This window comes from Oncorhynchus clarkii, chromosome 9 (genome assembly GCF_045791955.1).
Source record: "Oncorhynchus clarkii lewisi isolate Uvic-CL-2024 chromosome 9, UVic_Ocla_1.0, whole genome shotgun sequence".
In the NCBI taxonomy this organism is placed as follows: domain Eukaryota; kingdom Metazoa; phylum Chordata; class Actinopteri; order Salmoniformes; family Salmonidae; genus Oncorhynchus; species Oncorhynchus clarkii.
Genome location: NC_092155.1, coordinates 2,114,930 through 2,175,877, shown reverse-complemented (window position 1 = coordinate 2,175,877; position 60,948 = coordinate 2,114,930). Strand labels below are relative to the sequence as shown.

The 60,948-nt window shown below is 39.8% G+C and overlaps 2 protein-coding genes across 2 annotated transcripts in view; one reads left to right on the top strand and one right to left on the bottom strand.

Moving 5' to 3' along the window:
* Nucleotides 1–926: 926 nt before the first annotated feature.
* LOC139415764 (low affinity immunoglobulin gamma Fc region receptor II-like) lies at nucleotides 927–24,652 on the bottom strand. Its single transcript, XM_071163846.1, has 7 exons — nucleotides 24,610–24,652; nucleotides 22,830–22,874; nucleotides 12,028–12,303; nucleotides 11,371–11,613; nucleotides 2,442–2,582; nucleotides 2,177–2,218; nucleotides 927–1,571 (listed from the first exon to the last, which is right to left on the bottom strand). The coding sequence occupies exons 1-7, from the start codon at nucleotides 24,638–24,640 to the stop codon at nucleotides 1,543–1,545; spliced, it is 807 nt and encodes a 268-aa protein (XP_071019947.1). The 5' UTR covers nucleotides 24,641–24,652; the 3' UTR covers nucleotides 927–1,542.
* A 24,656-nt stretch (nucleotides 24,653–49,308) lies between these two features.
* The window catches only part of LOC139415757 (low affinity immunoglobulin gamma Fc region receptor III-A-like), a 27,662-nt gene continuing 16,022 nt past the window's right edge, over nucleotides 49,309–60,948 (top strand). The window contains exons 1-2 of the mRNA XM_071163836.1: nucleotides 49,309–49,368; nucleotides 58,198–58,242. Of these exons, the coding sequence (XP_071019937.1) occupies nucleotides 49,329–49,368; nucleotides 58,198–58,242 (85 nt within the window). The 5' untranslated portion in view covers nucleotides 49,309–49,328. The remainder of the gene's footprint in view (nucleotides 49,369–58,197; nucleotides 58,243–60,948) is intronic.

Here is a 60,948-nt window from a genome sequence, read left to right as displayed (position 1 = left end):
GCCCTATGGGACTCCCAATCACGGCAGGCTGTGATACCCTGGTTTGATTCCAGGCTGTGTCTGTAGTGACGCCTCAAGCACTGCCTAAGACCGCTGCGCCTCTCGGGACATATTGGAACATCATATTGGAACAATAGTGACTAATAGGGAGCCCTGATACGGACATTAACTTTGTCAAATGTCCTAAAAACAGATATGTGCACAAATAGGAATGGTGAAATAAATGTGACAACAAGTAGGCTGTAGAGCATATTTAAATTAGTAACAACTTACGATGTGAAATTTTCCCATGAACGTTGATCATTAAAATGTGACTTTCACTGTCAGTTGTAGTCTAGCTGGTGTGAGCAGTATGGCAGAAAATACACTAATTTTTATCAGAGATGTTGTCATGTTGTGTTGCTACCATGCTGTGTTGTAATGTGATGCTGCCTTGCTATGTTGTTGTCTTAGGTCTCTCTTTATGTAGTGTTGTGTTGTGTTGTCTCTCTTGGCGTGATGTGTTTCTTGTCCTATATTTTTATTTAATTTATTTGTATTTTTAATCCGCAGGAGGCCTTTTGGTTGGCCGTAATGGTAAATAAGAATTTGTTCTAAAAACTTTATTTGTCACATGCACCAAATAAAACAAGTGTAGACTTTACAGTGATATGGTCACATGACCAGCCCTTTAACCAATCTACAGCTTATCGTAAGGCCCTGGAGGCTGTAGGGGGAACCTGGAATGGAGCATTCAGAAGAAACTCAAGGCCCTGGGGGCTGTAGGGGGAACCTGGAATGGAGTATTTAGAAGATACTCAAGGCCCTGTGGGCTGTAGGGGGAACCTGGAATGGAGGATTTAGAAGATACTAAAGGGAAGTGAATGAAATTAAAAATGAATTGGTTGTGATGTCATTCAGAACAGATTAAAAAACAGGCTACATGATTGAGGAAAATCATTTATTTATTTCTATATGCTACAAAGACAAAAGCAATATCTTTCCTCGATGATTAATTGAAAAATAATGATTTTGCACAAAACAACCACAATAAATCAAAAGGCCTATGTTAGTTTCATGTTTAAATTAAATAAAATTATGCTGCACTATTCTAGAGACCAAAATGGGAAAATAAAGTAAATAATTGTAATAATTGAATTCTCCTCTCCTGTATGTTTTCCAACTCTGTAACATGTAACGGTATAACATTATACTGAACCTGTAACAATAATGCCTGAACCACAACACCTCTCAGTTGATCTGTATAGACATGAAAAGTGAAGGCATTTACAATGTATCAACCATAATGCTATACAGTATATGACCAGTATATGACTGATGTTAAAGGACAGCTGCTGAAGGAATAATACAACACACATGATATTAAAACACATTCCAATCAGAATAATACATGTATCAGTTAATAGATCACATTTGATCAAATGCCACTATTGTTCCAGCAGGTGGAGCTACAATGTAACAACATACAGCATTGTGACTCACAGTTCTATATTAGAATTCCATGAGTTCCATTCTGATGGTTGTTATGGTGATCAGGTGATCTCAGCCTCTCTTTTCTTCAACACAATCACCTGTTCAACACAGAAGTAGTTCATCAGTGTGGCCATGTAGTCAATACTGTGCTACTTAGAATCCGATCAAATTACTTCCAATGGGGCTCCTGCTTATGTCCAGTTCTCCCTTATCAATACCAGGGTTATTTACTAATTATCAATATGAGGGTTGTTTACTAATTATCAATAACAGGGCAATTTACAAATTATCAATACCTGGGCTATTTACTATGTACCAAATACCAGGGCTATTTCCCCCTTATGTCCAGCTCTCCAATATCAATTCCAGCGCTATTTACTCCTTATCAATACCAGGGCTATTTACTCATTTTCAATACCCAGGCTATATACTCTTTATCAATACCAGGGCTATTTACTCCTAAATTCATGAATTCATATCAGTTCCATTACATATTATGGTAGAGAATCCTTCCTATTTTCTACTTCTACTAAGAGGTAACATAATATAGTACACACTGTGTTCAGAATACCATATTGTGGTAGTTGACTCTAAACCATCCTACTTTCTACTTCTACTAAGAGGTAACATAATATAGTACACACTGTGTTCAGAATACCATATTGTGCCCCTGCAGCTGTTGTGTTGTAAGGTAGAAACTCACCTAATTGGTCTTGGTGGGTATTCCTGGGTATCCTGGTTTCCCCTAAACAGACAATTATCAACACTTTACAACATGGTTCAATCAGAGATACAGTTATCAACACTTTACAACATGGTTCAATCAGAGATACAGTTATCAACACTTTACAACATGACTCTCTCAGTATTGTCAGTCCTTTCTGATTTTGAGTCATTGTGAATTACAGCAGGTATTCAGCAGGTATTCTGTTGGAATGAGTCGATCCTGAATAAACTCAGGTTCTCACCCGGAGTCCTGCTCCTGCAGCCTTTCACCATCAGTATGATGGTCACCAGCAGGTAGGGAGACCCCACCAGTAGACTACACAGCAGCCTGGGTAGAGACATGGACAACACTGGGACTGCTGGAGATGGAATGGGAGTTGGAACTGCAGTTGGAGAAAGAAAACAATTTAAAACAACACTGGAGATGGTGCTGGGCAGAGAGATGGACAACACTGGGACTGCTGGAGATGGAATGGGAGCTGGAACTGCAGTTGGAGATTTAATTATGTTGGGCATGGAAATAAAATAACAAAATGAAAATATACACACACACACACTCACACTCACACACATACAGTTGAAGTCGGAAGTTTACATACACCTTAGCCAAATACATTTAAATTCAGTTTTTCACAATTCCTGCCATTTAGTAAAAATTCCCTGTCTTCGGTCAGTTAGGATCACACTTTATTTTAAGAATATGAAATGTCAGAATAATAGTAGAGAGAATGATTTATTTCAACTTTTATTTCTTTCATCACATTCCCAGTGGGACAGAAGTTTACATACACTCAATTAGTATTTGATAGCATTGCCTTTACAATTTTTTTTTACTTGGGTGAAACGTTTTGGGTAGCCTTCCACAAGCTTGCCACAATAATCAATCAATCAATCAAACACATGTATTTATATAGCCCTTCTTACATCAGCTGATGTCACAAAGTGCTGTACAGAAACCCAGCCTAAAACCCCAAACAGCAAGAAATGCAAATGTAAAAGCACGTGATCATCAAGCCACCAAGTGACCCAGCCCCGAAGCTAGCCCTGAACCAGGCGCATCTCCCGGCTAGCAATACCTCTTTCAAAATCTGGCCCTGCCCCTTCGTCGACACGGCGCCCCGCCGTACCACCACCATGTAATTCCATCCGCTGTGCCTTCAACCGGCCTTTGCCAGACGACGGAGCAGACGCTTCTACCTACCCCGGATTACTAACTTTAAATGCTGTGTCTCCCGCGTGCAACTGTAGCAACGCCTACCCCGCGGCTTCCCTGCTCCATCTATTGCTGTTCACTGGACCCAATGATCACTTGGCTACATAGCTGATGCCTGCTGGACTGTTCATTTGTCACAGTGCTCCACTTTGTTTATTATGTTTATCTGTCGGCCTCGAACTCAGGCCCTGTGTGTAGTTAACCGACCCCCTGCCCATTCTTCGCCATTTTACCTGTTGTTGTCTTAGCTGATTAGCTGTTGTTGAGAGCATCAGCTCTCCCAATCAACACCTGTGATTGCTTTATGCCTTGTATACTGTTGTTTAGGATAGTTATCATTGTATTAGTTTACAGTGGAGCCCCTAGTCCCACTCTACATGCATCAGATTCCTCCTTTGTACCACCTCCCACACATGCGGTGACCTCACCCAGTATAACCAGCACATCCAGAGATGCAACCTCTCTTATCATCACTCAGGGCCTGGGCTTACCTCAACTGTACCCGCACCCCACCATACCCCTGTCTGCACATTATGCACTGAATCTATTCTACCATGCCCAGAAATCTGCTCCTTTTATTCTTTGTCCCCAACGCACTCAACGACCAGTCTTGATAGTCTTTAGCCGTACCCTCATCCTACTCCTCCTCTGTTCCTCGGGTAAAGTGGAGGTTAAGCCAGGTCCTGCGTGTCCCCAGGCACTCTCATTTGTTGTCTTCTGTAATTGAAAAAGCCTTGGTTTCATCCATGTCAACATCAGAAGCCTCCTCCCTAAGTTTGCTTTACTCACTGCTTTAGCACACTCCGCCAACCCTGATGTCCTTGCCGTGTCTGAATCCTGGCTTAGGAAGGCCACCAAAAATTCTGAAATTTCCATACCCAACTACAACATTTCAACATAATCGGAAATGTCAATAACCATTTCTCTATGGCTGCCCATGCTTTCCTCCTGGCTACCCCAACTCCAGCCAACAGCTCTGCCCCCCCCCCCCCCACCCCCCGCAGCTACTTGCCAAAGCCTCCCCAGCTTTTCCTTCACCCAAATCCAGATAGCAGATGTTCTGAAAGAGCTGCAAAACCTGTACCTGTACAAATCAGCTGGGCTAGACAGTCTGGACCCTCTCTTTCTAAAACTATCCACCGCAATTGTTGCAGCCCCTATTACCAGCCTGTTCAACCTCTCTTTCATATCGCCCAAGTTCCCTAAATTTTGAAAAGCTGCCGTGGTCCTCCCCCTTTTCAAAGGGGGTGACTGTGGGAGCTAATGTAATATAAATAGGTCCAGTTGCTATGCTAAAGTAGCAAGGACATAAGTACATTGGCCAGAGGAAGAGAAGGTGACACCCAGTACATTTGCAATTTCTGAATAGGGTAACATGTCAAAGATTACATTAAGATAACCGAACATGAGAACATTAGCCAATGCCAAAAGTACATTTATGAAAGCTCGTCATATAATCTATGACATAAATGGGTCCCGCCTCCATATGACATAAAGGGGTCCCGCCACCATTATAATCTATGACATAAATGGGTCCCGCCTCCATTATAATCTATGACATAAAGGGGTCCCGCCACCATTATAATCTATGACATAAAGGGGTGCCGCCACCATTATAATCTATGACATAAAGGGGTCCCGCCACCATTATAATCTATGACATAAAGGGGTCCCGCCACCATTATAATCTATGACATAAAGGGGTCCCGCCACCATTATAATCTATGACATAAATGGGTCCCGCCTCCATTATAATCTATGACATAAAGAGGTCCCGCCACCATTATAATCTATGACATAAATGGGTCCCGCCTCCATTATAATCTATGACATAAAGAGGTCCCGCCACCATTATAATCTATGACATAAAGGGGTCCCGCCACCATTATAATCTATGACATAAAGGGGTCCCGCCACCATTATAATCTATGACATAAAGAGATCCCGCCACCATTATAATCTATGACATAAAGGGGTCCCGCCTCCATTATAATCTATGACATAAAGAGGTCCCGCCACCATTATAATCTATGACATAAAGGGGTCCCGCCACCATTATAATCTATGACATAAAGGGGTCCCGCCACCATTATAATCTATGACATAACGGGGTCCCGCCACCATTATAATCTATGACATAAAGGGGTCCCGCCACCATTATAATCTATGACATAAAGGGGTCCCGCCACCATTATAATCTATGACATGAAGGGGTCCCGCCACCATTATAATCTATGACATAAAGGGGTCCCACCACCATTATAATCTATGACATAAATGGGTCCCGCCTCCATTATAATCTATGACATAAAGAGGTCCCGCCTCCATTATAATCTATGACATAAAGGGGTCCCGCCACCATTATAATCTGACATAAAGGGGTCCCGCCACCATTATAATCTGACATAAAGGGGTCCCGCCACCATTAACAAACCGAGCTATTTCGCCTATAAAAATTATATTTTGGGAAAAAATGAACTTTGGCTATCTACCTGGGAGTCTCGTGAGTGAAAACATCCGAAGTTCATCAAAGGTAAACGATTTAATTTGATTGCTTTTCTGATTTCCGTGACAAGGTTGCCTGCTGCTAGCAAGGCATAATGCTATGCTAGGATATCGATAAACTTACACAAATGCTTGTCTAGCGTTGGCTGTAAAGCATATTTTGAAAATCTGAGATGACAGGGTGATTAACAAAAGGCTAATCTGTGTTCCAATATATTTCACTTGTGATGAATAGGAATATTTTTTGGGAAGATTTATGTCCGTTGCGTTATGCTAATTCATGTCAGGCGATCATTACGCTCCCAGATCCGGGTTTGAGAGTCACAAGAATGAATTAACCTCCAAACAAGCTTCAATGCCATACAACACTCCTTCCGTGGCCTCCAACTGCTCTTAAACGCTAGTAAAATCAAATGCATGCTTTTCAACCGTTCACTGCCGGCACCCGCCTGCCTGACTAGCATCACTACCCTGGACGGTTCTGACCTAGAATATGTGGACAACTACAAATACCTAGTTGTCTGGCTAGACTGTAAACTCTCCTTCCAGACTCATATTAAACATCTCCAATCCAAAATCAAATCTAGAATTGTCTTTCTATTTCGCAACAAAGCCTCCTTCACTCACGTCGCAAAACTATCCTGAGTAAAACTGACTATCCTACCTATCCTACCGAGCTACAAAATAGCTTCCAATACGCTACTCAGCAAACTGGATGCAGTCTATCACAGGGCCATCCGTTTTATTACCAAAGCACCTTATACCACCCACCACTGCGACCTGTATGCTCTAGTCTGCTGGCCCTCGCTACATATTTGTCGGCAGACCCACTGGCTCCAGGCCATCTATAAATCTATGCTAGGTAAAGCTCCGCCTTATCTCACCTCACTGGTCACGATAACAACATCCACCCGTAGCACGCGCTCCAGCAGGTATCTCTCACTGGTTATCCCCAAAGCCAACACCTCCTTTGGCCGCCTTTCCTTCCAGTTCTCTGCTGCCAGTGACTGGAACGAATTGCAAAAATCACTGAAGCTGGAGACCTATATTTCCCTCACTAATTTTAAACATCAGCTGTCTGAGCAGCTAATCGATCGCTGCAGCTGTACATAGTCCATCTGTAAATAGCCCACCCAATCTACCTACCTCATCCCCATATTGTTTTTATTTACTTTTATGCTCTTTTGCACACCAGTATCTCTACTTGCATATCATCATCTACTCATTTATCACTCCAGTGTTAATCTGCTATATTGTAATTACTTCGCTATTATGGCCTATTTATTGCCTTACCTCCTCACGCCATTTACACACACTGTATATAGACGTTCTTTTTTCTATCGTGTTATTGACTGTACGCTTGTTTATTCCATATGTAACTCTGTGTTGTTGTTTGTGTCACACTGCTTTGCTTTATCTTGGCCAGGTCGCAGTTGTAAATGAGAACTTGTTCTCAACTAGCCTACCTGGTTAAATAAAGGTGAATTAAAATAAAATAAAATAAATCTCTACCGCTCCTGCTGTCTCTAGAGAGATGAAAACAGCAGGTCTGGGACATGTAGCATGTCCGATGAACAGTTCAGGGTTCCTTAGGCACAGGCAGAACAGTTGAAACAGGAGCAGCAGCACAGCCAGGCGGACTAGGGCGCAACAAGGAGTCATCAGGCCAGGTAGTCCTGAGGCATGGTCCTAGGGCTCAGGTCCTCCGAGAGAGAGAAAGAAATAAAAAAAGAGAAAGTGAGAAAGAAAGAAAGAGAGAAAGAGAGAAAAAGAGAGAGAATTAGAGTATACTTAAATTCAAACTGGACACCGGATAAGAAAGGAGAAATACTCCAGATAAATTGGGTGAATCTAGGCCACTTCCTCCTGACAGAGCTCGTGTAACAGAAGCAAGTTTGTAGGCCTCCTTGCTCGCACACGCTTTTTCAGTTCTGCCCATAAATGTTCTATAGGATTGAGGTCAGGGCTTTGTGATGGCCACTCCAATACCTAGACTTTGTTGTCCTTAAGTCATTTTGCCACAACTTTGGAAGTATGCTTGGGGTCATTGTCCATTTGGAAGACCCATTTGCGACCAAGCTTTAACTTCCTGACTGATATGTTGAGATGATGCTTCAATATATCCATTTTGTGAAGTGCACCAGGCCCTACTGCAGCAAAGCACCCCTACGACATGAACCTGCCACCCCTTGTGCGTCCCTTCTGATATTGTTCTTCAGCTTGCAAGCCTCCCCCTTTCCCTCCAAGCATAACGATGGTCATTATTTATGTTTCATCAAACCAGGGGACATTTCTCCAAAAGGTACGATTTTTGTCCACATGTGCAGTTGCAAACTGTAGTCTGGCTTTTTTATGGTTTTTTTTTGATCAATGGCTTCTTCCTTGCTGAGCGGCCTTTCAGGTTATGTTGATATAGGACTCGTTTTACTGTGGATATAGATACTTTTATACCTGTTTCCTCCAGCATCTTCACAAGGTCCTTTGCTGTTGTTTTGGGATTGATTTTCATTTTTCGCACCAAAGTACATTCATCTCTAGGAGACAGAACGCGTCTCCTTCCTGAGTTGTATGACGGCTGCGTGATCCCATTGTGTTTAAACTTGCACACTATTGTTTGTACAGATGAACCTGGTACCTTCAGGCGTTTGGAAATTGCTCCCAAGGATGAACTGGACTTTTGGAGTTCTACAACTTCTTTCTGAGGTCTTAAATAATTAATTTTTGAGCCACTGAGTTTGAAGGTAGGCCTTGAAATACATTTTCACGGCTGTCGAAAGAGGAAGACCAAGGTGCAGTACATATGACCATTGAGGAAGTTTAAAACTAATGATTGAAGGGAGTACACTGGAATTATCATTATTATTAGGGTGGGAAAAAGGGCTGCCTAAGTATGGTTCCCAATCAGAGACAACGATAGTCAGCTGTCCCTGATTGAGAACCATACCCGGCCAAAACAAAGAAATAGAAAACATAGAAAATGGAACATAGAATGCCCACCCAAATCACACCCTGACCAAACCAAAATGGAGACATATAAAGCTCTCTAAGGTCAGGGCGTGACATACATCCACCTCCAATTGACTCAAATGATCGCAATTCGCCTATCAGAAAGCACAGTCTTAGTGTATGTAAACTTAGTGTATGTAAACTTCTTACCCACTGGAATTGTGATATAGTGAATTATAAGTGAAACAATATTTCCGTAAACAGTTGTTGGAAAAATTACTGGTGTCATGCACAAAGTAGATGTCCTAACCGACTTGCCAAAACTGTAGTTTGTTAAGAACATATTTGTTGAGTGGTTGAAAAACGAGTTTCAATGACTCCAACCTAAGTCTATGTAAACTTCCGACTATGTTCTGTACATGAACACAGATTTAGTATTCTGTTTGTGAATGTAAATGTTCAGTATATTTCCATGGTTAGTTCTTCTGTTCCTAATGTAAATGTTCAGTATATTTCCATGGTTAGTTACAGCAAATACAGTGTTAGACATGTTACTACCAAGCCAGTACATATTTAAGCAATAGGTGTTTTACAGTATACAGTGCCTTGCGAAAGTATTCGGCCCCATTGAACTTTGTGACCTTTTGCCACATTTCAGGCTTCAAACATAAAGATATAAAACTGTATTTTTTTGTGAAGAATCAACAACAAGTGGGACACAATCATGAAGTGGAACGACATTTATTGGATATTTCAAACTTTTTTAACAAATCAAAAACTGAAAAATTGGGCGTGCAAAATTATTCAGCCCCCTTAAGTTAATACTTTGTAGCGCCACCTTTTCCTGCGATTACAGCTGTAAGTCGCTTGGGGTATGTCTCTATCAGTTTTTCACATCGAGAGACTGACATTTTTTCCCATTCCTCCTTGCAAAACAGCTCGAGCTCAGTGAGGTTGGATGGAGAGCATTTGTGAACAGCAGTTTTCAGTTCTTTCCACAGATTCTCGATTGGATTCAGGTCTGGACTTTGACTTGGCCATTCTAACACCTGGATATGTTTATTTTTGAACCATTCCAGGCTGCATCTCTGATCAGTCTTCTCCTTGTATGAGCTGAAAGTTTAGAGGGACGGCAGGTCTTGGTAGATTTGCAGTGGTCTGATACTCCTTCCATTTCAATATTATCGCTTGCACAGTGCTCCTTGGGATGTTTAAAGCTTGGGAAATCTTTTTGTATCCAAATCCAGCTTTAAACTTCTTCACAACAGTATCTCGGACCTGCCTGGTGTGTTCCTTGTTCTTCATGATGCTCTCTGCGCTTTTAACGGACCTCTGAGACTATCACAGTGCAGGTGCATTTATACGGAGACTTGATTACACACAGGTGGATTGTATTTATCATCATTAGTCATTTAGGTCAACATTGGATCATTCAGAGATCCTCACTGAACTTCTGGAGAGAGTTTGCTGCACTGAAAGTGAAGGGGCTGAATAATTCTGCACGCCCAATTTTTCAGTTTATGATTTATTAAAAAAGTTTGAAATATCCAATAAATGTCGTTCCACTTCATGATTGTGTCCCACTTGTTGTTGATTCTTCACAAAAAAAAAACAGTTTTATATCTTTATGTTTGAAGCCTGAAATGTGGCAAAAGGTCGCAAAGTTCAAGGGGGCCAAATACTTTCGCAAGGCACTGTATGGCCAATATACCAACATACTGATCTTATGCATCGCCACAAACCACTGAGGTGCTTTATTATAAACTGGTTACCAACCAGTAAAAATACATGCTTTACCGTGTACCGTGTGATACAACGGCTTCCAAGCCAATCAGCATTGAGGGCTGGAACCACCCAGTTTATAGGTTTTAGCAACACTTAACAGTGTAAAGAAGAACCACCCTGTTTATAATGCAGGTTTCAGCACCTCTTAACAGTGTAAAGAAGAACCACCCAGTTTATAATGCAGGTTTCAGCACCTCTTAACAGTGTAAAGAAGAACCACCCAGTTTATAATGCAGGTTTCAGCACCTCTTAACAGTGTAAAGAAGAACCACCCAGTTTATAATGCAGGTTTCAGCATCTCTTAACAGTGTAAAGAAGAACCACCCAGTTTATAATGCAGGTTTCAGCACCTCTTGACAGTGTAAAGAAGAACCACCCAGTTTATAATGCAGGTTTCAGCACCTCTTAACAGTGTAAAGAAGAACCACCCAGTTTATAATGCAGGTTTCAGCACCTCTTAACAGTGTAAAGAAGAACCACCCAGTTTATAATTCAGGTTTCAGCACCTCTTAACAGTGTAAAGAAGAACCACCCAGTTTATAATGCAGGTTTCAGCACCTCTTAACAGTGTAAAGAAGAACCACCCAGTTTATAATGCAGGTTTCAGCACCTCTTAACAGTGTAAAGAAGAACCACCCAGTTTATAATGCAGGTTTCAGCACCTCTTAACAGTGTAAAGAAGAACCAGAAGATCTGAATGTCAAGGTTTCTCATATTCTAACCTGTCACTGTCATCCAGCTCTCTGGTGATTCTCCTTCAGAGTTGTTACACTTGTAGAGTCCTTCATCTGACTCGGATACTGCAGGGATGGTCATCTCTCCTGTAGTCTCAGTCCTGATGAGGGATCCATTTTTGTAGAAATCAGCTGTGAGGTTAGAGAGAGTTCCCTGATATCTGCAGCTCAAAGTCACAGAATCTCTCTCAGTCACAGGAAGGGCAGGGCTCTCCAGGATCACAGCTCCATCTGTATATAATATATAAACAGGTCTCTCCAGGATCACAGCTCCAGCTGTATATAATATATAAACAGGTCTCTCCAGGATCACAGCTCCAGCTGTATATAATATATAAACATCATATATAAACAGGTCTCTCCAGGATCACAGCTCCAGCTGTATATAATATATAAACATCATATATAACCAGGTCTCTCAGGGATCACAGCTCCAGCTTTATATAATATATAAACAGGTCTCTCCAGGATCACAGCTCCAGCTATATATAATATATAAAATTAATATATAAACAGGCATCTCCAGGATCACAGCTCCAGCTGTATATAATATATAAACATCATATATAAACATAACATCAGCTATCTGAAACCAGATGAACCACTAAACACAATAATGTTAGTAGATGGTGTTTGTGGACATACCATGTACTGTGATGTTGACAGCATTGCTGTGTTCTCCAGACCCAGACTCACACCAGTACACTCCACTGTCTGATGGTATTAGCAATACGATGCATGAAGACCCTTGTTGTTTTCCCCAGTCAATATTACACTCTGAAACATTCCCTCTCTCTGCGTTCCTCATCACTCTCCATCCAGCAGAGTTCCCCTGATCCTCACAGCTCAGAGAGAAAGACTCATATTTAAAGAACTGAGATCTGTCAGGACTGACACTCAGATAGGCAGGAAGAGAGATATCTGAGAAAGAGAGCAAGAGAGAGGGATAGAGAGCGAGGAGGAGATCGAGAGGAGGGAGAGAGAGAGAGATAAGGTCATGAGAAGATGAGATTCGGACTCTTTCGGCATAAAAATAAATGTTTTGTCACACCCGACATACCATGGCTTCCAGCCAATCAGCATTCAGGGCTGGAACCACCCAATTTATAATGCAGGTTTCAGCACCACTTAACCTCTTAGAACTATTCCTCCGGGCTCCGGGAGAATTGTCATAAGCAACCGCTGTATAGCAGAGCGCAAGGGTCAAAACATATTACTAGAAAATATTCCTATTCATGAAATCACAAGTGAAATATAGCGAAACACAGCTTAGCCTTTTGTTAATCACCCTGTCGTCTCAGATTTTGAAATTATGCTTTACGGCGAAAGCAATACAAGCCTTTGTGTACGTTTATCGATAGCCTAGCATCGCATTCTTTCCACTTAGCATCAGGAAGCTTGGTCACGAAAATCAGAAAAGCAATTAAATTAATCGTTTACCTTTGATGATCTTCAGATGTTTTCACTCACGAGACTCCCAGTTAGACAGCAAATGTTCCTTTTGTTCCATAAATATATTTTTTATATCCAAATACCTCTGTTAGTTTGATGCGTTATGCCCAGGAATCCACCGGAAATAGCGGTCACGACAACGCAGAAAAAAATTACAAATTATATCCATAATATCGACAGAAACATGGCAAACGTTTTTTATAATCAATCCTCAAGGTGTTTTTCAAATATCTTTTTGATAATATATCAACCGGGACAGTTGGCTTTTCAGTAGGACCGGGAGGAAAAATGGCTACCTCTCTCTTTTGCGCAAGAATCATTCTGAGAGCCATCAGCTGACCACTTACGCAATGTGGTTGTTTACGCTCATTCTTCAACATAAAGGCCTGAAACTACGTCTAAAGGCTGTAGACACCTTAGGGAAGCCGTAGAAAAAGGAGTCTGGTTGATATCCCTTTCAATGGTCAATAGGGATGCATAGTAACACATGGGTTTCAAAATAAGAGTCACTTCCTGATTGGATTTTTCTCAGGCTTTCGCCTGCAATATCAGTTCTGTTATATTCACAGACAATATTTTTACAGTTTTGGAAACTTTATAGTGTTTTCTATCCCAAGCTGTCAATTTTATGCATATTCTAGCATCTGGTCCTGAGAAATAGGCTGTTTATTTTGGGAATGTTATTTTTCATAAAATAAAAATAGTGCCCCCTAGCTTCAAGAGGTTAAAAGTGTTTTCCTTTCCTACTTAAATAAGCCCCTTTCAAAAAATATAGAACTAGGAACAGATATAGCCCTTCGTTCACCCCAGACTTGAATGCCCTTGACCAGCACAAAAACATCCTGTGGCGTTCTGCATTAGCATCGAATAGGCCCCGCAATATGTAACCTTTCAGGGAACTCAGGAACCAATATACTCAGTCAGATAGGAAAGCTAAGGTTAGCTTTTTCAAACAGAACTTTTAAAGCCTATAACTCTGTTGTGGCAGAATCAGAATTCTTTAGGTAACATTGATTGATGTTTTTATCAATTTTCATAAGTATGCTTATGTGGGAAAGAGCCCCAGAGAGGGGAGAGGTCAGGCTTGTCTTCTTATGGGAATGTGTCTGTAACTATTACATGTCTCCTCTGAGGTTGCCCTTAACTTGATCTAGTATATGACCTAAGAGGCTCACTGTCTCGGTGAGCTTGTCCAGGAGGAGGTGTATTTGAGATGGGAGTATCTAGAATTGACAATTGATATATGCCATTGTATGAGGTAATGTTTTGGTCCTAAGTGATACCAAGAACGAGATAAGAACTTCGTTTAGGAGACCAAACTGAAAGATAATTTATAGCTAATGCTGTCTGGCTATGGGATACTCCTCTCTCAAGTAAAGTCTTCCTTTGTACTGTTCCTAAGATCTGTTATTCGTCATGTGAGTTGAGATGGTTGTGTCTTGGCTATAAATGATACTAAGAACTATTTTTAAGCACTCTCAGAGAATTCATTTATAGACACTGAATTGATCTGCGAGTCACAAGGCTATGGTGAAGCTCATACAATTAAAGATGGACTTTATGATAACTCTGACTTGTGTGTGGTTTGCTCTCTCATGATTTGGTAATACAGGAAATTTCCTCAACAACTCATATTAATACATTGAATGTCTCCTTTACTACTATAGACTATAACTCCTATTAATACATTGATTGTCTCCTTTACTACTATAGACTATAACTCCTATTAATACATTGAATGTCTCCTTTACTACGATAGACTATAACTCAAATTAATACATTTGTCATGCCGTTGCCCTCTTTGGGTATAGCAAGGCCCAGCCCCCTCTCCCTGCCTCCCCCTTGCCTCCTTCAACTAGGCTGCTGTGGTCAGAGAGAGGTTGTAAATTCCTGAGAAGACCCTGCCACATGGCCACATAGTATGAGAGGCAGAGTAAATGTTCAATTACACTAAGGAATTTCTTCCACCTCACAGAACTTGAGGTACGAACAAATTTCATGTTCCGGAGAAAGTATAAAAGATCGGTGAAAAATCCAGCTACGAACTGATCCGTTTGTTACAACTTGTGGAAGATCATGGGAGACGGTGTGGCCACATTACCATAACGCTGTTTATATAATAGCCTCAGATATGAGGTTTACATCTACTTGTTGTATAATATGAATGAGTGAGTATGATACTGTTTGTAAAATTGTGTAATATGATTTTGGGCTGTTTAATGAATGAAAATATCAATTCCCTTTTGATTTGTACTAAATCAGAGGACCGCCCCTGAGCCCAGTTAGGGTCAGGTGTCCTGGGACCGACCCTTTTCTGCAATTCCGAATAAAACCCAACTTTGAGAAATTATCACCAGACCATGTTTCTCTCAATCATGGGAGGACAAAGATTGTAGACCATTGTTGAATCTTTTAACCATTCCACGTGGTTAAAATCTTAGACTATCGATACCGACAGAATAAGAACAAGTCTTTGATGGTAATTATTAACGACAACCGCCGAAACATCCATTCTATAACAAATGAATGTCACTCTGAACTATCTCCTCTAACCAAGACAGAGAGAGAGAGAGAGGACAAAACTCTCCAACAGAAACAAACTTATCAACAGCAAATGAGACGACACACTGAGAGTAAATATATATATTGAATGCAATTGTTCCCGAATGAGTGAGCGTTCATGTGCAAAGGATTAGCATTTCAAATGTTATAGTTATTAACTCTGTAGTGACTTCTTAGTCGACCCCCACTTCCCCTTTTGTCTAACAAGCCGCCATGCCGGTTTAGCCCACTAGGGCACATCCCCCTATCATTTATTGTAACCATATTTACCTTGTTTGTGTGTTTATGCATTTCTGTGAAATACTTAGTTAGTAATAAATAAATTATTTAAGACAATTGCTCTATGGATGACTCAAAATGAAGACTGGGTTCATGCAGATAACCAAACAATTTACGATGTTTGGAATGAGACTAACGTGAGGTAAAGTAAATAATTCATTAATTTGAAGACTAATTGATCAGATATAAAATATCTGAAAGGTTATATTGGGAAATTATAACTTTGTAATCTGAATACTTTCCTTGGTGCCCCCTATTTCCTAGTTAATTACAGTTACACGATTAATTACTTTGATCACGTTATACTAATTACAGAGAATCTTTGATAAAACTATGTCTTCAATTTAATGACATGACACATTGAACGTCTCCTGTACTACTATAGACTATAACTCATATTAATACATTGAATGTCTCCTGTACTACTATAGACTATAACTCATATTAATACATAGAATGTCTCCTTTACTACTATAGTCTATAACTCATATTAATACACTGAATGTCTCCTCAACTACTATAGACTATAGATCATATTAATACATTGAATGTCTCCTTTACTACTATAGTCTATAACTCATATTAATACACTGAATGTCTCCTCAACTACTATAGACTATAGATCATATTAATACATTGAATGTCTCCTTTACTACTGTAGTCTATAACTCATATTAATACACTGAATGTCTCCTCAACTACTATAGACTATAGATCATATTAATACATTGAATGTCTCCTTTACTACTGTAGTCTATAACTCATATTAATACACTGAATGTCTCCTCAACTACTATAGACTATAGATCATATTAATACATTGAATGTCTCCTTTACTACTGTAGTCTATAACTCATATTAATACACTGAATGTCTCCTTAACTACTATAGACTATAGATCATATTAATACACTGAATGTCTCCTTTACTACTGTAGTCTATAACTCATATTAATACACTGAATGTCTCCTTTACTACTATAGACTATAGATCATATTAATACTTTGATTTACTCTTTTACTATTATAGTATATGGATCATATTTATACATTGAAAAACGACTTGTCTACTATAACTCATAATAACACATTGAATGCCTCCTTTAGTACTATAACTCCTACTAATACATAGAATGTCTCCTTTACTACTATAGTCTATAACTCATATAAATACATAGAATGTCTCCTTAACTACTATAGTCTATATCTCACATTAATACATAGAATGTCTCCTTAACTACTATAGTCTATATCTCACATTAATACATAGAATGTCTCCTTTACTACTATAGTCTACAACTCATATTAATACATTGAATGTCTCCTTAACTACTATAGTCTATATCTCACATTAATACATAGAATGTCTCCTTAACTACTATAGTCTATATCTCACATTAATACATAGAATGTCTCCTTTACTACTATAGACTATATCTCATATTAATACATAGAATGTCTCCTTAACTACTATAGACTATAACTCATATTAATACACTGAATGTCTCCTTAACTACTATAGTCTATATCTCAAATGAATACACCGAATGTCTCCTTAACTACTATAGTCTATATCTCAAATTAATACATTGAATGTCTCCTTAACTACTATAGCTCATATAAATACGTTGAATGTATCCGTTACTAGTATAGTCTATTACTCATATTAATACATTGAATGTTGACTTTACTACAACAGTGTGTATGACAAGGACAAAACAAATGGAAAATGAAAAGCGGATCGACGATGGCTAGAAGGCCAGTGACGTCGACCGCCGCCCGAACAAGGAGAGGGACCGAATTCGGTGGAAGTCGTGACAATTTGCTATTGTAAAAGTTAGCAACACCTCCGCAGTGGCAGGATGCGCCCTGGATATGGTCACTAGTGTAACCAGGAGGTGAGGCCTCATTTAACACAGTCAATTCATCAGGCTTAAGCCATGTTTCAGTCAGGCCAATCACATCAAGATTATGATCAGTGATTAGTTCATTGACTGTAACTGCCTTGGAAGTGAGGGATCTAACATTAAGTAGCCCTATTTTGAGATGTGAGATGTCACAATCTCTTTCAATAATGACAGGAATGGAGGAGGTCTTTATTCCAGTGAGATTGCTAAGGCGAACACCGCCATGTTTAATTTTGCCCAACCTAGATCGAGGCACAGACACGGTCTCAATGGGGATAGCTGAGCTGACTACACTGACTGTGCTAGTGGCAGACAGCCTGCTACCTGGACTGCACCCTATATCTTTGTAGAGCTAGAGGAGTTAAAGCCCTGTCTATGTTCATAGATAAGATGAAACAATGACTGATCAATGACCCAAGACCAGCTCAGTTAATCCCTACCAGTGTGACAATGTCATAATGCTGCATCAAATGTACATTATCCTAGGAGCGTTGGCAGACACATTGTAAGTAACGTAAATGATGTCCCCTTAATATCCCTGAATGTTGATCCTACAGCTTACAGTTGGCTCCTCTCCACTGTAACTATTCCCCGGGTCGTTGCTATAAAATGAGAATGTATTCACAGTCAACTTACCTGGTAAAATAACTGTAAAATAAAAAATAAAAAATAAAATGGTATGCATTAATCATGAGCCAATGAACCAGAGATACACTGAGCCCCAGTAGGAAGACCACTTTTTTGCAGCTCCAATATAAACAACATGAGTAAGTCTAATTCTGATAAGCTTCCCAGTAAAGCAGTAAAAACAATTAAGCAACCCAGAAAATAATGGATTGACTTAGATAATACATTTGATGATATAGTGGTAGCAATACATCGTTATAACATCTACAGAAAAGACAGAAATGCCAACGGGGACGGTTTTGTTGTTCATATTCAGAACCACATTCCTGTAAAGTTTAGAGAAGATCTAATGTTAAATACTGTTGAAGTAATATGGCTACAGGTTCATCTTTCTCACCTAAAGCCCATTCTGGTGGGAAGCTGCTATAGACCATCAAGCGTTAACAGTCAGTATCGATAACATGTGGGAAATGCTTGAAATGTTTTTCACATCAACAGAGAAGTATTGTCACGACTCCCACCGAAGGTGGCTCCCCAGCCTGTTCGGGCGGCGCTCGGCGGTTGTCGTCGCCGGTCACCCATTTTTCCTTTTCTGTTTGTTTGGTCTTATTGGTTATTTTGTTTATTGATTCATGTCTATTTAAGCCTGTTAGGCCCGCCTATTTTTGTGCGGGATTGTTTTCTGTTAGTCAGAGTGTACGTGTTTGTGTTCCTGTCCGTTTGTGTCCTGTGTTGGGTCGGACAATTTTTTTGTATATTTATCGGCAATTGTTTTGGGGCGTTTGGGATTCCAAATTAAGTCGGCTTCCCCAGTATCCTCTGCTCGCTGCAATTGACTCTGCACCCACCACTCTAGGCAAGTTCATTTTCTGGGTGATTTAAATATTGACTGGCTCTCATCAAGCTGCCCACTCAAGAAAAAACTTCAAACTTTAACCAGCGCCTGCAACCTGGTACATCCAACCTTCCAGGGAAAACTGCACGGGAATTAAATCATCAACATCTATTGCTGCAGAAATGTGCTTTATTAAAGCAGTATCCAGATCCACAGGATGTATTCATCACAATATAGTGGTCATATATAGGAAAAGCAAAGTTCCAAAGGCTGGGCCTAATATAGTGTATAAGAGGTCATACAAGAGGTTATGTAATGATTCATATGTTGACGATGTAAAGAATATTTGCTGGTCTGTGGTGTGCAATGAGGATCAACCAGACGCTGCACTTGGCGCATTTATGAAATTGCTTATTCCAGCTACTAATAAGCTTGCACCCATTAAGAAAATGACTGTAAAAACTGTTAAATGCCCTTGGATTGATGAGGAATTGAAAAATGATATGGTTGAGAGGGATGAGACAAAAGGTATGACAAATAAATCTGGCAGCCCAACTGATTGGCAAACATACTGCAAATTAAGAAATCATGTGACTAATATAAACAAAAATAAATTATAAAAGAATTATACTAAAAAGCTTTGGAGCACCTTAAATACATTTTTGGGAAAAAGGCAAACTCAGCTCTATCATTCATTGAATCATTCATCACAAAACCAACTGATATTGCCAACTACTTCACTTTTTTCAGCTACATTTATCAACTCTTTAATCATGGTTCAATCAGAGATACAGTTATCAACACTTTAAACATGGTTCAATCAGAGATACAGTTATCAACACTCTACAACATGGTTCAATCAGAGATACAGTTATCAACACTTTAATCATGGTTCAATCAGAGAGACAGTTATCAACACTTTACAACATGGTTCAATCAGAGATACAGTTATCAACACTTTAAACATGGTTCAATCAGAGATACAGTTATCAACACTTTAATCATGGTTCAATCAGAGATACAGTTATCAACACTTTACAACGTGGTTAAATCAGAGATACAGTTATCAACACTTTACAACATGGTTCAATCAGAGATACAGTTATCAACACTTTAAACATGGTTCAATCAGAGATACAGTTATCAACACTTTAAACATGGTTCAATCAGAGATACATTTATCAACTCTTTAATCATGGTTCAATCAGAGATACAGTTATCAACACTTTAAACATGGTTCAATCAGAGATAGAGTTATCAACACTCTACAACATGGTTTAATCAGAGATAGAGTTATCAACACTTTAAACATGGTTCAATCAGAGATACAGTTATCAACACTTTAAACATGGTTCAATCAGACCTACAGTTATCAACATGGTTCAATCAGAGATACAGTTATCAACACTCTACAACATGGTTTAATCAGAGATAGAGTTATCAACACTTTAAACATGGTTCAATCAGAGATACAGTTATCAACACTTTAAACATGGTTCAATCAGAGATACAGTTATCAACACTTCACAACATGGTTCAATCAGACCTACAGTTATCAACACTTTACAACATGGTTCAATCAGAGATACAGTTATCAACATGGTTCAATCAGAGCTACAGTTATCAACACTAAACATGGTTCAATCAGAGCTACAGTTATCAACACATTACAACATGGTTCAATCAGAAATACAGTTATCAACACTTTATAACATGGTTCAATCAGAGATACAGTTATCAACACATTACAACATGGTTCAATCAGAGATACAGTTATCAACACTTTACAACATGGTTCAATCAGAGCTACAGTTATCAACACATTACAACATGGTTCAATCAGAGATACAGTTATCAACACTTTACAACATGGTTCAATCAGAGCTACAGTTATCAACACTTAACAACATGGTTCAATCAGAGATACAGTAATCAACACTTTAAACATTGTTCAATCAGAGATACAGTTATCAACACTTTAAACATGGTTCAATCAGAGATACAGTTATCAACACTTAACAACATGGTTCAATCAGAGATACAGTAATCAACACTTTAAACATTGTTCAATCAGAGATACAGTTATCAACACTTTAAACATGGTTCAATCAGAGATACAGTTATCAACACTTTACAACATGGTTCAATCAGAGATACAGTTATCAACATGGTTCAATCAGAGCTACAGTTATCAACACTCTACAACATGGTTCAATCAGAGCTTCTTAGGGCTAGTGGGACAACTTCCGGTGAAACTGGAGCAATTGAAGTAAATAATCGTAAAATTGATGGATTTTAAACATTTAGGTACATATACGTGTCTTGTATCAGTTGAAAGATTCTTCTTCATCTATCTCTGATTTACAGTAGCTATTACAGCAAAAGCATGCCATGCGATTGTTTGAGGACGGCGCCCCACGTCAAAATGTTTTTCCATTAACACAGGTTTCATAAATTCACAAATAGCGATTAAATATTCACTTACTTTTTGAAAATCTTCCTCTGACTTGTCATCTAACGGGTCCCAGCTATAACATGTAGTGTCGTTTTGTTAGATAAAATCCTTCTTTATATCCCAAAAAGTCTGTTTAGTTGGCGCAATCGATTTGAGTAATCCACTGATCAACATGCAGAGAAATGAATCCGAAAACCCCTAAACTTTGTTTCAACAAGTCAAAATACATTTCTATACACTCCTCAGATACCCTAAAATGTAATCAAACTATCTTATGGAAAGAAGTATGTTCAATAGGAAACCGATTTTAGCAGGTGCGTTCTGTCTTCATAGTACGAATTTCCAAGACTGAGTCCCTGTGCTAAAACTTAGATTTCTTCTTAGTTTTTGAAGTTACAAGCCTAAAACCTTGAACATAGACTTCTGACACCCTGTGGAAGCCATAGGAATTGCATCCAGGGAGCTAATCTTTAAAATTAGGATGGTCTCTCAAATAATTTTTATTCTGGTTGGTTTTTCTTTGGATTTTCTCCAACCATATCTATTGTGTTATAGTCGCATACATTATTTTAACATTTCTACAAACTTCAACTTCAAAGTGTTTTCTTTCAATGGTACCAATTATGTGCATACCCTGGCTTCAGGGCCTGAGTACCAGGCAGATTACTTTGGGCACGTCATGCAGGCGAAATTGAGAAAAAAGGGGCCTAGCCCTGAGAAATTTTAATTGGCAAGATAAGCAAACTTAGTTATAACATGCCAGCAACAAATGCTGGCACAACACATCCAATTATCTGACCAAATTATGAAAGAACAAGAATTGTGCTTTTGAATTCCGTAAAGTCAGTGTGAAATTATTGTTGTCTATCAACAATGACAAGCCACCGGGTTCTGACAACTTGGATGGGAAATGACTGAGGATGCTGTAATAGCGGATGAATTTGCCACTCCTATTTGCCATTTCTTTAATTTAAACCTACTAGAGAGCGTTTGACCTCAGGCCTGGAGAGAAGCTAAAGTCATTCCGCTACCTAAGAATAGTAAAGCCCCCTTTACTGGCTCAAATAGCTGACCAGTCAGCCTATTACCAAACCTTAGTAAACTTCTGGAAAAAAATAGTGGTCGACCAGATACAATGCTATTGTACAGTAAGAAAATTGACAACAGTCTTATAGGGAAGGGCACTCAACAAGCACAGTACTTACACAAATAACTGATGATTGGCTGAGAGAGAGAAATATAGAGAAATGTTACTATTATAGAACAGGTGATGAGTATAGATAAATGTTACTATTGTAGATCAGGTGATGAATATAGATAAATGTACTCACCTCCACCTTGTCCGAGGCTACAGTATACCAGTGAACTCAACAGCACTGAAACACACAGAGAGAACTATCACTATGGTACATAATGTAAACACTGAAACACACAGAGAGAACTATCACTATGGTACATGATGTAAACACTGAAACACACAGAGAGAACTATCACTATGGTACATGATGTAAACACTGAAACACACAGAGAGAACTATCACTATGGTACATGATGGAAACACTGAAACACACAGAGAGAACTATCACTATGGCACATGATGTAAACACTGAAACACACAGAGAGAACTATCACTATGGCACATGATGTAAACACTGAAACACACAGAGAGAACTATCACTATGGTACATGATGTAAACACTAAAACACAGAGAGAACTATCACTATGGTACATGATGGAAACACTGAAACACACAGAGAGAATTATCACTATGGTACATGATGGAAACACTGAGCTGCACCACAGATATTAATTTACTTAATAGTCTATTAACACATTCTTGTGTGAATCTTATTAACATACTGCAAAAATTCCCATCAAAATCCGTCAATTTAAGAGATCTGTGTTTTTGCATCGTCTGTGTTGCAATCCACAGCATCAGACTATGTTGGACTTCCACATCTGTGTGGAATGGCACTCTACAACTCCCACAAGTCTCGTGGAAAGGGGACTCAGTTACAGACTAATATGACCCAACTATCCCAACTATGGAAAGGGGAGACTCTCAGCTACAAACTAATATGACCCCCTATGGAAAGAGGAGACTCTCAGATACAAACTAATATGACCCCACTATGGAAAGAGGAGACTCAGCTACAAACTAATATGACCCCACTATGGAAAGAGGAGACTCAGTTACAAACTAATATGACCCCACTATGGAAAGGGGAGACTCAGTTACAAACTAATATGACCCCAATATGGAAAGAGGAGACTCAGTTACAAACTAATATGACCCCACTATGGAAAGAGGAGACTCAGTTACAAACTAATATGACCCCACTATGGAAAGAGGAGACTCTCAGCTACAAACTAATATGACCCCACTATGGACCCCGACCTGGCTGAGACAAGACTATAAACTATATAGATATTAAACTATATAGATATTAAACTATATATAGATATTAAACTATATAGATATTAAACTATATAGATATTAAACTATATAGATATTAAACTATATAGATATTAAACTATACAGATATTAAACTATATAGATATTAAACTATATAGATATTAAACCATATAGATATTAAACCATATAGATATTAAACTATATAGATATTAAACCATATATATATTAAACTATATAGATATTAAACTATATAGATATTAAACTATACAGATATTAAACTATATATATATTAAACAATATAGATATTAAAATATACAGATATTAAACCATGGAGATATTAAACTATACAGATATTAAACTATATAGATATTAAACTATATAGATATTCAACTATATAGATTTTAAACTGAGATAATAGATAATAGATAATAATAGATAATCGTAAGATGTTCCATCTCACCTGCCGAAACACACACACAACACATACGCACACACACACACACACACACACAACACACACACAACACACACACACACACACACACACACACACACACACACACACACACACACACACACACACACACACACACACACACACACACACACACACACACACACACACACACACACACACACACACACACACACACACACACACACACACACACACACAGGGAGGGAGAGTACTTACAGAGCTGCCAGCAGAGCAGTGTGAGTTTCATCCTGTCTTGATGCTGAGTGAGACTGTGATCTCCAGTTACAGACTTATAGACCCTCCTCCTCCTTCATGTTCTGACCACACACAAAAGTCCCTGCTGACGACGCGGTGAAACAGAGGAAGAGACAGTCAATTATTTAGTCTATACTTCCTCTACCACTGTATATTTCTATAGATCTGAGAGTATTGACTAGGTGATGAAACAGAGAGAGTAGATTATCTTGTCTATACTTCCTCTACCACTGTATATTTCTATAGATCTGAGAGTATTGACTAGGTGATGAAACAGAGAGAGTAGATTATCTTGTCTATACTTCCTCTACCACTGTATATTTCTATAGATCTGAGAGTATTGACTAGGTGATGAAACAGAGAGAGTAGATTATCTTGTCTATACTTCCTCTACCACTGTATAGTTATTCATTGTCACTCCTCCCACCATCAATGGAACTAGGGTAATATCCATTAAAGCCAACCATTCCCATGTGCTCAACTGTGTTATTCTGAGAGGATTGACCTCTAACCCCTACTATCAGCCAATAATGTATATCGAAGAAGATTGACCTCTAACCCCTACTATGAGTTACTACTGAGAGGATTGAGGATTAATGCATCCTGATGTCTTTGCTTGCTGGTTCAGTAGGGGCCCCCAGAGACAACTGCAGGTCTTGACTGGTGGTCTAGCAGTCAGCAACCATCTTCTGGTAGACAGACCGCTCACTCTGAACAAGTGCTTGCTTTCTTTTTGATGGGAGGCACATTAGACCATTCTCCTTGTATGACTGGTGAGGAGAGTCAGGTGTGTTCTACAGGTCTTTCTGATGGGAGACATGAGACCATTCTCCTTGTATGACTGGTGAGGAGAGTCAGGTGTGTTCTACAGGTCTTTCTGATGGGAGACATTAGACCATTCTCCTTGTATGACTGGTGGAGGAGAGTCAGGTGTGTTCTACAGGTCTTTCTGATAGGAGGCATTAGACCATTCTCCTTGTATGACTGGTGAGGAGAGTCAGGTGTGTTCTACAGGTCTTTCTGATAGGAGGCATGAGACCATTCTCCTTGTATGACTGGTGAGGAGAGTCAGGTGTGTTCTACAGGTCTTTCTGATGGGAGACATTAGACCATTCTCCTTGTATGACTGGTGAGGAGAGTCAGGTGTGTTCTACAGGTCTTTCTGATGGGAGACATTAGACCATTCTCCTTGTATGACTGGTGAGGAGAGTCAGGTGTGTTCTACAGGTCTTTCTGATGGGAGACATTAGACCATTCTCCTTGTATGACTGGTGAGGAGAGTCAGGTGTGTTCTACAGGTCTTTCTGATGGGAGACATTAGACCATTCTCCTTGTATGACTGGTGGAGGAGAGCCAGGTGTGTTCTACAGGTCTTTCTGATAGGAGGCATTAGACCATTGTCATTATAAAGATATAATTTTCCTAATATAACTCTTCAGATATTTTTACTTCTTTCGGATCATTGAGACGCTAGCGTCCCACCTCGACAACATCCGGTGAAATTACAGAGCGCGAACTTCAAAATACAAAAGTAATAATTTTAAACATTCATTCTTCAAAGAAAAGGCATGAAATTACGTCAAAATGCTGTAGACGCCTAGAACAAAGGAATGTGGCAAATAGGGGAGCACCACGGTTTCAAAACATGAGTCACTTCCTGATCGGGGCGGCAGGGTAGCCTAGTGGTTAGAGTGTTGGCCTAGTAACCGAAAGGTTGCAAGTTCATATCCCCGAGCTGACAAGGTACAAATCTGTCATTTTGCCCCTGAACAGGCAGTTAACTCACTGTTCCTAGGACGTCATTGAAAATAAGAATTTGTTCTTAAGGTCAGATCCCGAGCAGTTGCAATACCAGGCAGTGATGCAAACGGTCAGGTTGCTCTCGATGGTGCAGCTGTAAAACTTTTTTGAGGATCTGGGGACCCATGCCAAATCTTTTCAGTTTCCTGAAGGGTGTTGTCGTGCCCTCTTCATGACTGTCTTGGTGTGTTTGGACCATGATAGTTTGTTGGTGAGGTAGACACCAAGGAACTTGAAGCTCTCGACCCGTTCCACTTCAGCCCCATCGATGTTAATGGGGGCCTGTACGGCCCTATTTTTCTCATAGTCTACGATCATCTCCTTTGTCTTGCTCACATTGAGGGAGAGGTTGCTGTCCTGGCACCACACTGCCAGGTCTCTGACCTCCTCCCTATAGGCTGTCTCATCGTTGTCGGTGATCAGGCTGTTGAGTTGTCAGCAAACGTAATAATAGTGTTGCAGTCGTGCTTGGCCACGCAGTAGTGGGTGAACAGAGAGTACAGTTGGGGACTAAGAACCCAACCCTTTGGGGCCCCAGTGTTGAGGATCAGCATGGCAGATGTGTTGTTGCCTACCCTTACCACCTGGGGTGGCCTGTCAGGAAGTCCAGGATCCAGTTGCAGAGGGAGGTATTTAGTCCCAGGGTCCTTAGCTTAGTGATGAGCTTTGTGGGAACTATGGTATTGAATGCTGAGCTGTAGTCAATGAACAGCATTCTCAGATAGGTGTTACTTTTTCTAGTTGGGACCTAAGGGTGGATAATTAGAAGAATCTCAAATATAAAATATATTTTGATTTGTTTCACACTTTTTTGGTTACTACATGATTCCATGTGTGTTGTTTCATTGTTTTGATGTCTTCACCTTTATTCTATATTGTAGAAAATAGTATATATGAAGATAAACCATTGAATGTGTCGGTGTGTCCAAACTTCTGACTGGTACTGTATATATTTTATATATATTTATTGTCTGTGTATATATATCTATCAACAGTGGCAAGAAAAAGTATGTGAACCCTTTGGAATTACCTGGATTTCTGCATATATTGGTCATTTGATCTGATCTGCATCTAAGTCACAACAGTAGATAAACACAGTGTGCTTAACTCTTGTGTTGTCTTAAGGGTAAAACATGACCTGCCACTGTGTTTAACAGCAGAGAAAACCCCCTTTGTTCATCATTTTGACCCTGCTGTTATAAAATCATTTACACACCACAAAAACCACAAATACACACACACACACACACACAATGACAAATTGAGATTATGTGTGCTACCGATTGAACTCAGCCAGCATCTACAGAAGAGATCTACCACCATAGTTGGCACAGTTAGAAAGAACAAGCCTGAGCTCCCCCCTGCACTCCTCACAACAAGGGGGAGAGAGGCCTTCTCATCAAAGTTTGCCTTCACCACCACCACCACTCTAGTTTCTTACCTCCCAAAGAGGAACAAGAATGTGGTCCTCCTGACCACACTGCACAAAACTGCTGAGATCAGTGATCGTGAGGACAAGAAATCAGCCATCATTCTGAATTATAACCACAACAAAGGAGGTGTGGACATCCTGGACAAGGTGATTGGAAATAACAGCTGCAGGAGGATGACTGCTGCTGGCCCCTGGTCATCTTCCATTACGTCATTGATGTGTCCTCATACCAACCCTACCTGGATGCCTGATAAGCGAAACAAGAGGAGGGTGTTCCTGGAGCAGCTGGGAAAGGCCCTTGTAACTCCACCCATTCAAAGAAGGGAGCCCCAACACAGCAGCCTCTGCAGCGCTTTTGAAAGCTTGAAAGCTGTTTTTTTATTTGATTAATTTTCCCTTTATTTAACCAGGTAGGCTAGTTGAGAACACCTTTATTTAACCAGGTGGCCAGTGGAGAACACCTTTATTTAACCAGGTGGCCAGTGGAGAACACCTTTATTTAACCAGGTGGCCAGTGGAGAACACCTTTATTTAACCAGGTGGCCAGTGGAGAACACCTTTATTTAACCAGGTGGCCAGTGGAGAACACCTTTATTTAACCAGGTGGCCAGTGGAGAACACCTTTATTTAACCAGGTGGCCAGTGGAGAACACCTTTATTTAACCAGGTGGCCAGTGGAGAACACCTTTATTTAACCAGGTGGCCAGTGGAGAACACCTTTATTTAACCAGGTGGCCAGTGGAGAACACCTTTATTTAACCAGGTGGCCAGTGGAGAACACCTTTATTTAACCAGGTAGGCTAGTTGAGAACACCTTTATTTAACCAGGTGGCCAGTGGAGAACACCTTTATTTAACCAGGTGGCCAGTGGAGAACACCTTTATTTAACCAGGTGGCCAGTGGAGAACACCTTTATTTAACCAGGTAGGCTAGTTGAGAACACCTTTATTTAACCAGGTGGCCAGTGGAGAACACCTTTATTTAACCAGGTGGCCAGTGGAGAACACCTTTATTTAACCAGGTGGCCAGTGGAGAACACCTTTATTTAACCAGGTAGGCTAGTTGAGAACACCTTTATTTAACCAGGTGGCCAGTTGAGAACACCTTTATTTAACCAGGTGGCTAGTTGAGAACACCTTTATTTAACCAGGTAGGCCAGTTGAGAACAAGATCTCATTTACAACTGAGACCTGGCCAAGCTAAAGCAAAGCAGTGCGACACAAACAACAACACAGAGTTACACATGGAATAAACAAACGTACAGTCAATAACACAATAGAAAATCTGTTTACAGTGTGTGAAAATTAAGTAAGGAGGTAAGGCAATAAATAGGCCATAGTGGTGAAGTAATTACAATTGAGCAATTAACACTGGAGTGATAGATTTGCAGATGAGGATGTGCAAGTTGAAATATTGTTATAAATACTGGTATGCAAAAGAACAGAAAAAATCCCCCCAACAAAATTAATATGGGGATGAGGTAGGTAGTTGGTTGGATGGGCTATTTACAGATGGGCTGCGTACAGCTGCAGCGATCGGTAAGCTGCTCTGACAGCCAATGCTTGAAGATAGTGAGGAAGATATAAGTCTCCAACTCCAACAGTGATTTTTGCAATTCGTTCCAGTCATTGGCAGCAGAGAACTGGAAGGAGGTGTTGGCTTTGGGGATGGCCAGTGAAATATACCTGCTGGAGCGGGTGCTATGAGTGGGTGTTGCTATGGTGACCAGTGAGCTGAGATAAGGGGGCTGTATCTTGTCCTGATCCACCTGAGGCTGCAGCTGGAGAAGGCAAGAGGATGAGATGCCAATTCTACCCCCAATTAAGGACTGTAAAACAAACACTATGTGCTGCACATGTGAGAAATACATTGCTTACTGTCCTACATGTGATAATTAGAGTTGATTGATTTATATTATTCACATTTTTGTTTTGTATCTATTATCTTATTTTATTATTATTTATTGTTGTTGTTTATACACCTTGTGGGTGGGGGCAATGGTTAAAAAATGGGAGAAGACTAGTATATTGTAGCTGAATTCCTCAGTGTACAGTATATAAGAATATATCACTATGTTGCCAAAAAAGTTCAAGACTGTTTTTGTTTCCCTTCAATAAAATGCATACAAAATTACTTTCTGCGTATAGCCTATACTAGTGCTAACTCTTGCTAAACATTTGTTTACACCTATGCAGTATGTTTAGCAATAATAATAATAAACCTCTACTTTAGTAATGGAAACAATCATGACAGGTGTATTTTTATTACGGAGATCACGTCATTTCCGGTCACAACTTGCAGATTTGTTTACGTGTTGCTGTGCGTTTTGTTGCCAACCTATTTTGCTACCTGACAACTTTACGGTTTTTACTTCTTAATTACCGTTTATATTTTTGTTTTTTCCCTCAACTTTTTCACTACGGACGCTTTATCTGGACACGATTCGTCAGGACCTCCAACAGCCGAAGCTAAGTAGTAACATTAACATGATGCCTTCTAATTGCAGTCGCTGTACTCGCCTTACGGCGAGGATAGCTGTGCTACAAGACCAGCTTCAGACGCAATCGTTAGGCAAGGGTGACTTCAGTGTAGGAAAGGATGAAACAGCGTCTGTGCCACCAGTAAGTACAGATAGTAGTATAAATCCCCTGGCACAGTCCCCGCAGCCGGACAACTTTCTCACGGTTTCTGGTAGGAAATGCTGTAGGAATGCTCAACCGGTGTCGCTCATTCAGCCGACAGAAAATTTCAACCGGTTTTCCCCATTAAGCAGCGAGTAGGAGTCAGAGGTCTGAGACGCAGAAGCTTCCCACCATTAGCTCTGACAAATTGAAAACTCTAGTCATTGGCGACTCCATTACCCGCAGTATTAGACTTAAAACGAATCATCCAGCGATCATACACTGTTTACCGGGGGGCAGGGCTACCGAAGTTAAGGCTAATCTGAAGATGGTGCTGGCTAAAGCTAAAACTGGCGAGTGTAGAGAGTATAGAGATATTGTTATCCACGTCGGCACCAACGATGTTAGGATGAAACAGTCAGAGATCACCAAGCGCAACATAGCTTCTGCGTGTAAATCAGCTAGAAAGATGTGTCGGCATCGAGTAATTGTCCCTGGCTCCCTCCCAGTTAGGGGGAGTGATGAGCTCTACAGCAGAGTCTCACAACTCAATCGCTGGTTGAAAACTGTTTTCTGCCCCTCCCAAAAGATAGAATTTGTAGATAATTGGCCCTCTTTCTGGGACTCACTGACAAACAGGACCAAGCCTGACCTGCTGAGGAGTGACGGACTCTTCTCATCTTATCTACCAACATAGACAGGGCTCTAATTCCTCTAGCTCCACAATGAAATAGGGTGCAGGACAGGCAGCAGGCTGTTAGCCAGCCTGCCAGCATAGTGGTCTGCCACTAGCACAGTCAGTGTAGTCAGCTCAGCTATCACCATTGAGACCGTGTCTGTGCCTCGACCTAGGTTGGGCAAAACTAAACATGGCGGTGTTCGCCTTAGCAATCTCACTAGGATAAAGACCTCCTCCATTCCTGTCATTATTGAAAGAGATCATGATACCTCACATCTCAAAATAGGGCTACTTAATGTTAGATCTTTTACTTCAAAGGCAATTATAGTCAATTAACTAATCACTGATCATAATCTTGATGTGATTGGCCTGACTGAAACATGGCTTAAGCCTGATGAATTTACTGTGTTAAATGAGGCCTCACCTCCTGGCTACACTAGTGACCATATCCCCCGTGCATCCCGCAAAAAATAAAATGACGTTTTTGTCTTTTGAGCTTCTAGTCATGAAATCTATGCAGCCTACTCAATCACTTTTTATAGCTACTGTTTACAGGCCTCCTGGGCCATATACAGCGTTCCTCATTGAGTTCCCTGAATTCCTATCAGACCTTGTAGTCATAGCAGATAATATTCTAATCTTTGGTGACTTTAATATTCACATGGAAAAGTCCACAGACCCACTCCAAAAGGCTTTCGGAGCCATCATCGACTCACATCGAACCCACATCGAGTGGGTTTTGTCCAACATGTCTCTGGACCCACTCACTGCCACAGTCATACTCTGGACCTAGTTTTGTCCCATGGAATAAATGTTGTGGATCTTAATGTTTTTCCTCATAATCCTGGACTATCGGACCACCATTTTATTACGTTTGCAATTGCAACAAATAATCTGCTCAGACCCCAACCAAGGAACATCAAAAGTTGTGCTATAAATTCACAGACAACACAAACATTCCTTGATGTCCTTCCAGATTCCCTCTGTCTACCCAAGGACGCCAGAGGACAAAAATCAGTTAACCACCTAACTGAGGAACTCAATTTAACCTTGCGCAATACCCTAGATGCAGTTGCACCCCTAAAAACTAAAAACATTTCTCATAAGAAACTAGCTCCCTGGTACACAGAAAATACCCGAGCTCTGAAGCAAGCTTCCAGAAAATTGGAACAGAAATGGCGCCACACCAAACTGGAAGTCTTCCGACTAGCTTGGAAAGACAGTACTGTGCAGTACCGAAGAGCCCTTACTGCTGCTCGATCATCCTATCTTTCCAACTTAATTGAGGAAAATAAGAACAATCCGAAATTCCTTTTTGATACTGTCGCAAAGCTAACTAAAAAGCAGCATTCCCCAAGAGAGGATGGCTTTCACATTAGCAGTGATACATTCATGAACTTCTTGGAGGAAAAGATTATGATTATTAGAAAGCAAATTACGGACTCCTCTTTAAATCTGCGTATTCCTTCAAAGCTCAGTTGTCCTGAGTTTGCACAACTCTGCCAGGACCTAGGATCAAGAGAGACGCTCAAGTGTTTTAGTACTATATCTCTTGACACAATGATGAAAATAATCATGGCCTCTAAACCTTCAAGCTGCATACTGGACCCTATTCCAACTAAACTACTGAAAGAGCTGCTTCCTGAGCTTGGCCCTCCTATGTTGAACATAATAAACGGCTCTCTATCCACCGGATGTGTACCAAACTCACTAAAAGTGGCAGTAATAAAGCCTCTCTTGAAAAAGCCAAACCTTGACCCAGAAAATATAAAAAAACTATCGGCCAATATCGAATCTTCCTCTCAAAAATTTTTGAAAATGCTGTTGCGCAGCAACTCACTGCCTTCCTGAAGACAAACAATGTATACGAAATGCTTCAGTCTGGTTTTAGACCCCATCATAGCACTGAGACTGCACTTGTGAAGGTGGTAAATGACATCAGACCGAGGCTTTGCATCTGTGCTCGTGCTCCTAGACCTTAGTGCTGCTTTTGATACCATCGATCACCACATTCTTTTGGAGAGATTGGAAACCCAAATTGGTCTACACGGACAAGTTCTGGCCTGGTTTAGATCTTATCTGTCGGAAAGATATCAGTTTGTCTCTGTGAATGGTTTGTCCTCTGACAAATCAACTGTAAATTTCGGTGTTCCTCAAGGTTCCGTTTTAGGACCACTATTGTTTTCACTATATATTTTACCTCTTGGGGATGTTATTCGAAAACATAATGTTAACTTTCACTGCTATGCGGATGACACACAGCTGTACATTTCAATGACAAATCAACTGTATATTTGATCATATTACTCAAGTGCTGATTTCAAGGTTTTACTGCTAACCTACAAAGCATTACATGGGCTTGCTCCTACCTATCTCTCTGATTTGGTCCTGCCGTACATACCTACACGTACGCTACGGTCACAAGATAAAGGCCTCCTAATTGTTCCTAGAATTTCTAAGCAAACAGCTGGAGGCAGAGCTTTCTCCTATAGAGCTCCATTTTTATGGAACGGTCTGCCTACCTATGTCAGAGACGCAAACTTGGTGTCAACCTTTAAGTCTTTACTGAAGACTCATCTCTTCAGTGGGTCATATGATTGAGTGTAGTCTGGTCCAGGAGTGGGAAGGTCAACGGACAGGCTCTGGAGCAACGAATCGCCCTTGCTGTCTCTGCCTGGCCGGTTCCCCTCTTTCCACTGGGATTCTCTGCCTCTAACCCTATTACAGGGGCTGAGTCACTGGCTTACTGGGGCTCTCTCATACCGTCCATGGGAGGGGTGCGTCACCTGAGTGGGTTGAGTCACTGATGTGATCATCTTGTCTGGGTTGCATGATGACTCCTTGCTGTCCCCAGTCCACCTGGCCGTGCTGCTGCTCCAGTTTAAACTGTTCTGCCTTATTATTATTGGACTATGCTGGTCATTTATGAACATTTGAACATCTTGGCCATGTTCTGTTATAATCTCCACCCGGCACAGCCAGAAGAGGACTGGCCACCCCACATAGCCTGGTTCCTCTCTAGGTTTCTTCCTAGGTTTTGGCCTTTCTAGGGAGTTTTTCCTAGCCACCGTGCTTCTACACCTGCATTGCTTGCTGTTTGGGGTTTTAGGCTGGGTTTCTGTACAGCACTTTGAGATATCAGCTGATGTACGAAGGGCTATATAAATAAATTTGATTTGATTAGATTTGTGTTGTAAATAAAACGAGTGGTTTCCAATGCTTAAATCCAGTTATTCTGCATTGTGAAGAGGGAAAACCCAGATATTCACAAAGTCTGTGATGAATGACAGGTTGTTTCTGAAAGGAATTTATAATATCTGTACATTATAGGAACAGCTGTAATTATAAAAGTACAATGATTGATGTTTTGCTTTAGCTTTGAGATGAAGAATCAATGGTAGACACCTTGCAAGTGCATGAAGAGATCAGCTGTATAAAAGTCTGTTTGTTGAAACTATACTTTCAGTTCCTGTTGATGCTCTGTTCCAGACTTACTTCTCCCTGCACATCATAGCAATAGAAGGAAGAAGGATTTGGAAACTAACTGCAAATAACAATAAGCTGAACTCCGCCTAGCAGAGACATCTTTGTAATAGCAACTATTAATGATGTTTTATGGTATTAAAGTTAAGGGAAATCCCCCTTGGTGGGTGAACCTCAGTAGGGGATAAAAAGGGAAAACCCCATCTTGGAAGCTGAGTGTATTACTTGCAAATTACTGTAAGTGTTTACTCCGGGTTGCAAACCAGCTTGCAATCCTTATTAAACAAACTAACCTCTGATCAAATAAGTTTCCTGTGGTCTCTTGTATGAACTGAGGGCAGAAAGCCCTTACATTTCTTCATGCAAAATAGATTTGGGGTTTAAAACTTTTAAGGATTAGCCCTTTCAAAAAAATGTTTTTGCCTAAAATGACCCAAATCTAACTGCCTAACAGGCCCTGAAGCAAGGATATTTATTTTATTTGACCTTTATTTAACCAGGTAGGCTAGTTGAGAACAAGTTCTCATTTACAACTGTGACCTGGCCAAGATAAAGCATAGCAGTGTGAACAGACAACGCAGAGTTACACATGGAGTAAACAATTAACAAGTCAATAACACAGTAGAAAAAAAATAGTCTATATACATTGTGTGCAAAAGGCATGAGGAGGTAGGCGAATAATTACAATTTAGCAGATTAACACTGGAGTGATAAAAGATCAGATGGTCATGTGCAGGTAGAGATATTGGTGTGTAAAAGAGCAGAAAAGTAAATAAATATAAACAGTATGGGGATGAAGTAGGTAAATTGGGTGGGCTATTTACCGATGGACTACGTACAGCTGCAGCGATCGGTTAGCTGCTCAGATAGCAGATGTTTAAAGTTGGCGAGGGAGATAAAAGTCTCCAACTTCAGCGATTTATGCATATTATTAGTACCATTTGAAAGGAAACACTTTGACATTCATGGAAATGTGAAAGGAATATAGTAGAATATAACACAACAGTAAAATATAATACAATACAATGAAAAAAACAAAAGTTATTTTGTATCTTTTTTGTACCATCATCTTTGAAATGCAAGAGAAAGACCATAATGTATTATTTCAGCCCAGGTGCAATATAGATTTTGGCCACTATATGGCATCAGTGTATGTGCAAAGTTATAGACTGATCCAATGAATCATTGTATTTCTGTTCAACATTTTGTATCAAGACTGCCAAATGCGCCTAATTTGTTTATTAATACATTTTACATTGTGGTGTTTGTCCCATTCTGTGAATTCTTGGTTGGTGAGGGATCCCCAGACCTCACCACCATAATGGGCAATAGGTTCTGTAACTGATTCAAGTATCTTTATGCAGATCCTAATTGGTATGTCAAATTTGATGTTCCTTTTGATGGCATAGAAGTCCCTTCTTGCCTTGTATCACAGATCGTTCACAGCTTTGTGGAAGTTACCTGTGGTGGTGATGTTTAGGCTGAGGTATGTATAGCTTTTTGTGTGCTCCAGGGCAACGGTGTCTAGATGGACTTTGTTCGAACTGAACCTTTTTTTGGAACACCATTATTTTGGTCTTACTGACATTTACTGTCAGGGCCCAGTTCTGAATAATCTGTGTAGAACATCTAGGTGCTGCTGTAGGCCCTGTGGAAAGAAACGTGTGTGTTTCTGGCCAATTTTAACCGCACACTTGTTGTTTGTGAACATGGATTATGTAATGTTGTATTTCTTCCCCCGACACCACATTCTATCAATTTGTTTAGCAGGCCCTCGTGCCAAATTGAGTCGATAGCTTTTTTGAAATCAACATTGAATTTGTTATGGTTTGTTTGTCAATTAGGGTGTGCTTGGTGAATACCAGGTTTGTCGTATTGTAATTTGGTAAAAAGGCCATTTGACATTTGCTCAGTACATTGTTTTTACGAGTCTGCTGCAAATGATAAAGCAGAGGACTTTCCCAAGTTTTCTGTTGACGCATATCCCATATAAGTTATAGGGGTACATTTGTGGATTGGGGTGGTCGGTCCTTGGTTCCAAATATTGGGGAAGATGCCAGAGTTAAGGATGATGTTAAAGAGTTTAAGTATAGCCAAATGGATTTTCTGGTCTCCAGTGGCCCAACACACCAGGCCTCCAGTGCGCCTCCCGAGTCCCGCTCCAGTGCAGGAGCCTTCCTCCAGGCACGTTGTCCAGTCCAGCACCAAGGCCAGGGTCTTCCTCTGTTCCGGTGCCAAGTCCAGGCACAGTGTTCAGTTCAGCTCCAAGGCCGGAGCCTTCCTCTGCTCCGATGCCCAGTCCTGGCACGGCGTCCAGTCCCTCTCCAAGGCCGAAGCGTTCCTCTGCGCCGGTGACCAGTCCAGTCACGGGGTCCAACCCAGCTCCAGGACCGGAGCCCTCTGCGCCGGTGCCCAGTCCAGGCACGGGGTCCAACCCAGCTCCATAATATCTATATTGTTTAATATCTATATTGTTTAACATCTATATTGTTTAATATCTATATTGTTTAACATCTATAATGTTTAATATATATATTGTTTAACATCTATATAATTTAATATCTATATAGTTTAATATCTATATAGTTTAATATCTATATAGTTTGATATCTATATGTTTTAATGTCTATATAGTTTAACATCTATATCGTTTAATATCTATATAGTTTAGTATCTATATAGTTTAAAATCTACATAGTTTAAAATCTATATAGTTTAATAACTATATGGTAAAATATCTATACAATTTAATATTTATATTGTTTCACCTCTCTGGGATATGTGGGATGGTAACGTCCCACCTCACCAACAGCCAGTGAATTTGCAGGGTGCCAAATTCAAAACAACAGAAATCTCATAATTAAAATTCCTCAAGCGTACAAGTATTTTACACCATTTTAAAGATACAATTCTCGTTAATCCAGCCACAGTATCTGATTTCAAAAAGGCTTTACAACAAAAGTACACCAAATGATTATGTTAGGTAAGCTCCAACTCACAGAAAAACACAGCCATTTTTCCAGCCAAAGAGGAGTCACAAAAAGCAGAAATCGAGATAAATTAATCACTAACCTTTGATGATCTTCATCAGATGACACTCATAGGACTTCATGTTACACAATACATGTATGTTTTGTTCGATAAAGGTCATATTTATATCAAAAATTCTCACTATATATTGGCGCTTTATGTTGAGTAGTTCCAAAACATTCAGTGATTTTGCAGAGAGCCACAGCCAAATATACAGAAACACTCATCATAAATGTTGATGAAAATACAAGTGTTATGCATGGAACTTTAGATAAACTTGGCCCTAATGTAACCGCTGTGTCAGATTTCAAAAAAGATTTACCGAAAAAGCACACCATGCAATAATCTGAGTACAGCGCTCAGAGACCAAAACAACCCAAACAGATATCCGCCATATTGTGTAGTCAACAGAAGTCAGAAATAGCATTATAAATATTCACTTACCTTTGATGATCTTCATCAGAATGCACTCCCAGGAATCCCAGTTCCACAATAAATGTTTGATTTCTTCGATAAAGTCCATCATTTATGTACAAATACCTACTTTTTGGTGGTGCGTTTCGCCCAATAACCCAAATTCATGAGGCGCGAGTAGAAGAAAGGTCAAAAAGTTCCGTTACAGTTTGTAGAAACATGTCAAACGAAGTATAGAATCAATCTTTAGGATGTTTTTATCATAAATCTTCAATAATGTTCCAACGGGAGAATTCCTTTGTCTGTAGAAATGCAATGGAAAGCAAGCTACCTGTCACTTGAACGTGCATGACCAGCTCATGCCACTCTGGGAGAGACCTTACTCAATCCCCTCTCATTCGCCCCCACTTCACAGTAGAAGACTCAAACATGGTTCTAAAGACTGTTGACAAGCCTTAGGAAGTGCATTATGACCCCATTGACATTGTATATTTGATAGGAAATTAGTTGAAAAACTACAAACCTCAGATTTCCCACATCCTGGTTGAACCTTTTCTCAGGTTTTTGCCTGCCATATGAGTTCTGTTATACTCACAGACATCATTCAAACAGTTTTAGAATCGTCAGAGTGTTTTCTATCCAAATCTACATGTACATCTTACATGCATATCCTAGCTTCTGGGCCTGGGTAACAGGCAATTTACTCTGGGCATGCTTTTCATCCAAACGTCCCAATGCTGCCCCCTATCCCAATGAAGTTTTAAGGATATACAGTGGCAAGAAAACGTGAGTGAACCCTTTGGTTTACCTGGATTTCTGCATAAAATGGTCTTCATCTATGTCACAACAACAGACAAACACAGTCTGCTTAAACTAATAACACACAAACAATTACATGTTCGTGGCTTTATTGAACACACAGTGTAAACATTCACAGTGCATGTTGGAAAAAATATGTGAACCCTTGGTTTTAATAACAGGTTGACCCTACTTTGGCAGCAATAACCTCAAACAAACATTGTTTACATTTTCAGATCAGACTGTTTCAATTTTGCAATGTTCTTGGGATGTCTGGTGTGAACGCTCTCTTGAGGTCATGCCACAGCATCTCAATCAGGTTGAGGTCAGGACTCTGACTGGGCCACTCCAGAGGGCGTATTTTATTCTGTTTATTCTGCTGATTTATTTCTGGGTTTTTGGTCGTTGTCCTGTTGCATCACCCAACTTCTGTTGAGCTTCAATTGGTGGACAGATATCCTTACATTCTCCTGCAAAATATCTTTATAAACTTGGTAATTCATTTTTCCATAGATGATAGCAAGCTGTCCAGGCCCTGAGGCAGCAAAGCTGCCCCAAACCATGATGCTCCCTCCACCGTACTTTACAGTTGGGATGAGGTTTAGATGTTGGTGTGTTGTGCCTTTTTTTCTCCACACGTAGTGTTGTGAGTTCATTCCAAACAACTCAACTGTAGCTTCATCTGTCCTCATAATATTTTGCCAGTGGCGCTGTGGAACATCCAGGTGCTCTATTGCGAACTTCAGATGTGCAGCAATGTTTTTTTTGGACCGCAATGGCTTCTTCTGTGGTGTCCTCTTATGAACACCATTCTTGTTTAGTGTTTAACCTTTCTGGAAACAGGGGCAGTATTTAGTAGCTTGGATGCATAAGGTTCCCTATTTAAACTGCCTGTTACTCAGGCCCAGAAGCTAGGATATGCATATGCATGGTAGTATTGGATAGAAAAACACTCTAAAGTTTCCAACACTGTTAAAATAATGTTTGTGAGTATAGCAGAACTGATATGGCAGGTGAAAACCTGAGGAAAATCCATCCAGGAATTGCTTTTATTTTCTCTCCATTGAAAGCCTATCCACCACACAAAGACCTATGACACAGTTCGTGATCGCTATGGCTTCCACTACATGTGGCCAGGCTTTAGGAATTGTTTCAGGCTTTTATTCTGAAAAATGAGGGAGTAACACCACTTCCAATGAGTGGACAGTGGAAATTTCCAGAGATATTTGTTGCGCGTGACCGGGAGCACGTCTTTCCTGTTTTTCCTTTTCTATTGAAGGAGATATTGTCCTTTTGAAATATTATTGGTTATTTATGACAAAAATCCTGAGGATTATAAACATCGTTTGACATGTTTCTGCAAACTTTTATGGTACTTTTTAGATTTTTCGTCTGCCTGCTGCTGACCGAGCTTTGTGCCAATGGATACCTGAACTAAACCACTCTGGAGCCAGTGGATTACTGAACAAAACTTGCTAACAAAACTGAGGTTTTGGACATAAAGAGGGAGTTTATCGAACAAAACTAACCATTATTGTGTAACTGGGAGTCTTGTGAGTGCAACCATATGAAGATCATCAAAGGTAAGTGATTAATTTTATCGTTATTTCTGACTTTTGTGGCTCCTCTACTTGGCTGGTAACTGTATGTAATGTTTTGCTAGCTGAGAGCTGTCCTCAGATAATCGCAGTTAAATTAAAACCTCTTAGTAGTTAGGGTGCCTTTTTTCAACTTTTGGATAAAAAGCGTGCAAAATTTCAACGTCCTGCTACTCATGCCAGGAATATAGTATATGCATATGATTAGTATGTGTGGATAGAAAACACTCTGCAGTTTATAAAACTGGTTAAATCATGTCTGTGACTATAACAGAACTTGTGTAGCAGGCAAACGCCCAAGGAAAAACTGTTCAGAAAAAAATATAAAAAATCCCTCCGCCAGGTCCCTGTATTGTCTAAAGCAAGGGAAAATAGATAGCGCCCAGCTTACAGTTTCTACAACTTCCACACGATGTCGCCAGTCTTGGGAATTGGGTTGAAGTTAATCCTTGGTGAAATGAAGAATAGGCACCTCCTGTCAGTGGGTACACACCGGATATGTATGAAAGAGAGAAAATCGTCCATAATTTGTTGACTCACTGCTATTGAATACAGATCGCCCCTTCATCAATTTGATCGATTATTAACGTTTACTAAAGTTGGATTACAAAAGTAGTTTGAAGGATTTTGGCAAAGTTTATAGGCAACTTTTTTTATTTTAAAAAATGACGTTGCGTTTTGGAAAGCTGTTATTTTCTGGATCAGACGGGCTTTATAAATGGACATTTTGGGTATACATGGACGGATAGAATCGAAAAAAAGAACAAATTGTGATGTTTATGGGACATATTGGAGTGCCAACAAAGAAGCTCGTCAAAGGTAATGCATGTTTTATATTTTATTTCTGCGTTTAGTGTAGCGCCGGCTACGCTAATTATTTTGTTTACGTCTCGTTCGTGTGTTTCGGAGGGGGGTGCATGCTATCAGATAATAGCTTCTCATGCTTTCACCGAAAAGCATTTTAAAATCTGACATGATGGCTGGATTCACAACGAGTGTAGCTTTAATTGAGTACCCTGCATGTGTGATTTAATGAAAGTTTGAGTTTTTATCTAGTACTATTTGAATTTGCCGCTCTACATTTCCCCAGGCTATTGGCTAGGAGAGACTCAAGCGTCTCAATATCCTTAAGAGGTTTAAGTCTTTTGAAATCAGTTTTTCTTTAAGGAATTTTTATTTTGAGATTTCTGTTGTTTGAATTTGGCGCTCTGCAATTTCACTGGCTGTTGGCCAGGAGTTCCATTAGCGGAACACCTTTTCCTAATTCATATGATAGAGTCATCAACAGAGATGTTAGCATGTTCCAGATATTTATGTTAGTCTTTAGCTGACACTCTAGGATTCTTCTTAACCTCGTTGAGCATTCTGCACTGTGAGCTTGCAGTCATTGCTGCAGATGGCCACTCCTAGGCAGAGTAGCAACAGTGCTGAACTTTAACCATTTACAGACAATTTGTCTTACTGAGGACTGGTGAACATCAAGGCTTTTAGAGATACTTTGTAACTCTTTCCAGCTTTATGCAAGTGAACAATTCTTAATCTTAGGTCTTCTGATATCTCTTTTGTTCGAGGCATGGTTCATATCAGGCAATGCTTCTTGTAAACAGCAAACTTTAACCCTTGTGAAGTCTTAACATCATGTACACTCCCCTTGTCCTAAGAGTAAAAAAATTACCCACCTTCACTAAACCCCTAAAATAAAGCATCTTAAAAACTTATTTGGCATCGGTGTCCCTTAAACGGGACGGTTGAGCTAACCGAAAAGCACGGTTGGTTTTTTAATTGTATTATCTTTTACCAAATCTTTTACATTTCCATAAACTTCAAACTATTTCCTTTTAAATGGAACCAATAATATGCATATCCTTGCTCCTGGGTCTGAGCTAAAGGCAGTTAAATTTGGGTCATTTTAGGAGAAAAAATGTTGCATGAAGAAATGTAAGGGCTTTCTGCCCTCAGTTTATACAAGAGACCACAGGAAACTTCTTTGATCAGAGGTTAGTTTGTTTAATAAGGATTGCAAGCTGGTTTGCAACCCGGAGTAAACACTTACAGTAATTTGCAAGTAATACTCTCAGCTTCCAAGATGGGGTTTTCCCTTTTCATCCCCTACTGAGGTTCACCCACCAAGGGTGATTTCCCTTAACTTTAATACCATAAAACATCATTAATAGTTGCTATTACAAAGATGTCTCTGCTAGGCGGAGTTCAGCTTATTGTTATTTGCAGTTAGTTTCCCAATCCTTCTTCCTTCTATTGCTATGATGTGTAGGGAGAAGTAAGTCTGGAACAGAGCATTAACAGGAACTGAAAGTATAGTTTCAACAAACAGACTTTTGTACAGTTGATCTTTTCATGCACTTGCAAGGTGTCTACCATTGATTCTTCATCTCAAAGCTAAAGCAAAACATCGATCATTGTACTTTTTGTAATTACAGGTGTTCCTATAATGTACATATGTTATATATTTCCTTTCAGAAACAACCTGTCATTCATCACAAACTTTGTGAATATCTGGGTTTTCCCTCTTCACAATGCAGAAAGACTGGATTTAATCAGTGGACACCACTCGTTTTAATTACAACACACCTGTCATGATTGTTTCCATTACTAAAGTAGAGGTTTATTATTATTATTGCTAAAGGTACTGCATATGTGTAAACAATTTTTTAGCAAGAGTTAGCACTAGTATAGGCTATACGCAGAAAGTAGTTTTGTATGCATTTTATCGAAGGGAAACAATAACAGTCTTGTTATTTTTGGCAACATAGTGATATATTCTTATATACAGGTACACTGAGGAATTCAGCTACAAAATACTAGTCTTCTCCCATTTTTTTTAACTATTGCCTCCACCCACAAGGTGTATAAACAGCAACAATAAATAATAATAAAATAAGATAATAGATACAAAACAAAAATGTGAATAATGTAAATCAATCAACTCTAATTAGCACATGTAGGACAGTATGTAAGTGTCTGTACCTGGACTGTGCAGATGTATTTCTCACATGTAGGACAGTATGTAAGTGTGTGTACATGGACTGTGCAGATGTATTTCTCACATGTAGGACAGTATGTAAGTGTGTGTACATGGACTGTGCAGATGTATTTCTCACATGTAGGACAGTAAGCAAGTGTGTGTACATGGACTGTGCAGATGTATTTCTCACATGTAGGACAGTAAGCAAGTGTGAGTGCCTGGACTGTGCAGATGTATTTCTCACATGTAGGACAGTATGTAAGTGTCTGTGCATGGACTGTGCAGATGTATTTCTCACATGTAGGACAGTAAGCAAGTGTGTGTGCCTGGACTGTGCAGATGTATTTCTCACATGTAGGACAGTAAGCAAGTGTGTGTACATGGACTGTGCAGATGTATTTCTCACATGTAGGACAGTAAGCAAGTGTGTGTACATGGACTGTGCAGATGTATTTCTCACATGTAGGACAGTAAGCAAGTGTGTGTACCTGGACTGTGCAGATGTATTTCTCACATGTAGGACAGTAAGCAAGTGTCTGTACCTGGACTGTGCAGATGTATTTCTCACATGTAGGACAGTATGTAAGTGTCTGTACATGGACTGTGCAGATGTATTTCTCACATGTAGGACAGTATGTAAGTGTGTGTACATGGACTGTTCAGATGTATTTCTCACATGTAGGACAGTAAGCAAGTGTCTGTACCTGGACTGTGCAGATGTATTTCTCACATGTAGGACAGTATGTAAGTGTCTGTACATGGACTGTGCAGATGTATTTCTCACATGTAGGACAGTATGTAAGTGTCTGTACATGGACTGTGCAGATGTATTTCTCACATGTAGGACAGTATGTAAGTGTGAGTGCCTGGACTGTGCAGATGTATTTCTCACATGTAGGACAGTATGTAAGTGTCTGTACATGGACTGTGCAGATGTATTTCTCACATGTAGGACAGTATGTAAGTGTCTGTACATGGACTGTGCAGATGTATTTCTCACATGTAGGACAGTATGTAAGTGTCTGTACATGGACTGTGCAGATGTATTTCTCACATGTAGGACATAGTGTTTGTTTTACAGTCCTTAATTGGGGGCAGAATTGGCATCTCCTCCTCTTGCCTTCTCCAGCTGCAGCCTCAGGTGGATCAGGACAAGATACAGCCCCCTTATCTCAGCTCACTGGTCACCATAGCAACACCCACTCATAGCATATTTCACTGGTCATCCCCAAATCCAACACCTCCTTTCGCCGCATTTCCTTCCAGTTCTCATATCTCCCTCACTAACTTCAAGCATCGGTTGTCAGAGCAGCTAACCAATCACTGCAGCTGTACACAGCCCATCTGTAAATAACCCATCCAACTACCTACCTCATCCCCATATAATTTTTTTTGGGGGGGGTTCTGTTCTTTTGCATACCAGTATTCTTACTTGCACAAAATCATCTGCACCTCTATCACTCCAGTGTTAATTGCTCAATTGTAATTACTTCACCACTATGGCCTATTTATTGCCTTACCTCCTTACTTAATTTTCACACACTGTATACAGATTTTCTATTGTGTTATTGACTGTACGTTTGTTTATCCCATGTGTAACTCTGTGTTGTTGTTTGTGTCGCACTGCTTTGCTTTATCTTGGCCAGGTCTCAGCTGTAAATTAGATCTTGTTCTCAACTGGCCTACCTGGTTAAATAAAGGTGAAATTAATCAAATAAAAAAACAGCTTTCAAGCTTTCAAAAGCGCTGCAGAGGCTGCTGTGTTGGGGCTCCCTTATTTGAATGGGTGGAGTTACAAGGGCCTTTCCCAGCTGCTCCAGGAACACCCTCCTCTTGTTTCGCTTATCAGGCATCCAGGTAGGGTTGGTATGAGGACACATCAATGACGTAATGGAAGATGACCAGGGGCCAGCAGCAGTCATCCTCCTGCAGCTGTTATTTCCAATCACCTTGTCCAGGATGTCCACACCTCCTTTGTTGTGGTTATAATTCAGAATGATGGCTGATTTCTTGTCCTCACGATCACTGATCTCAGCAGTTTTGTGCAGTGTGGTCAAGAGGACCACATTCTTGTTCCTCTTTGGGAGGTAAGAAACTAGAGTGGTGGTGGTGGTGAAGGCAAACTTTGATGAGACGGCCTCTTATCCCTGTTTGTGAGAAGTGCAGGGGGGAGCTCAGGCTTGTTCTTTCTAACTGTGCCAACTATGGTGGTCTTCCTCTTCTGTAGATGCTGGCTGAGTTCAATCGGTAGCACACATAATCTCAATTTGTCATTGTGTGTGTGTGTGTGTGTATTTGTGGTTTTTGTGGTGTGTAAATGATTTTATAACAGCAGGGTCAAAATGATGAACAAAGGGGGTTTTCTCTGCTGTTAAACACAGTGGCAGGTCATGTTTTCCCCTTAAGACAACACAAGAGTTAAGCACACTGTGTTTGTCTACTGTTGTGACTTAGATGTCGATCAGATCAAATGACCAATATATGCAGAAATCCAGCTAATTCCAAAGGGTTCACATACTTTTTCTTGCCACTGTTGATAGATAGATATACACAGACAATAAATATATATAAAATATATACAGTACCAGTCAGAAGTTTGGACACACCGACACATTCAATGGTTTATCTTCATATATACTATTTTCTACAATATAGAATAAAGGTGAAGACATCAAAACAATGAAACAACACATGGAATCATGTAGTAACCAAGAAAGTGTTAACAAAATATATTTTATATTTGAGATTCTTCAAATATCCACCCACCTGTCTGAGAATACTTGTCACACACTGGTCTTAGTATTTTGTGTTTTCTTTATTATTTTGGTCAGGCCAGGGTGTGACATGGGTTTATTTATGTGCTGTGTTTTGTCTGGGGTTGTTTGTAGGTATAGGATTGTGGTTTAGAGTAGTACTCTAGTTAAGTCTATGGTTGCCTAGAGTGGTTCTCAATCAGAGGCAGGTGTTTATCGGTGTCTGTGATTGGGAACCATATGTAGGCAGCCATATTCTTTAGGTCTCTTGTGGGTGATTGTTCCTGTCTCTGTGTTTTCACCAGATAGGGCTGTTTTAGGTTTTCACATTTGTTGTTTTTGTTAGTCTGTTCATGTGTAGTGTCTTTATTAAAGAACCATGAATAGAAACCACGCTGCGTTTTGGTCTGCCTCTCCTTCACCACAAGAAAACCATTACAATACTGCTCATTGACTACAGCTCAGCATTCAATACCATGTTGCCCACAAAGCTCATCACTAAGCTAAGGATCCTGGGACTAAACGCCTCCATCTGCAACTGGATCCTGGACTTCCTGACGGGCCGCCCCAGGTGGTAAGGGTAGGCAACAACACATCTGCCATGCTGATCCTCAACACTGGGGCCCCTCAGTGTTGCATGCTTAGTCCCCTACTATACTCCCTGTTCACCCACTACTGCGTGGCCAAGCACGACTCCAACACCATCATTAAGTTTGCTGACTACACAACAGTGGTAGGCCTGATCACCGACAACGATGAGACAGCATACAGGGAGGAGGTCATAGACCTTGCAGAGTGGTGCCAGGACAGCAACCTCTCCCTCAATGTGAGCAAGACAAATGAGATGATCGTAGCCTTAGAGAAATGGAGGGCCGAACAGGCTCCCATTAACATTGATGGGGCTGCAGTGGAGCGGATCGAGAGCTTCAAGTTCCATGGTATCCACATCACCAACAAACTATCATGGTTCAAACACACCAAGACAGTCATGAAGAGAGCACGACAACACCTTTTCCCCCTCAGAAGACTGAAAAGATTTGTCATGGGTCCCCAGATCCTCAAAAAGTTCTACAGCTGCACCATCGAGAGCCTCCTGACCAGTTTCATCACCACCTGGTATGGCAACTGCTCGGCATCTCGACAGTATGGCACTACAGAGGGACCTATATACTAGGCAGTGTCAGAGGACAGCCCAAAAAATTGTTAAAGACTCCAGTCACCCAGTCATAAACTGTTCTCTCTGCTACCGCACGGCAAGAGGTACCGGAGTGCCAAGTCTAGGAAGAAAAGGCTCCTCGACAGCCTCCTACCCCCAAGCCTTAAGGCAGCTGAACAATTAATCAAATGGCCACCCAGACTATTTATATTACCATCCCACCCCCCCTTGTTTTTACACTGCTGCTACTCGCTGTATATTATCTATGCATAGTCACTTTACAAATGACCTTGACTAACCTGTACCCCCGCACATTTACTCGGTACCGGTACCCCCTGTATATAGCCTCCACATTGACTCTGTACTGGTACCCCCTGTATACAGCCTCCACATTGACTCGGTACCGGTACCCCCTGTATATAGCCTCCACATTGACTCTGTACCGGTACCCCCTGTATATAGCCTCCACATTGACTCTGTACCGGTACCCCCTGTATATCGCCTTGTTATTGTTGTCATTTTATTGTGTTACTTTTTGATTTGATTTGTTTTCACATTAGTTTATTTATTAAATATTTTCTTCACTCTATTTCTTGAACTGCATTGTTGGTTAAGGGCTTGTCAGTAAGCATTTCACAGTAAGGTCTTCAACTGTTGTATTCAGTGTATGTGACAAATAACATTTGAAGGGCTTGTCAGCATTTTACAGTAAGGTGTTGTATTGAGTATTCAGCGCACGTGACAAATACGATTTGATTTGATTTTGCCTTGATGTCAGCTTTGCACACTCTTGGCATTCTCTCAACCAGCTTCAACTGGAATGCTTTTCACTTTGCGATCCAACTCATCCTAAACCATCTCAATTGGGTTGAGGTTGGGTGATTGTGGAGGCCAGGTCATCTGATGCAGCAATCCATCACTCTCCGTCTTGGTTAAATAGCCCTTACACAGACTGGAGGAGTGTTGGGTCATTGTCCTATTGATAAACAAATGATAGTCCCAGTAAGTGCAAACCAGACAGTGTCACCAGCACAGCACCCCCACACCATCACACCTCCTCCTCCATGCTTCATGGTGGGAACCACACATACGGAGTAGGGATTAGAGGTCAATCCTCTCAGATCTACAGTAGTGACTGATAGTAGGGGTTAGGAGTCAATCCTCTCAGATCTACAGTAGTGACTGAAAGTAGGGGATAGAGGTCAATCCTCTCAGATCTACAGTAGTGACTGATAGTAGGGGTTAGGAGTCAAGCCTCTCAGATCTACAGTAGTGACTGATAGTAGGGGTTAGGAGTCAATCCTCTCAGATCTACAGTAGTGACTGAAAGTAGGGGATAGAGGTCAATCCTCTCAGATCTACAGTAGTGACTGATAGTAGGGGTTAGGAGTCAATCCTCTCAGATCTACAGTAGTGACTGAAAGTAGGGGATAGAGGTCAATCCTCTCAGATCTATAGTAGTGGCTGATAGTAGGGGACAGAGGTCAACCCTCTCAGATCTACAGTAGTGACTTATAGTAGGGGATAGAGGTCAATCCGCTCAGATCTACAGTAGTGTCTGATAGTAGGGGATAGAGGTCAATCCTCTCAGATCTACAGTAGTGTCTGACAGTAGGGGTTAGAGGTCAGTCCTCTCAGATCTACAGTAGTGTCTGACAGTAGGGGTTAGAGGTCAGTCCTCTCAGAATAACACAGTTGAGCACATGGAAATGGTTGGCATTAACGGATATGATTCTAGTCCAGGGGTGGGAGAAGTGGCAATGAAGAAATATACAGTGGTAGAGGAGGTATAGACAAAATAATCTACTCTCTCTTCCTCTGTTTCACCACGTCGTCAGCAGGGTCTTGTGTGTGTGGTCAAAACAGGAAAGAGGAGGATGGTCTATAAGTCTGTAACTGGAGATCACAGAGTCTCATTGAGAAGCAAGACAGGATGGAACAGGATGAACTCACACCACTCTGCTGGCAGATTTGTAAGTACTCTGTGTGTGTGTGTGTGTGTGTGTGTAGGTGTGTGTGTGTGTGTACGTGTGTGTGTGTGTACGTGTGTGTGTGTGTGTGTGTGTGTGTGTGTGTGTGTGTGTGTGTGTGTGTGCGTGTGTGCGTGTGTGTGTGTCGGCAGGTGAGATGGAACACATCTATCTTATGATTATCTGTATGGTTTAATACGTGCTAAAATCTGTTTAATATCTACAGTTGAAGTCAAAAGTTTATTTACACATGTTGGAGTCATTAAAACTTGTTTTTCAATCACACCACATTTCTTGTTAACAAACTATAGTTTTGGAAAGTCGGTTAGGACATCTGCTTTGTGCATGACACAAGTCATTTTCCCAACAATTGTTTGCAGTCAGATTATTTCACTTACAATTCACTGTATCACAAGTCCAGTGGGTCAGAAGTTTACATACACTAAGTTGAATGTGCCTTTAAACAGCTTGGACATTTCCAGAAAATTATGTCATGGCTTTACAGGCTTCTGACAGGCTAATTGACATCATTTGAGTCAATTTGACAGTGTACCTGTGGATGTATTTCAAGGCCTACCTTCAAACTCAGTGCCTCTTTGCTTGACATCATGGGAAAATCAAAAGAAATCAGCCAAGACCTCAGAAAAAATTGCAGACCTCCACACGTCTGGTTTATCCTTGGGAGCAATTTCCAAACCCCTGAAGGTACCACGTTCATCTGTACTAACAATAGCACACAAGTATAAATGTAACAGGATAGACTTTACGTCCGTCCCCTCGCCCCGACCTGGGCGCGAACCAGGGATGCTCTGCACACGTCAACAGTCACCCTCGAAGCATCGTTACCCATCGCTCCACAAAAGCCTTGGAATTTTTGTCTGCGTTGTCGTGACCGCTCTTTCCGGTGGATTCCTACGCACCAAACTAACAGAGGTTTTTGGAAATAAAATATATCTTTATGGAACAAAAGGAAATTTGTTGTCTAACTAGCTAGCCATTTCACATCTGTTACATAAACACCATGGGACCACCCAGCCGTCATACCGACTCGTTCTGTCTCCTAGAGATGAACGTACTTTAGTGCAAAAAGTGCAAATCAATCCCAGAACATCAGCAAAGGACCTTGTGAAGATGCTGGAGGAGACAGGAACAAAAGTATATATTTCCACAGAGTCCAATATCGACATCACCTGAAAGGCAATTCAGCAAGGAAGAAGCCACTTCTCCAAAAACGCCATAAAAAAAACAGACTACGGTCTGCAACTGCACATGGGGACGAAGATGGTCATTTTTAGAGAAATGGTCTGATGAAACAAAAATTGAAATGTTTCGCCATAATGACCATAGTTATGTTTGGAGGAAAAAGGTGGATGCTTGCAAGTTGAAGAGCAGCACCCCAACCGTGAGGCATGGGGGTGGCAGTATCATGTTGTGGGGGTGCTTTGCTCCAGGAGGGACTGTTCCACTTCACAAAATAGATGGCATCATGAGGCAGGAAAATGATGTGGATATTATTGAAGCACCATCTCCAGACATCAGTCAGGAAGTTAAAGCTTGGTCGCAAATGGGTCTTCCAAAAGGACATTGACTTCCAAAGTTGTGGCAAAATGGCTTAGGGACAACAAAGTCAAGGTATTGGAGTGGCCATAACAAAGCCCTGACCTCAATCCTATAGAAAATTTGTGGGCAGAACTGAAAAAGCGCTTGTGAGCACGGAGGCCTACAAACCTGACTGTCAGGAGGAATGGGCCAAAATTCACCCAACTTAATGTGGGAAGCTTGTGAAGGCTACCTGATAGATTTGACCCAAGTTAAACAATTTAAAGGCAACACCACCAAGTACAAATTGCGTGTATGTAAATTTCGGACCTATTGGGAATGTGAAGCTGAAAAAAATTATTCTCTCTTCTATTATTCTGACATTTCACATTCTTAAAGTAAAGTGGTGATCCTAACTGACCTAAAACAGGGCATTTTTTACTAGGATTAAATGTCAGGAATTGTGAAAAACTGAGTTTATATGTATTTGGCTAAGGTGTATGTAAACATCCGACTTCAAATGTATATAGTTTAATATCTATATAGTTTAATATCTATATAGTTTAATATCTATATAGTTTAATATCTATATAGTTGAAAATCTATATAGTTTAATATCTATATAGTTTAATATCTATATCGTTTAATATGTATATGTTTTATGTATATGTTTTAATATCTATATGTTTAAATATCTATATAGGTTAATATCTGCATGGTTTAATATCTAGATAGTTTAATATCTATATAGTTTAATAACTTGACGATCTTGGCTCTAACTAGAACAGCAAACGGCCCTGGGAAATGAATAATAACTTCAGCTAGGGAGCCAGCCAGTTAACGTTAGCTAGCTAGCTAACAGTACACTTTAGCTTAAGACATATAGCTAGCTAACAGTACACTTTAGCTTGAAATGAACCACTGTCTGTCAAAATTAGACACGTGTATAGTTGTCACGCCTGCTCCCTCGAGGGTGCCAGGCTGCCCAGCACTGCGCACTCCTGCCACCATCATTACGCACACCTGCTTCCCTCGTCACGTGCATCAGCGATTTTTTGCACTCACCTGGACTCAATCACCTGTGTCATTACCGCCCCTATATCTGTCTGTTCCCCAGAGCTGTTCCCTGCTTCAGCATTAATTGTTGTATGTCAAATCAAATCAAATGAAATTTTATTTGTCATATACACATGGTTAGCAGATGTTAATGCGAGTGTAGCGAAATGCTTGTGATTCTAGTTCCGACAATGCAGTAATAACCAACGAGTAATCTAGCTAACAATTCCAAAACTACTACCTTATACACACAAGTGTAAAGGGATAAAGAATATGTACATAAAGATATATGAATGAGTGATGGTACAGAGCGGCATAGGCAAGATGCAGTAAATGGTATCGAGTACAGTATATACATATGAGATGAGTATGTAAACAAAGTGGCATAGTTTAAAGTGGCTAGTGATACATGTTTTACAAAAAGATGCAGTAGATGATATAGAGTACAGTATATACGTATACATATGAGATAAATAATGTAGGGTATGTAAACATTATATTAAGTAGAATTGTTTAAAGTGGCTAGTGATATATTTTACATAAATTCCCATTATTAAAGTGGCTGGAGTTGAGTCAGTGTGTTGGCAGCAGCCACTCAATGTTAGTGGTGGCTGTTTAACAGTCTGATGGCCTTGAGATAGAAGCTGTTTTTCAGTCTCTCGGTCCCAGCTTTGATGCACCTGTACTGACCTCGCCTTCTGGATGATAGCGTGGTGAACAGGCAGTGGCTCGGGTGGTTGTTGTCCTTGATGATCTTTATGGCCTTCCTGTGACATCGGGTGGTGTAGGTGTCCTGGAGGGCAGGTAGTTTGCCCCCGGTGATGCGTTGTGCAGACCTCACTACCCTCTGGAGAGCCTTACGGTTGTAGGTGGAGCAGTTGCCGTACCAGGCGGTGATACGGCCCGACAGGATGCTCTCGATTGTGCATCTGTAGAAGTTTGTGAGTGCTTTTGGTGACAAGCCGAATTTCTTCAGCCTCCTGAGGTTGAAGAGGCGCTGCTGCGCCTTCTTCACGATGCTGTCTGTGTGGGTGGACCAATTCAGTTTGTCTGTGATGTGTACGCCGAGGAACTTAAAACTTGCTACCCTCTCCACTACTGTTCCATCGATGTGGATAGGGGGGTGTTCCCTCTGCTGTTTCCTGAAGTCCACAATCATCTCCTTAGTTTTGCTGACGTTGAGTGTGAGGTTATGTCTTTGTATTACCCAGTTCTGATGCTGTTCCTGTCCCATCCCTTATCTGTGGAAAATTAAACGTTCACTCTCCATACCTGCTTCTCATCTCCAGCATCGGTTCTTACAGATTGCTGAAGTCCATTACCCTCAGTGTAGTTATCCCCGTGTTCTGTGTTTGACTTTTGCCAGTTTGTTTTGTTCGTCAAGCCTATCAGCGTTTTCCCCCTTGCTTCTGTCTTGTCTAAGTTCCTGTTTTCTAGATTTCCCAGTTTTGACCATTCTGCCTGCCCTGACCCTGACCCTGAGCCTGCCTGCCTAGCGTCCTGTACCTTTGCCCCACTACTCTGGATTACTGAACTCTGCCTGCCTGCCATCCTGAACCTTTGCCCCACTACTCTAGATTACTGACCTCTGCCTTACTGACCTCTGCCTGCCTGCCATCCTGAACCTTTGCCCCACTACTCTGGATTACTGAGCTCTGCCTGCCTGCCATCCTGTACCTTTGTCCCACTACTCTGGATTACTGAGCTCTGCCTGCCTGCCATCCTGTACCTTTGCCCCACTACTCTGGATTACTGAGCTCTGCCTACCTGCCGTCCTGTACCTTTGCCACACTACTCTGGATTACTGCCCTCTTTCTGCCTGCCATCCTGTAACCTTTGCCCCACTACTATGGATTACTACCCTCTGCCTGCCTGCCATCCTGTACCTTTGCCACACTACTCTGGATTACTGCCCTCTGTCTGCCTGCCATCCTGTAGCTTTGTCCCACCACTCTGGATTACTGCCCTCTGTCTGCCTGCCATCCTGTACCTTTTCCCCACCACTCTGGATTTACTGCCCTCTGCCTGCCTGCCATCCTGTACCTTTGCCACACTACTCTGGATTACTGCCCTCTGTCTGCCTGCCATCCTGTACCTTTTCCCCACCACTCTGGATTTACTGCCCTCTGCCTGCCTGCCATCCTGTACCTTTGCCCCACTGCTCTGGATTACTGACCTCTGCCTGCCCTTGACCTGTCCTTTTTCCTGCCCTTGTTCAAATATTAAACTTGTATTACTTCGTCACGGTCTGCACATGGGTCTTACCTTAAAACGTGATTAATAGTTAGCTAACAATCTTTTGTACATCTCGTTGTAATGTAAAATGTACCTTATTTTAGCGCCCCCAAAAAAACGTAATACTTCCAGGTCAACTGTAATACGAATACCATTGTAAAGCACAATTTCTTCCCTTTCCAGCAAAATCAATGACAAGACCATCGTGCTGCCTGTCTCTGCATGATTGAAGAAGGCAATGAACTCCATCGGTTGTTTTTAAAAATGGCGGGTGTGACACTTCACAATTTAACATACAGCGTCAGAGGAGTCCGTTTTTTTCTATATTTCTCCAATACTATCGGGCCATTAACATATCAATCAATGCTTGAATAGAAACGCAGTTCACACCCCAGATTTCGATGCCAACACAGTCGCTACAGTCCAATTAGTTTTTATTGCAGCCTTGTTTGAATGCCGCGGTTGTGCAAATTTGAATGGAATAGGTTTAGTCAACAGTAATATCTGAAAATGTAGCGAGCTAACGCTAGACTATCTTATCATCATCGTGCATGGTGGACACGTCTCCCTATCAGGAATGTCATACCACGGTTGCCCTTAGTTTGAAGATGTAATCCGGAGACAGGTGTTTTCTCCATCTCCTTAGATATCATACTCAAATTCCACTGATTTCAAAACTTGATCCTCCAGAAAGTGGAAATCAACACTTATGCAGCTCCACTACACAATACTTTTTTTCCCTGCATTCGACAGGATTACCAACACAGACTGACGAGCTGAAATAGATAGAAGCCTTCTATATAGCAGACTAATCTGAACTCTTCTCTCGGCATGTACAGACCACTCATTATCCCAGCCAATCATGGCTAGTGGGAAGGCTGCTAACTTTTTCTGTTGCTTAACCAACTAGGCTCATAATTTAACAATTGTATTCATATTTCCAGACAGCATACACGTTTGTTAATAAGGCACATGAAAGTTCACATGTTCAAGAAGGCGTTTCTGCCAAAAAAAACGCATTTTCATAAAAACCATTTTTACAGTCCTGTGAAGTTGTGACCTGCGACATTTCCTGAATCGGGTCTGTTGAGGAAATTTCCTTTATTACCAAATAATGAGAGAGCAAACCACACACAAGTCAAATATATATTATAAAGTCCATCTTTAATTATATGAGCTTCACCATAGCCATGTGACTCTCAGATCAATTCAGCGTCTATAAATGAATTCTCTGAGAGTGCTTACAAAACAGTTCTTAGTATCATTTATAGCCAAGACTCACACCCATCTCAACTCACATGACGAAACACAGATCTCAGGAACAGTTCACAAAGAACCTTTTACTTGACAGAGGAGTATCCCATAGCCAGATAGCATTAGCTATAAATTATCGTTCAGTTTGGTCTCCTAAACGAAGTTCCTATCTCGTTCTTGGTACCACTTAGGACCAAACCATTACCTCATCCAATGGCATATATCAATTGTCAATTCTAGATACTCCCATCTCAAATACATCTCCTCCTGGACAAGATCACCGAGACAGTGAGCCTCTTAGGTCATATATTAGATCAAGATAAGGGCAACCTCAGAGGGGACATACAATAGTTACAGACACATTCCCATAAGAAGACAAGCCTCCATTCTGTCCTCCTCCCCTTCTGATATTCTTCATAGCATCACATGGTTTAATGCAGATACATTGACGTATGAAGACAAGCTTGACCTCTCCCCTCTCTGGGCTCGTAGTGACTAAGCCCTAGCAGAGAAGGGATAACTGCAAACTGCCAACAGTATTATCCAAAAGAAGACACCCTAATGACAAATATCTCACATAAGCAGTATTATGTAAATAAAACATCTCATTTATCAATGTTACCTAACTAATTCTGATTCATCCCCAACGGGATGAGAAAGCTCAGGACACATTTCATATAAGAAAGCTCAGGACACATTTTAGTTTTTGGGACAGATATTTAACCCCTTATTTTTGTTGGCACAAAACGATATTTGCAAAAATCGCTGAAGTTGGAGACTTGTATCTCCCTCACCAACTTCAAACATCTGCTATCTGAGCAGCTAACCGATCGCTGCAGCTGTACATAGTCTATCGGTAAACAGCCCACCCAATTTACCTACCTCATCCCCATACTGTTTATATTTATTTACTTTTCTGCTCTTTTGCACACCAATATCTCTACCTGTACATGACCATCTGATCATTTATCACTCCAGTGTTAATCTGCTAAATTGTAATTATTCGCCTACCTCCTCATGCCTTTTGCACACAATGTATATAGACTCTTTTTTTTCTACTGTGTTATTGACTTGTTAATTGTTTACTCCATGTGTAACTCTGTGTTGTCTGTTCACACTGCTATGCCTTATCTTGGCCAGGTCGCAGTTGTAAATGAGAACTTGTTCTCAACTAGCCTACCTGGTTAAATAAAGGTGAAATAAAAATAAATAAAAAAATATCCATGCTTCCATTAATTTGTATAGGTTACCTTCAGATGAAGGTTTAATATCTATATATATCTCCATACTACCATTCATTTGTATGAGTCTCCCCTTTCCATAGTGGGGTCATATTAGTTTGTAGCTGAGAGTCTCCTCTTTCCATGGTGGGGTCATATTAGTTTGTATCTGAGAGTCTCCTCTTTCCACAGTGGGGTCATATTAGTTTGTAGCTGAGAGTCTCCTCTTTCCATGGTGGGGTCATATTAGTTTGTAACTGAGTCTCCTCTTTCCATAGTGGGGTCATATTAGTTTGTAGCTGAGTCTCCTCTTTCCATGGTGGGGTCATATTAGTTTGTAGCTGAGTCTCCTCTTTCCATAGGGGGTCATATTAGTTTGTAGCTGAGATTCTCCCCTTTCCATAGTTGGGATAGTTGGTCATATTAGTCTGTAACTGAGTCTCCCCTTTCCACGAGACTTGTGGGAGTTGTAGAGTGCCATTCCACACAGATGTGGAAGTCCAACATAGTCTGATGCTGAGGATTGCAACACAGCCGATGCAAAAACACAGATCTCTTAAATTTACGGATTTTGATGGGAATTTTTGCAGTATGTTAATAAGATTCACACAAGAATGTGTTAATAGACTATTAAGGAAATTAATATCTGTGGTGCAGCTCAGTGTTTCCATTATGTACCATAGTGATAGTTCTCTCTGTGTGTTTCAGTGTTTCCATCATGAACCATAGTGATAGTTCTCTCTGTGTGTTTCAGTGTTTACATCATGTACCATAGTGATAGTTCTCTCTGTGTGTTTCAGTGTTTACATCATGTACCATGGTGATAGTTCTCTCTGTGTGTTTCAGTGTTTACATCATGTACCATAGTGATAGTTCTCTCTGTGTGTTTCAGTGTTTCCATCATGTACCATAGTAATAGTTCTCTCTGTGTGTCAGTGTTTCCATCATGTACCATAGTGATAGTTCTCTCTGTGTGTTTCAGTGTTTACATCATGTACCATAGTGATAGTTCTCTCTGTGTGTTTCAGTGTTTACATTATGTACCATAGTGATAGTTCTCTCTGTGTGTTTCAGTGTTTACATCATGTACCATAGTGATAGTTCTCTCTGTGTGTTTCAGTGTTTACATCATGTACCATAGTGATAGTTCTCTCTGTGTGTTTCAGTGTTTACATCATGTACCATAGTGATAGTTCTCTCTGTGTGTTTCAGTGTTTACATCATGTACCATGGTGATAGTTCTCTCTGTGTGGTTCAGTGTTTACATTATGTACCATAGTGATAGTTCTCTCTGTGTGTTTCAGTGTTTACATTATGTACCATAGTGATAGTTCTCTCTGTGTGTTTCCATCATGTACCATAGTGATAGTTCTCTCTGTGTGTTTCAGTGTTTCCATCATGTACCATAGTGATAGTTCTCTCTGTGTGTGTTTCAGTGTTTACATCATGTACCATGGTGATAGTTCTCTCTGTGTGTTTCAGTGTTTACATCATGTATCATAGTGATAGTTCTCTCTGTGTGTTTCAGTGCTGTTGAGTACACTGGTATACTGTAGCCTCGGACAAGGTGGAGGTGAGTACATTTCTCTATATTCATCACCTGTTCTATAATAGTAACATTTCTCTGTATTCATCACCTGTTCTATAATAGTAACGTTTCTCTATATTCATCACCTGTTCTATAATAGTAACATTTCTCTATATTCATCACCTGTTCTATAATAGTAACATTTCTCTATATTCATCACCTGTTCCATAATAGTAACATTTCTCTATATTCATCACCTGTTCTATAATAGTAACATGTCTTCCTGTCTCTTCATTGGTTGTGACTTCATGTCAGTCTCCAGTCCTTATTCTCTTAGTAACGAAGGTGCCATAAAGAATCTCCACCTTTTCCAGCTGCTCTCACCTGCAACACATCACAGGGTAGAACATGGTACTCTGTGATGTGAGATACAGACTCAAATAGATACATGTTAACAATAACTATAACTATATAACTAACTATAACTAAATAACTATAACTATATAACTAACTATATAACTAACTATATAACTAACTATATAACTATAACTATATAACTAACTATATAACTAACTATATAACTATAACTATATAACTATAACTAACTATATAACTATAACTATATAACTATAACTATATAACTAACTATATAACTAACTATATAACTAACTATATAACTATAACTATATAACTATAACTAACTATATAACTATAACTATATAACTATAACTATATAACTAACTATATAACTAACTATATAACTATAACTATATAACTAACTATATAACTATAACTATATAACTAACTATATAACTATAACTATATAACTAACTATATAACTAACTGTATAGATATAGATAACTATATAACTAACTATATAACTATATAACTATAACCATATAACTATAATTATATAACTAACTATATAACTATAGCTATATAACTAACTATATAACTATAACTATATAACTAACTATATAACTAACTATATAACTATAACTATATAACTATAACTATATAACTATAACTATATAACTAAATATATAACTATAACTATATAACTAACTATATAACTATAACTATATAACTATAACCATATAACTATAATTATATAACTAACTATATACCTATAACTATATAACTAACTATATAACTAACTATATAACTATAACTATATAACTAACTATATAACTATAACTATATAACTAACTATATAACTAACTATATAACTATAACTATATAACTAACTATATAACTATAACTATATAACTATAACTATATAACTATAACTATATAACTAACCATATAACTATAACTATATAACTATAACTATATAACTAACTATATAACTAACTATATAACTATAACTATATAACTATAACTATATAACTAACTATATAACTAACTATATAACTATAACTATATAACTAACTATATAACTATAACTATATAACTATAACTAAATAACTATAACTATATAACTATAACTAAATAACTATAACTATATAACTATAACTATATAACTAACTATATAACTATAACTATATAACTAACTATATAACTAACTATATAACTAACTATATAACTATAACTATATAACTATAACTAAATAACTATAACTATATAACTATAACTATATAACTAACTATATAACTATAACTATATAACTAACTATATAACTAACTATATAACTAACTATATAACTATAACTATTTAACTAACTATATAACTATAACTATAACTATATAACTATAACTATATAAATATAACTATAACTATATAACTAACCAGATAACTATAACTATATAACTAACTATATAACTATAACTATATAACTAACTATATAACTATAACTATATAACTAACTATATAACTATAACCCTGTGGGAGTGAAACAATAGGGTAGTGATAGTCTCTAGATATAATCTAGAGTTAGATATATTGTCTCTATTATGAAAGACTAGGATATAATCTAGAGTTAGATATATTGTCTCTATTATGAAAGACTAGGATATAATCTAGAGTTAGATATATTGTCTCTATTATGAAAGACTAGGATATAATCTAGGGTTAGATATATTGTCTCTATTATGAGACTAGGATATGATCTAGAGTTAGATATATTGTCTCTATTATGAAAGACTAGGATATAATCTAGAGTTAGATATATTGTCTCTATTATGAAAGACTAGGATATAATCTAGAGTTAGATATATTGTCTCTATTATGAAAGACTAGGATAAAATCTGGAGCTAGATATATTGTCTCTATTATATTATGACAGACCAGCTAGATATATTGTCTCTATTATATTATGACAGACCAGCTAGATCTGCTGTCTCTATTATATTATGACAGACCAGCTAAATCTACTGTCTCTATTATATTATGACAGACCAGCTAGATCTATTGTCTCTATTACATTATGACAGACCAGCTATATCTACTGTCTCTATTATATTATGACAGACCAGCTAGGTCTACTGTCTATATTATATTATGACAGACCAGCTAGATCTACTGTCTCTAATATATAATGAAAGACCAGCTAGATCTACTGTCTCTATTATAAAATGACACTGAGTCTGTACATTGGTCTGTCTCTATGGACAGGTTATGGTCACTGAGTATGTATATTTGTCTGTCTCTATGGCAAGGCCAGGCTATGGTGCACACCTAGAATATTTTAGGTGTCAAATTTCAGTTGGGACTTTCATCTAATGATGTATATTTTAAATAGTAAATAAACTA

Bases quoted from the DNA above. Each gene is read 5' to 3' on its own strand.
- LOC139415764 (XM_071163846.1), bottom strand. From the start codon at position 24,640: ATGAAACTCACACTGCTCTGCTGGCAGCTCT. The intron at 22,875-24,609 runs GTAAGTACTCTC...TGTGTGTTTCAG, and splicing joins ACTGCTCTGCTGGCAGCTCT to TGCTGTTGAGTTCACTGGTA. The intron at 11,614-12,027 runs GTATGTCCACAA...TATTATATACAG, and splicing joins TGTCAACATCACAGTACATG to ATGGAGCTGTGATCCTGGAG.